Source organism: Aythya ferina, assembly GCF_964211825.1.
Source record: "Aythya ferina genome assembly, chromosome: 1".
Taxonomy (NCBI): Eukaryota; Metazoa; Chordata; class Aves; order Anseriformes; family Anatidae; genus Aythya; species Aythya ferina.
The window spans coordinates 79,968,437-80,040,525 of NC_140296.1; the positions used below are offsets into that span (position 1 = coordinate 79,968,437).

General features: G+C 41.9%; 1 protein-coding gene and 1 long non-coding RNA gene across 3 annotated transcripts in view; one reads left to right on the top strand and one right to left on the bottom strand.

Moving 5' to 3' along the window:
* Window positions 1-22,818: 22,818 nt before the first annotated feature.
* GRPR (gastrin releasing peptide receptor) lies at window positions 22,819-48,714 on the top strand. 2 transcript variants are annotated; one of them, XM_084537998.1, is made up of 4 exons: window positions 22,819-23,255; window positions 23,347-23,845; window positions 44,079-44,430; window positions 47,654-48,714. In XM_084537998.1, the coding sequence occupies exons 2-4, from the start codon at window positions 23,427-23,429 to the stop codon at window positions 48,044-48,046; spliced, it is 1,164 nt and encodes a 387-aa protein (XP_084394124.1). In that variant the 5' UTR covers window positions 22,819-23,255; window positions 23,347-23,426; the 3' UTR covers window positions 48,047-48,714. The 2 variants fall into 2 exon arrangements, with proteins under 2 accessions (XP_084394124.1, XP_084394123.1); XM_084537997.1 differs by having other exon boundaries at window positions 22,819-23,845.
* Window positions 48,715-70,234: 21,520 nt separating this feature from the next.
* Window positions 70,235-72,089, bottom strand: part of LOC311429881 — a 7,864-nt gene continuing 6,009 nt past the window's right edge. Inside the window, exon 4 of the long non-coding RNA XR_014688438.1 lies at window positions 70,235-70,613. This is a non-coding gene — a long non-coding RNA (uncharacterized lncRNA). The remainder of the gene's footprint in view (window positions 70,614-72,089) is intronic.

Below are 72,089 nucleotides of genomic sequence, written 5' to 3' on the forward strand. Positions count from 1 at the left end.
CAGCACTTGCTGGTTGAGGAGGGTCTGGCCTTCTTCCAGCAGCATGCTGCTCTGAACATAATAGAGCTCTCCATGAGCTGCATTACTCAATTCTTGCAGGGATGAGTAATTGATGCTGGGTGTCTTGCTTCTGGAGCAAAGATATTTATATTTCTAGGCTTTGCTCTTGCAAAGTGACTGCTTTTCCTGGAGAGCTGCTACCACAGCACTGGTGACATTATTGCTCTCTGTGCTGAACCCTTGGTACTTTTCCTGTTTTTCAGTTTCAGAAGCCAGGACATATTCACTCTTTGCAGCTTACAAGTGGCTGTTCCCATTGGTCCTGCATTGCTTATGAGATAACATCCCTTTCAAGCAGGTCTGGTTTACAGTGATGCTCACATTCCTGCTGGGATCGAATTAGTCACGTGCTTATTTGTCTTACATCAAAATGTGGTCATCTTTTGATTTGCCCATGGACGATACTTACTACAGGCTTTTAAATGGGAACCTTCTTGCCTTATTCTGCAAGATGTTGAGCACTCCCAAATCTCACTGATCTAAATGACTAATCATAGTCCCTTGCATGACAAAGGAACCACCTTGGTCATCTGATGACAGTCACTTAGAAATGGATGAAAGTTAGAGCTGGATTGTCTTCTTTTCAAACTTAAAGTACTATTTACTTACCAGAAAAATACTGGGTTTAGGTTTCTTCAGCAGAGCACAAAGTAATTTCTGCCACACAACCACTTAGGGAAGTAAGCTGTTCATGAATTCTTTTGAGAGACATAAAAAAAACAATGAGAACATTTTGGTGAAAATTATCACAGATAATGTTTTACTGTTTGTCTTTGAAAAAGTAATGTTACGCTAAATATTCTGCCTCACGGTGTCAAGAGCTTCTGCTAACTGCAAGTTAAATGTTGATGGTGCATGTAAAATCAATACCAGATAACTTAATTGTTGACTAATATCAGTTGACATGTTCCCAAGAAAAAATATACTAAAAAGCCTGCTGCGATCTTCATCATAAGAGTTTGGTTAACAAAAAAAATAATAATAATAATAAAAGGAAAGGAAAGATTCCTTCCCCAAATCCCCTAGCTGATCTACAGGCTTTATAGCTTGTTCTCTGAAAACAGTATTCTGCAAAATTGAGGGAAGAAGAATTACACATCTGATAGAAAAGACACTTGTGTAAATCATAATTTGAACTCCCTTCATAAATATCTTAGCTTTCTAAAGATAGAAAAAAGATTTACCTCCACATGTAATCTAACTCCTAATCTCTGTCTGGTATTATAATCTCCACACTTGCCATCTGAACAAATTAAATTATTTAAATTATTTAAACTCAATAGGAACTACAAGACCATCACGTACAGGGAGCAGTATTTTGCATCATGAGTACTCTTATGGTTCTTACCTATGCAATAAGGTATTGGCCAGCCTCACTAAAGATGGTGCAGCCTGGTCCCAGGTGCAACGGTAGCCAGAGTAGAAAGAGCAATTGTCAACGTGTTATTGTGCCAGCATGAAAGGTCTTAGTGTTCCCAATCTAACCCGCTTTCGTCCTGAACATGCTTGTGTCACACACCTACTGTGGGATACACAGGCTATTTCAGAGTATCCATGGCTCAGTTATAAATCTTCATAAACTAGAACAACTGCCAGCATGGGCACAGGTGAGTTTGCCATTTCCAAGGTGAAATAATCATCTATTAAGAAGCATATTTCTTGTTTCACATGTTAACACAAATACAGTCTCATGTCATTCAGATCTACACCCTTTAAAACCTGCCCAGAGAGAACATGACTGCACCTGGCATGTAAACAAGAACAGAATCTCTCAAGGAGCTGAAGTGGAGCCACTGAAACACACAGAGGAGAGATGGCATTGAGCATAAAACCCTGCAAAGAGATGGATGATGCAATATAACAACATGGAAACCTTGACAGAACAAGAATTGTGTTAATAGCTTAAAGTGTTTTGTTTTGTTTGGTTTGGTTTGGTTTGGCTTGGTTTTTAAGGGGAATAAACTTTATTTCCAGAGTGGTTAAGAGTTTTATTTATGACTTTATAATTTTCTTCACATAATAGCGCTTCACGTATTTTTTTCTTGGAATCCCTCAGACAATAAGCACTGCTGTTCTGCACAAACATTTCTGCCAAAGATAGCATGCCAAAGATTGATAGTCATCTTGCACGGGGATGCGTTAGGTTTCAACCATCCTAATCCATCGTATTGTCTGCTTCTGTCTTCAGCAAAAGAAAAGTAAGTTGCCACGTACTTCACAGGGATTTGCTCCAATGGCCATGAAATTGCTGAATGATGACACTGATACAGACTTGCTTATCTGGTTGAGGCTGATATTTCTATGATGTCTTAATAAATATCAACAATTCCAGAATTAAACCGTTCTCCTCCCTCCTTCATCTGATAAGAACTGCATTTTTAAGGGAAGATACTTAACTTTCAGTGCAAAACCTGTTATCAATCAGACATCTACCTCTATTTATAGCCTTTGACGCCTGACCTTAAAAGGAAGCATCAACCCATTTTAGGCCCCCAAAAATAAATTAGATAAGGGACATAAATCATACCCTGAACCTTTTCCCATAGTACAGGGGTGGAGCTTGTGGCCTTAATCTAAAAATCCAAACACCTTTTCACTATTTCTAATGAAAAATGAACTTGGGTGAGGTGAGAAGAGGAATGATTTTCTGAATCCTGATACCTAACACAGAAAAGGTGGTAGTACTTCATCCCTGACAGGTATCTGCAGAGAGTTTGCCAGCATGCCAATTCCTCTTGATTAGGGCCATTTGGGCCAACTCCAGTGAAAATGTCATTGGCTTTATTGAACCAACTACAGGAACGGTAAGACCAGAGAAATTATTATTGATGGGCTGGATGGAGCAATGACTGCTGCTCTAGGGAAAGGTGCTGAGCCAAAAGTGTTAACAGAGAGCGCAAGGCTCAGGAATGGGAAGAAAATGAAAAGTCAGTGTAAGAAACATAAGGACATCCAAACGCCTCACTGTGTGGGTGCCCTGGTCCCTGGTCCTCAGAATGAAGTGGGAGCACATTTCCCACAAACAGGTGTTCCCTTGCCCATCTTCCCACTTGCTCAGTGACATGGATGTGCCATGGATGAAACAAAAATACAGAAACATCTCTATTTTCTGTAATCACACAGTGCTTTTCACTCACAACCGCTATCTTGCCTGTGCTGAAGTCAGTGTACATTTTCCTGTTGATTTCAGTAGGCCTGGGTTCTCACCAGCTATGTTTCTTCCAAACCTTGGTGATCATTGTTAATCATTTCCTGGAGGAGGCAGTGGAGAGATGCATATTTCAGAGGTGAAGAGATTAAAGATGAGTGTGAGAAAAATCTCAAATAATTTTCTTCAGACAGGATCTTCTGTGAAGCTATTTTATTTGCGATTGCAATGGTGGGCGTCCTGTCAATTAGGAGTGCATTATAGTAAACAAATCCTAACCTTTTATTCCCTATTACCTGACACTTGATCACCTCCCCTGTTTCCTCATTGGCTGAGTACTACAGGTTCACAAGCTAGTTGATGCTCCTCTGTACCATATATGTACATTTTTTTTTTTACCCTTTAATTTCTCCCTTTTCCCTTTATTTCCCCTTTCTTATGTTTTGAGAAATTGTGATCATTGTTTTACTGTTCCAACACTGCTCATCCTGTTTTTCTCGAGCTTCCACTTTATTTTGGAACAGTGAGGCCTTCTACTGTCCACTTACCTACTTAGCATTTCTCCTTCTCATGACTACACAACTACCTTGGAATACAGAAAAGTAATTTTCCACTGCGAAAACACAACTTAGTTCCTCACATGAGAAAGTCTCCTGGAAGTACTGCACCACCATCACTGCTGAGTTTGGTGACATTTAGGGGTCCTGCAACTCCTGGTGGGACCAGCATCCCTTCTCAGAGTTCAGTTGGACTGATCTGGCCCCTTAAGAACAGGTGTGTACTGAAACACAGAGCAAATTTCATACACCTCTAAATAAAAGTCTTTGAACTCCACAGACAAGTTGTGAGATGTGATTTCTCAGAGTGGAAGACTTTTCCTCATAGCTTTGCATTGCAGATTTGATTATCCTCATATTACACTGGATTAAACACTGTTAATATCCATGCTGAATGAAAGAACAGCTTGGGCAGTGAGTTGAGGCTCCTGCTGTATTAGGTCAGATAAAAAAAAAAAATAAATAAAGTGTTTCAAATTGCATTTACACACACAGACATCATTGTCAAAACAGATATTGTCATCTACCAGCTCCTTCACAGAGATTTCATAAGAATATTTTCTAGCTTTTCTGGTTCTTTACTATAAAATTAGAGTTACTTGGATAGGAAATGTATGTTATCTTTCAGTGTACAAGGAACTCACTACCTTTTAGTGTCCAGTTTAGGCAAGGTTTTCATGGTAAAGGGCTCTGATTAGACGTTGAGAGACTGCACGCATCACTCAGTCTTCTGACATTAACACAAATCCTCCATTTGTCTACTCTAAGTTTGAAAAAGTGCCACAAAGACCGTGCTGATTTTTCAGATGTAACTGAAGCTTTATGGATGAGTTAGGTGGGGTGTGTTTGAAAACTGCTTTGGATACCACCGTGGACATGGTCTCACTTTAACTGCATCATGTTTAACTCACTTGAAATGATCTGTTTGCATTAGGCATTGCAGAGAGCAGCCTGAACTAGTAATGCTGTAAAATGTCTTCTCAGTACTAGGAACTTTTCATCTAAAGAATTGAATAGTTTTTAGTTTTGGAAGGCAAAGTATTTTATTTTTTCTATTCTTTCTTTCCATAGCATTGCTCACATTAGTGTGATATCTATGTTTTGGCAAACCCTGAAGATCAGACTGGATCAGATTAAAAGTTTAACCTCACAGAAGGTGAGTGAAGGATGCTTTTGTTCTCTGTGACTTCCTGAGTTCCTAGCAAGGATTTGTAGTAAAACAGCATCACTGGTGTTGTACAGATATTGACAGTTCAAGTTCCTCTGGAAACTTTTTCTCTGTGTCAACCACCCTAGCAGAACTGTTATTTTTCTGAGAGTGGCTATTCTCCTTTCTGATTCTGAATTATTTTTCATGACATTTTCTTTAGAAAATAAATGTCTACTGAAGTTCTTATCTTTTCTGTATGATTTATTAGGTGGAATCTGAAGATACAGATGTTCTCCACATAGTCCAAAAAATGTACATAGTGCGTAAGATTTTAACTTCTTTGCCTGAAAAGCAGGAAATAAATTAGCTCCCAATGCATATCACCATATCACAAGCACTTTGGATATGTGCCAGTCAAGGTTTTCTGATGTTGATTTAATTTTAACAAAAGACACATGCAGCCATTTGGGACAATCAGCATTTACAGATGCTAATATTCTCGTGAGTGTGCAATACTGTTTTGCTTTTCTGGAGTTATCTGCACTGCTAAATGTTCCTGGTCTGGGAAGTGATTTCTGACTGGCAGGGCTCACAGGGTCTCACACCTGCTGTTCAAGCCAGCCCTGTACAGATCAGCTGGTGCATTCACACTGGCCTCCTCTAGATCCCAACATATGACCCATGTACTTTGTCATGTGTTTTCTCAGTCCAGTGTCTGAAGGTCTTTACTGCAGCCCACCTGAGTTGTATTTTTACAGTGGTACACCAAGAATATGCATGGCATGTTTTGGGATAAAAACACTGGAGAATACCTAAGGGTATCAGACTCACAGAAATAGTATTGGATGACCTTTTGGGGTTAAAGGAGGGGAACATGATGAAGCCTTACTCAAACTGATTGTTGAGAGTAGTCCTTGGTTTTGTTTGCGAGGAAACTAGTTGGTTCAGCCTTAGGATTATGCTTTATGCAGTGTGGACCATCAGTGGGCCAAGATGTGAGAATGAATTTGGAAGCTCGGACTTTTGGCTATATATACATACTTCATATCTTTATTGTTCAGTCCGCTCACCTGTGACTTTTTCAGATGTGTATGCAGTGGTACAACATCTGTTTATGATGGAAAACCTCCTTGCTCTTTCATCCACTTTCACTGCAAGGGTCAGGAATAATTTGGGAGGGAATTCAGTTAGTAGGCAGACTGCCAATGATTATACTTTGGAATGTATGTGTTATATTTGACATTTGAGTAAAAAAATGCATATTCCCTACCACCTGGGAGGCCTATGTTGTGTTAGGATGTATTAACATTGTAGCTTCTGCCCTATTACTGCTGAAAGGTGAAGCTCTTCTAAAAGTGGCATGCAGCTACTGAGCAGATCAGTTTAATTCAGCTGGAAGCAATCTGTGAACACAAATTTACTGACAGCTATTAACAGCTCTTTTGCATTTTCTAGCACTGCATATTGTATCCAAATCAACAACACAGGCAAACTAGAAGTATACTAATATGTGGATTGTGTGGTGGATGAAAATCACTCCCAATGTAAATAAATACCCTGTTTGCACGTGTCTAAGTAAAGAGATCAAAGCACCATGTCACAGCTACTGCTCCTGTTAAATGACTGTATAGCATTGTCTCTTGGTAGCAGATCCTCAAAGCATTTGCTAGAAGCTTTTGTCCCTTCTTTTATTCTAAGTTTCACTGAAATTCCAGGGTGATACATATACTTAGTAGTTGAATTCCTGTCTCTTCTGGCATTGTGGTCTGGCAGATAACAGGATTATTTCCATTAAATGAAGAAAAAGCAATAGCTATGCTTGTTGCTGTGTTGTGTCGGAAGCCACTTATTTGGGATTTCTATGAATAGGATGCTTGCTGAAGACCAATTGCTATGCTGAGGAAATAACTCCAAGCCATTTATTCCCCACCCACTTATCTGTTTGCCCAGTAAACTATTAATTTGTTTATTCGGTTAAATAAGATGGGATACTAACTTGTCAAAATTTAGAAAAGAGTGTTGAGAGCTGTCAATACATACCTGCATGCAGATACTGTTTTAAGACGATGTTGAGCTGATTTTAGCTGAGGGTATATGCATCTTTCTCAAATATCTATCCATTTGGTACGGACAATGAGGCATTACAGCCACTGTTATAGCTGTAAACTCCAGGGATCTCCCGTCTCTCTTATTTCATGTAGATAACATCCAGTGTCAGAAGCAGTGGCCAAAGAAGAGCTACATTTTAGTGGAATGAAGTAACTGAACTGAGGCCTTTGCAAATCATATCCACTGGCACAGTGTCTACAAATCTTTTGTAATCTGATTTCCCAATGAAGTTTAGGAACGTGTTTATGAATGGATTCTCCCTAAATGGAGTAGAGGTTGCACACTGTGCCTTTTTTATTCAACAAGTGTAGGGAGCTTTCTTCTGATTCAGGGCCAGATTTTCCAAGTGCACATATATTTCTGCATGTCAGTCTTGACTCTCTCTGCAGCTGCTATAAATGCATAATATGATTTGTTGTGCATTGTTATGTACATTTTTATGGTAAATCAGGACTGTAATCTGCAGAGTTCAGGGAAGTTATGCCATTAAAAAAACAGGATGAGATCAGAATTGGCTCTTTGTCTCATTGAAAGCAAAGCTGCGCTCCAAAGACAAAACATGACAAATTTCACACTTTCAGGTTCTTTTCTGATGCAGTATCTATTCTGGGGAACAAAAGCTCACCCTTGCAATTCTATTTCAAAGTCTTCACCTTCCATCTGCTTTCTTTGTAGCTAATCTAATTGCTTGTTGCAAATGATTCATTTTCCCATTTTCTCCTGTTATTAGTTCATCATAGTTTAGATACTCAGAAATACCACAAGACTGCTCTGAATATCTTTCAACCCACGTACTTGCTGAAGTTTTTTATACAAAGCACTCCTCTGAATACACTTTCTTGGCCAATTAGCCCTGCTGTCCTGTAACAGAATCCATCCTTCAGCAGACACCACAGAACCTGAAGCAAGGATGTGATCCCATGTGGTGGGGCTGCAGCAGTGGTCCTGGGGTGAGGAGATCCCTCCCAGACCCAATCACCAGCTGCCTGCTCCCAACCCAACCCCACACGGGTGCATACTGCCTCGCTGCCAGACTTTGTTTTCCTCATCCACCTTTCTCTTCCTTCTCAACACAACGATGGAAGAAGCGTACTCTGTGGGAAGATGCTGCCGGTGGAGAGGAGAGGGGAATTATTTAAGCCAGTGTTTTCCCCAAAACCCTGCATCAAGGACATACTGAATTGTGTCCCATTTCAGGGAGAGCATGCACAGACAGGTAAGATAAGATCATTTCAGCCACCACCGGTTGGCCACTCGTTGCCATGCCGTGACTACTGCACACTTTATTAAATTGACAGACTGATTCAGTAAAGGTGTGGAAGGCTTTGAATAATTTTCCAAATGGTTGTAACACCCAAATATTTGTTTCTTTTCTTTTTTTTTTTTTTTTTTTCTTTTTTTTTTTTTAAACCTCTGCTTTCTGAAGTCCTTAAATTCCAGAAAATCCCAAACCCATTGTAATTATTTTCTGTTACATTGTGATCTTTATTCATTTATGGAGCCCACTGAAACCAGAAGATCTTTAGCTCCAAATTTCTTTGACAGTTTTGCTGTCAGATGTACTCTTCTAAATTGCTATGGTTTGTGAAAGTCATCAAATGCTTCCTTCAACTGTTCATAAAATGATAAAATGGTAGTTTGTTGCAGCATACATTTAAATAAGTTATTCCAAAGCAATTCAAGAGTCTGTGCATTTTTTTTTTATTAGTTGGTTTAGCTTTTTTTCTCAAGGGACGATATCTTAGCTTTATTTATTTGAGTCTGGATCTTATTTTCCTTCAAGAGCAGAACGATGACTGTGTAGTCTACAGCAGCGACAGAGAAAGCAGAATGTGCACAGCATGCTACAGGGGCTTTTTGTTTTTCATAAGGATGACAAACTGAAAATACAAAACCAAATTTCTCATCAAGAAACTCTAAATCAAGTTTTAAATTTTGGGTTGGTTCAGACTAGAACCTTCAATTTTCCTGAACAGATCACAAATGTCTCTTTCAGAAGCAACTATAAAAAAAATATATTAAATTACATTCCATATTAGTCTTCTGTTACACGCAGCCATAATTTCTGTTCCTATTTTCTTTTATGGAGTTAGATGTATTTTCCAGGGTGGAAATGCGTTTTTTCTTCTGCATCTATTCGCATCATGAAGGATACCATAAGATTTGGATTAAAGAAGAGAATTATGATGGTTGGCTCCCTGTATTATGCTTTAACACAGTAATGTCACAAAATGGGAAAAGCAATTATTTATTCATCTGAATTGAAAAATAAATAAATAAATCCAATTTGTTGAAAAAATTAAAATACAATGTTTTTGATAAATCCAAATAACAAATCTTCAGAATTTTGATTGCATAGTCCTTATTTGGGTTGAAAAAAGGACTGAGCTATCCCAATTTTTTATGGGAATTTGGTATTTCATTCAGCGGAGTTGAATGTGAGACTAAAAACATGGCTGCTATCACAGAAATCCATATTTGTCTTACATTTCAATCCCTTTTCATTGCCTTTCTGTCTAGCTAATTAGAATATCTGATAATAGTGATAACAGATACTGATTTTCAATTTTTTTTTTCTAGTATTCTGACTTTTTAAGCATATGGCACCTCTGGCAGTCAATGCAAACTCCACTTGATGAGCAGATCTCTGAGCTCTTTCAGGTGTCACAAAGTGGTGATTACGTCAAGGATCATCTCTCTCCTCTGAGCCCAAAAATGAATATTGTCAGAACATAACCTTTATCTTAGGTTAGATTCTGATGATATTGGGGTATTCTTGACAGTGATGCATTGGTTAGCACATTGGCAGAGTACAGGGCTCGTATCCTGCCTGTCTTCATAGACAAAATATGAGTTTCCATCAGAGAATGTAAGCCTTGGGTATGTCAATGTTAATTATCACAAGAATGTCAAGAGCATCCAAACATCATTATTTAAAATTTAATTCAGGTTTTATCAGCTTTTCAATCTATAGCTAATGAATAAGAAGACAGCTGTAGGTGATAGGCTTCACAAAGCATTTAGATACTTAACTCCCAGTGATCACAGTGGGATTTATATTCTTAAATGTTTTTGAGGATCGGGGCCAATTCTGCTTATATGTCTTTATGATCAGCCTTCAGATGACTTCTGGAGGTTTGGACAATAATCTCCAGGGTTTTGATCACACACAGCTCTGCATGGGGCAATGTAAATATTTACATTAGAAAACACTAAAAACTAAAGATTGCTAGCCAGTGCTTCATTAGCGGCCAATTTTCTGCTGTATTGCAAATAAGTATGTCCCAGAAACCTCAAACACTGTCATGTGATAACTGTTGGCAAGCGCAGATTAAGGCATTCCATGCCATGCGGAGCAGTTCCCATTCCTTAATGCAATTAGTGCTATCATTTGTAAGGGGCAGGAAACCCAGACAGGAAAATGAATGACTCATTCCCTACTTATTCCTTCATCGTTGCTTCCTTGTTGTTTGCCTGTAGGTCTGTGTGCATTGAGCTAATGTTTTCAGAGTATTAATCACAGTGATTTCAAGGTTGCTTTTCTTACTGGAAACAGGTTGGTTAGATCCCATCAAATATGGGTATAATTACTCAAAGTCATTTATTCCCATGAGTATTATATTGTCTTTCTTGTCATTTATTGTCCAGCCACATGACCCAAACACCATATTTTCTGTTAGTCTTAGCAATCAGTTTGCCTTGTTACTGCTTTGAAGAACTCAAGACCATCAACAGACTTTGGCTCCTTACAGATCACTCCCTTTTCTGGAATATTTCTGAATATTTTGGGCCACGAAGAGAGCAGGAAAGCTTTCCAGAGTGCTCTGGATATCTTTCTTCTTGGAGAAGAGTGACTCATTTCTACACTTGTTTTCCTATTTTGTAGGTGTTATTGAACTATAACTTCCTGAAAGCTTTCACAGAGTCCAAGCTCACATGTACCATCTCTTTACCCTTAGATACAGCTTCCTTGCCTGTTAACTTAAACATTATTAGGTTCATGAATTATGACTTCCCCTTATGAATGCTAATGTTGAGCTTTTCCCAAGGCCTTACATTTCTCCACATCGCTACTGATTATTTTTTTGTATACTGACATCTAAAATGACATCATCAAAAGCAAAGTGTCTGTCCTGTGGCACCCCACTTCTCTCTGCACGTTCTGGATATCAGTATGACAACTGCATCATCTTTCTATATCAGGTTTACATGGCAAGGTTTTGGTAGCAGGGGGCTTCAGGGGTAGTTTCTGTGAGAAGAGCCCAGCAGCTGACCCATGTAAGAAAAGGGCCAGTTTCAGGTGGCTCCAAAGGGACCTGACACTGCCCTGACCTGAGCCAATGAGTGAAGTTTGCACCTCTGGGAGAGCAGATTTAAAAAAGGGGAAAAATAAACTGCTGCACAACAGCAGCTGGGAGAGTAAGGAGAGAGAAGCAGCCCTGCAGCCCCCAGGTCAGAGCAGCAGGAGGGCAGGAGGTGCTCCAGGCAGGCAGCAGCAGTTCCCCTGCAGCCTGTGGAGAGGCCCCTGGTGGAGCAGGCTGTCCCCCTGCAGCCCATGGGTCCCACATGGAGCAGATCTCCACGCTGCAGCCCCCCCATGGGTGGAGGAGCCCACGCAGGAGCAGGTGGATGTGGCCTGGAGGAGGCTGCGGCCCATGGAGAGCCCCCGCAGGAGCAGGCCCCAGGCCGGAGCTGCAGCCCGTGGAGAGGAGCCCACGCAGGAGCAGGGGGTCTGGGGGGAGTTGCCGCCCACCTGTGGGGACCCATGCTGGAGCAGTTTCCTCCTGGGGGATGGACCCCGTGGGACAGAGCCGTGTGGGAGCAGTGCTTGAAGAGCTGCTGCCTGTGGGCAGCCCCCGCAGGCTCAGTTTGTGTAGGACGGCATCCCGTGGGAGGGACCCCACAGGGAGCAGGGGCAGGAGTGGCAGAGATGAAGTGTCAGGGACTGACCGCAGCCCCCATTCCTTTTCCCCTGCACTGCTTGGAGGAAAGGAAGTAGAAGTGGATGGATGAGGGAGTGGAAGGTGTTTTTAGTTTTTCTTTGTTTTTCACTTCTCTAGATAGTTATTAATTGTTAATAAATGTCTTTAATCTCCCTAATCTGAGTCTGTTTTGCAGATTATAATTGCTGAGTGATCTCCCTGTCCTTATCTCAACCCTTGATCCCTTTTCATCATATTTTCTCCCTCTTTCCTTTGAGGAGGGGGAATGAGAGAGTGGTTGTGATGGAGCTCAGCTGCCCAGCTGAGCAAAACCACCACACTTTCTTTCTGCTACCCCTTGTCAGGTTCAACATGGCGTATTCTACAGCACTAAAAATGCCATTACATAAAAAGAGTAAAGCCATTTCTTTGCACAAAAGCATGTGCTGCCATATTTGTAGGAGGTGTTTTAAGAGACTAGACTACACTGGTAGGTGGTTTTGCTTCCCAGAAAACAAACAAACAAATAAAAAGCATTCTGCCTTTGTTCCTCAGGCACACTAACCTGTGCTTTCATATTTTAAGTTAGCTCAAGTTGAACAGTAACGATGGAGACTGTCAAACAGATGCTTTGTTGATATTCAAAGACATTAAGATGGATCCTGCAAATGGGTGGTGAGGAAAGGGAGCACAGACCACCAAATTAAACCCAGAGTTTAATTGAGACAAGAGGAGAAGGTCTGCCCTGCATCTGCCTCTTCCTCTCATTGCTGTAGGATTATCCCCCAAATAAGGGCAGCCATCAGCACAGCTCAGTGCAGCAGAGCACTTTGCTGGCAGATCATTTTTCCATTGCTTTTCATCCGCCAGCAGAGTAGTGATTTCCTTTCAGTCATTTCTTTGTCCCTGGTGTGTTTTTTGTTGTTGTTGTTGTTGTTGTTTGTTTGTTTGTTTGTTTGTTTGTTTTTCCCCTTGGTATGCTTCCCAAACACCTTCTAACACTGCCCAACCTTCTAACCTGGGTTTATTTGTGACCTTGTTGAAGACTTTCTGTGTCCTCTATGGTTTCTATCTGCTCCTTTCCAGATTCTGTCTCCTGCAGACACAATGATTGCAGGGAAGAGCTCTCTCTAATTACCCACTTGTGTGGTTTCTTGCTACCCAGGATCAGAAGACAGATATTAGGGTTGCTGCCTTATATCTGGAGGAAGTTAGCCCTGTGACTGACACCCAGCCCAGCTCTCCAGGTCCTTTTGCTTTGCAGAGAATATATATACCACTGGGAGTCATGCCATGAAGCAGAGAGAGCCACGTCCACGTGCTACCACCCTCTCACAAAGGGACGTGCCGGTGTACGTGCAGAAGACAGAAAACCACTCTACTGGGCTCTGGAGAAACAGCAGGAGCATGCCTGCCCCTCCACTTTGCAGTACTGCTCGTCCCGCACCGTGAAGTACCCATTTGCCTGTGCCCCACTCCATCTCTAGAGTGAGCTGATTCATCCTTTAGCTTAATGCAAAGCAAATAAGCAAGCCAGAACACTTCTCAGCAAAAAATGCATCTCACCCATGTCCTCTAGTGGCCATATTCTCAAACAAAACTCCTACCCTCAGCGTTTCTGTAAGGCTGTATGGGTTTGAGGTTTTTGTTTTGTTTTGTTTGTAGTGGTGGTGTTTCCCTTCTTTGTTTGTTTGTTTGTTTTTGTTTTCCTCTTCTCTATGGGAAGCTGCTGTGCCACACACCACGAAGTGGAGGTCTGACCCCAGAGGTACAAGGTGGATCCTGAGATTCATACAGGGCTCAACCCAGAGCATCTGGGGGGTCTGCTCCCTGCTGTCACAACTGCAGCTGTCCTCTGTTTTAACTTAGGAGGCAAATTAGAGCCTTTGTCTGAAATCTCCTCTCCTTCTCATGAGAGAGAAGATAATAGAAAGCAAATCAGATAGTAGATGTCGAGAAAAACAATTTGTTCAGAGTTATTGTTATCGAATGCCTCTGTGTTATGTGATTTGTTTTCTGAAACATCCCTCAGGTACAGTATGAAGATGGTAAATGGTAATATTACATTGCTGTGTGTCCCCAGTGCATTTCTTCATGATTTTTGCCAGCTAACTTTGAAATCCCTTTTTAAGAAAGAAAAAAAATAAAAAAAAAAAAGTTTAAACAACCTTGTTGACAACAAATTTTACTTTACTTTTTTTTTTTTTTCTCTCTTAAAATAAGTAATTGACACTGTGGTGTTTCATTTGTTCCCATCTTCCAGAGTATTACCTTTATTATTAATAATAACAATATTGCCATCTTTTTCTGTCTTTCTGTTAGCTGGGGAATTGTTCTCTCCCATGGCAACTAAAATTTTTTTATTTTTTTTAAAAAGTGCATCTCCAGCACATCTTTCATTATAAAATGGAAAGAGTAGTATGCATTCAGCAATAATTTATTGCACCAGCTGCTTGTCAGTAACAGCACTGGAAGAGAAAATGGTAAAAATCCAAGAGCCCACAAGGGAGCACTAGGATGGGGCAGGGAAGGGGGTGAAACTTGGGTGAACTCATTAGCCCAGGGTAGGAGCTACAAGGGCTTGCAGTTCCTGAACACTGCTTCTGCATGCCAGGGGCCAGGAGAGACAAATGCCTGCAAGGTGATACAACTGGGGCAGACGTTCACAGTTCAGGTTTCACACAGATGTTAATGGCCTTTAGCATTCCTGTCCAGTCTTGCCAGTGTTAATATTTAAATAAATGCTCAGGCTGACTCTAACCAGATTTTGCCTTCCAAGTAAAGTCTATTAAGTCAGCACTGACATAACTTCCACCTGCCCCAGTGGAGTTCACGGCTCTCTAAAAAGAGAAGTTTTTCATCAGGTCCTGAAAAATGTGCCTCTAAGGTGGGTTTGCAGCCTTGAAGTTGGTGTTACAGCCCTGGAGTTACCTGTTTTGCAGCACGCATTCTCTCCTGTGCTCTGCTCTACTTGGCTGTCTCTCCAGGGAGATGCCTCCACATCCCTGTTAAGTGCCTGCAGACTCAGCTGCTGGCTCTGCTGGTGACCAAGAGCAGGAGATCACAGAATCACAGAATCACAGAATTTCTAGGTTGGAAGAGACCTCAAGATCATCGAGTCCAACCTCTACCTAACACTAGCAGTCCCCACTAAACCATATCCCTAAGCTCTACATCTAAACATCTTTTGAAGACTTCCAGGGATGGTGACTCCACCACTTCCCTGGGCAGCCTGTTCCAATGACTAACAACCCTTTCAGTAAAGAAGTTCTTCCTAACATCTAACCTAAAACTCTCCTGGCTCAACTTAAGCCCATTCCCCCTCGTCCTGTCACCAGGCACGTGGGAGAACAGACCAACCCCCACCTCGCTACAGCCTCCCTTGAGGTACCTATAGAGAGCGATAAGGTCGCCCCTGAGCCTCCTCTTCTCCAGGCTGAACAAGCCCAGCTCCCTCAGCCGCTCCTCGTAGGGCTTGTTCTCCAGGCCCCTCACCAGCTTCGTCGCCCTTCTCTGCACCCGCTCAAGCACCTCCATGTCCTTCTTGTAGCGAGGGGCCCAAAACTGAACACAGTACTCGAGGTGCAGCCTCACCAGAGCCGAGTACAGGGGGACGATCACCTCCCTAGCCCTGCTGGTCACACTGTTCCTGATACAAGCCAGGATGCCGTTGGCCTTCTTGGCCACCTGAGCACACTGCTGGCTCATATTCAGCTGACTATCCACCATCACTCCCAGGTCCTTCTCTGCCTGGCAGCTCTCCAACCATTCCTCTCCCAGCCTGTAGCTCTGCTTGGGGTTATTGCGCCCCAGGTGCAGGACCCGGCACTTGGCCTTGTTGAACTTCATGCAGTTGACCTCAGCCCATCGGTGCAGCCTATCCAGATCCTCCTGCAGAGCTTTCCTACCCTCAAGCAGATCGACACACGCACCTAATTTGGTGTCATCTGCGAACTTACTGAGGGTGCACTCGATGCCCTTGTCCAGATCATCGATGAAGATATTAAAGAGGACCGGCCCCAGAACCGAGCTCTGGGGGACACCACTAGTGACTGGCCTCCAACTGGACTTGGCTCCATTCACCATGACTCTTTGGGCCTGTCTATCCAGCCAGTTTCTAACCCAACAAAGCGTGCGCCAGTCCAAGCCAAGAGCAGCCAGTTTCTTGAGGAAAATGCTATGGGAGACGGTGTCAAAAGATGTTTGCTTTCACCTTCCAGGAACTCCTGACCAAAGTGTCTGTCATGGAAATGCCCTCCAGAAATAAGAAGGGTACAGAGGACAAACATGGGGTATGTACCCTTTCTAAAGCTGCTGTCCTCATCCTTTCTAGGCCAAAAGTCTCTAACTCTTTCTTTTTTAGCCTAATGTAGCTTAAGTTGTATGCTATCCTTGGCCAATTAGCTATTTAGGATAATACGCTTCAACATACACTTAACCCAAAATCTTGGCCTTCCCTGATTTATTCAACTAACCTCTCTTCTCCTCCCTACTTTTTCCCTTCTGAAGCATTTCTGATGGCTTCTTTTCATCTTGCTCAGATGTCTGTGGGGTTTCAGGGTACTCTTCCCTTGGTACTCTTCTTTTCCACTCTGAGCAGTCCATAACCACAAACTCTTCTCTTCCTGCAGGTGACTCTCAAATCTCTCCAACTTTGTCTTGGCTCCATCTGTCAGGACAGGAATCTTCCCCTGTGATGTTTCTTTGGTAGTGATCAGTTGCCAGCAGAAGCTCAGCATGCTTAGCAGAGATCTTTTTTTCTCTGCACCAAGGTCACTCTGCTGCCATCTTTCCTGATTGCTTATCAGTCAAGCCAGCTTTCTATCTGTTTGTTTCTCTGCATCTATCTCTTTTGAAGGGGGGAGGAGAGAGACTGTATATAGGATGAAGCTTTTTCTATCTCTTTTACAGCTAGGGTTTTGTATTGGGTTTACGTGCCAAGGTTTTGGTAGTGGTGGGCTTCATGTTTGGCCTCTGTGAGCAGAGGCCAACAGCTGCCCCTTGTCAGACCAGAGCAAGCTCCAAAAAGGACCCACTGCTGGTCAGAGCTGAGCCAGGGAGCAATGCTGGGAGGGCCTCTGGGAGAGCAGATTTAAGAAAAGGGAAAAAAATTGCTGTGTGACAGCAGCTGGGAGAGTAAGCAGAGAGAAGCAGCCCTGCAGGCTCCCAGGTGAGTGCAGCAGGAGGGCAGGAGGTGCTCCAGGCAGACAGCAGCAGTTCCCCTGCGGCCTGTGGAGAGGCCCCTGGTGGAGCAGGCTGTCCCCCTGCAGCCCATGGGTCCCACATGGAGCAGATCTCCATGCTGCAGCCCATAGAGAGGAGCCCACGCAGGAGCAGGAGGTCTGGGGGGAGCTGCCGCCCACCCGTGGGGGACCTGTGCTGGAGCAGTTTGCTCCTGGGGGATGGACCCCGTGGCACAGAGCCATGTGGGAGCAGTGCTTGAAGAGCTGCTGCCTGTGGGCAGCCCCCACAGGCTCAGTTGGGGAAGGATGGCATCCCGTGGGAGGGACCCCATTGGGAGCAGGGGCAGGGAGGGACCTTGAAGGGGCAGCGGAGATGAAGTGTTAGGGACTGACCACAGCCCCCATTGCCCATTCCCCTGCACCTCTGAGGGGGGAGGGGGGAAAGAGAATAGACAATAAATTATATTATCTCTTTATTCTGAGTCTGTTTTGCCCATGACAGTAATTGCTGAGTGATTCCCTTGTCCTTATCTCAACCATGAGCCCTTTTTTATTGAGTTTTCTCCCCCTTTTCTTTTGAGAAGGGGGACTGAGAGAGTGGTTGTAATAGAGCTTAGCTAGTCATCTGTCTGAAACCACCACGGGTGTTCAATATCTCATATCTTCCCAGCTACAGCATTGTTTTCACTGATCTTAAAAAATGCGGTTGTGCTCTTCCAATATATGCAGAGGGCTGATGCCAAGGTCATTTCCCTTTCTCTTCACTCACATGACACTCTTCATGCACCTTTTCCTGTTGGTCCATCCTCAAGGGCATCTCATACATGTATTCTCAAGTCCCTCCTCATCCTACATTTGCAAAGCATGGTCTAGCTCCTTCCTCTTGCTGGTCCAACACACAGCCTCTGTCTCGCTTACCGCATTAGATGCCATGACGTTTTTGCTTTATCAAGCCTGGCAGGAGATTCCTGTAAATAAGTCTCCATGTTCTCTCCTTCAAATCCTTCCTTGTCTGTGTGCACATATCCTAGGTGCTATCCAGTTCAGACATCCCCTCCAGCCGTGTCTGTTTTTGATGACTTTGTGTCATGATGAGATGCTGGGAGTGAGTACAGGATTTATGAAGTTCAATAACAAACTGAAGGAGTTCTCTAATTTAGGATGAGTAAGCTGTTTTCAAAGGCACCGTAGGAGTGCCTCACATTATGGGATTTGCATCTTCTCCTTGATCAAGGAGCAAACCTGACAATGCTTCATTTCCCTATTTACACATGCAAGAAATCAGCATGCAGTATACACTCAAGAGACTTCTGTACCATGGGTTATATTCAGTTTCCTATGACCTCCAGTTATGCAGGTATGAGCCCAGATCATTGTTCGAAAAATATACATTTCAATGTAATTATCTGGCTGTAAAGCTCTACTGTAAAACAGATCTCTGGAATGGACTTAGTTAGAAAATTAACCTTTTGTAAACAGTTACTGTTAACTTCAGTGACTAAAACAGAGAGGTGAACTGAGACATGGAGCATGATGTGAATGGGTCAGGGTAACAGCAGTAAAAATGAAGACCTTACTTGAACAGGTCATAGGAAGGATATTCTCCACCACTTTGTTCCCTCTAAGAGATAGTTTGCTGAAGGGAAATATTTTGGTAAATCAATGGATGAGCTCAGCAAGGAACAATCTCTTGTCACTGCTCCTAGCCCCAGTGATCCAGTTCTCAAGGATCACATAGAGCCCTAAGTCCAGAGACATCCTTTCTGACACTTCACTGTGGAAGGCAGTTTATCCTTCTTCTCCAAGGAGATGCTCAAGAGGCTGCTACAAAGGAAAGTATTACTAGTAGCAAAGTAATGAACATGACACCCTGAGCAAAGAGCCATGCTCTCCAGGGGATGACCCTCATCACCTCCTCCTCTGTGGTTTGGAGCATGTTGCTGGTTTGAGCCAGCCACAGGGTCTGTGGGGTGGCCACAGCATCATCCTTTGGCATCCATCACCAGAGCATCTCCTGTGGGACCTCACAGCATCTGAAGTCTGTGAGGTTTCTTAGCTGTTTGGAAGGTGTCCCACATCTTAATTTCTCTGGGGGAATTTCCACCCATCTTAAAACCTTGAGACTAGTTTAGTGCTGTGCTTGTTGCACTAGATTTTCAAAAAAAAAAAAAAAAAAAAAAAAAAAGAAGCCAATTTAGATATGAAGAGTAAATGATCAGCGTCTTTCAAAAGATCTCAGTACACTGGGTATTTGAGCTCTTTGATAATCTGCCTGTGGCTGTCACTGTGGCAGCTGCAGCTTGCTGAGTTCCTTTGAAAAACTGGTCCCCATGTACTTCTCTCAATGTGGATTGCATTTGTTTAAAAATTTGGCTCCATTTCTGGGTGGTGAGTTCATGAACAGTGTAGAAGCCTAAAATTCATTACTTTTCAAATAGGTTTAACTGCTTTTGAAAATTTTACTCAAAGACTTTTTTTACAAATTTTGTGCACAGTTAAGGAGAAAGAAGTTTGTCTCTTTGCAGCTATCATTTAGAGGCTGGATAAAGGTTGAGAGCTGACAAAATCATTTATTGAAAGTATCTGTGGAATCTCTCATTGTCCAGCAGAAAAACATTACAATGCAGGACCAGGCTTGGGAGACCTGCATTATTCTATTCACAACTCTGCCAACAGCCTGTTAAGTAACATCGTGCCAGTCACTTTTTGTCTGCATGCGCCTGAAGGTTACCCCCAGTGAAATATGGGTAATGATGTTTACCTTGCTTTGGAGAGAGATCTGGGAGCTTGAAATGAACACTACAGCAGAGGTGACTATGCTCATTTGAAGGCCCAAACATTTTGTCTGCTCAGGGAAGATAAAGCTAGACAGCATTCATTTTATGATGAAAAAAAGTTTAATAATTAACAAAACTTCTCATATGCAAATTATGACAAGACAAAATATCTCTAGGAAACATGTTCAGCATTTCTAAGTTACTTATGGGGAAGTAGGCTAGGCAAGAGTGAATAGAGCCTGTGTCCTGCATGTTGGTATCAGTCATGTAACCCAAAGCAGTCTATTAAGTCTGGCATAAACAATGAATGCTTTTGTAATCTAAACTAAGTTTCAGGCTTCACAGAACTCGTTTTTTGTTTGTTTGTTTGTTGGTGGTGTTTGTTTGTTTTTCTATATGTATTTTCAATTTCTCATTCTCTATGATCAAAAGAGGCTGTCCTAAAACCTGAAGCCTGGTTTTATTAAACCCCCCAAACTAGAAATCTTTTACCTTAGACTTGAAATGTGTCCTGGAATGAAATACCTACCCTGAAATGACAAAGGTGAAGTGGATCCTCTCAGAGAACATGAAAGCCTCTTCCATCACATGTGAAAAAACCTGGGACATGCTGCTCTGCCTACACTCATCTGAAAAGAACAGAAGAGTGACCCAAATCAAAGTCTGCTGGAAGATAACAAGTGGTTCCAGCAGTGTTTTCCCTTTCCTGTCTTTGTTCACCCCACAAAGTTCACTATGTAACAGTATGAAAAATGTCAGCACATAGTAATTTAAACTGTGATGAATCATGACTTAGTGGCTCTACTAGTGGGTTTTTGGCAAATGAATCATATTGTTGTCCATCTGGAAGACTAAAGGCTCATGGTGAGATCTGGAGCTGTTATGGCTCTCAGTTGTAGGTTTACAAATCCCAGAGATTCACAGAATTACAGAATGGTTTGGGTTGGAAGGGACATTAAAGTTCATTTAATTCCAGCTTCCCTGCCCTGGACAGGGACACCTCCCAACAGACCAGGTTGCCCAAAGCCCCATCCAGCCTGGCCTTGAACACCTCCAGGGATGGGGCAGCCACAGCTTCTCTGGGCAGCCTGTGCCAGTGCCTCACCACCCTCTGAGTAAAGAATTTCTTCCTTATAGCTAATCTAAATCTACCCTCTTTTGGTTTAGAGCCACTATTACTTTTCCCATCCCTATGCTTCCTGACAAGGAGTCCCTTCCCAGCTTCCCCAGTCCCCCTTCAGGCACTGGAAGGCCACTGTAGGGTCCGCCCTGAACCTTCTCTTCTCCAGGCTGAACAACCCCAACTCCCTCAGCCTGTCTTCCTAGGAGAGGAGCTCTAGTTCTTTAGTCATCCTCACGGAAGCACACATTTTTCTGTTGTGAAGCCCCTCTGACTGGACTCCCAACAAACCTGGGGGAACTCCTGGGAGAGGGGTCCCACCGCACACTGTGGATGGGCTGCTTTAGTAGCCCCATGGTGTCTCTCCATGCCTTCAACACGTGTTCTGTTGTACCAAACACCGTGCTGCTTCCAGCTGGGCTCTGCCCAACCTGGCAGCCTTGCACAGGGCTGGCCCCAACGCACTGAAGCACTTTCTCTAGTGCACACGGATCCGGCGCAGTAGCTCTGTGTCCTCTTTCATTTATTTATTTATTTATTTATTTATTTATTTATTTACTTATTAACATTGGCAACCTAAGGACTATTTTTAAAAGCAGATGAAAGGAATACCAGAAAATCTGGCTTGTTTTCCATTCCCTTGAGCTCTCAGCACAGCACTCTCTTGGGTGTTTGGTTTGAAAACATATAAGTAGCCCTACTTAAAGTTAAGGGTACACATAAGTCCTTTGTTGACTGAGAGTGAACAGCAGCAAAGCAGCTGAAAACACTGACCTGGGTCACAAGAATGAGGCAGAAAAACAGCTTCTGGAGCTTCCCTCTTATGATCCCATTCTGGGACATGGCTCCCAAGTGCCTGGATATTTTCCAGATCGTGTTTTGAAATATTTCCCTTCTCAGCAAATCAATTATCACACTTTTGTTGTCCAATGTCTGATTTGAATCACCATCTCCTTCACTTCCAAGTACTTCTAGCAGTTGATAAAACATTCTTTTTGCCTGCAAAAAAAATGAGCAGTTTCAAGGGGAAATGTAAATTACAGCTTCATTTAATTTTGCAGGCTGGATTCCAAATTAGCTGTATTTTTCTGCAGTCCAGAAAGTCCTTGTATATAATCATAAATAGCCTATCTGTTATAAAGCCATAAGGCATCAGTGTTGGTTCTGTCTTAATTAAGCTCTAAGAAAGAGCATTTTCAGACTTTTTATAATCTGAGTCAGTCTCTCTCTGCTGCATCTAAACATGTGTTACCTGTAGATGCCATTATGATGGGTACCTCATAAATAGCAATGATCGCCTTGAACAGTAAACTTTGTCCCTTGCTATTGTTACCTCCAAATTAAAACATAAACAAAAAATGTGCAGAGTTCAGTCTTCCTTGGTTAACTGCAGGTGCATGGTGTTAATACGCATTTGCCTGCTTTAACTATGTTGCTGATTTTATCTTAATTGGCTTTATTCGGTTCATTTACCCTGGGGGATGAATCTGGCTCCATATCATTATACTCTTTCATTGGAACAATTGAATACTGGAGTGCAAACAAAGTAAGCGTGCTCTCATTTAAGAATGCCCAAGAGCTTTTCTGGTCACATTATTTGCAGTATAAAACAAACTTTTATTTTTATTTTTATTTTTATTTTTGGCGAGGCAGTGAACCTCATCTCACGAGGTACTAACATCTAAAGAGTTAACGGAGATTTTTTTTCCCTCTTTTTTCTCCTACCCAGGCAGTGATGAGATTGTCCAGTAGGTGGCTGGCATTCCCCGGCACTAGCCGGCGGCTCCCACGGAATGACTGCGATCATTTAAAGCAATCCTGCTCTCATCATGGGAAGCCGGGGAAGAATTGACGTCCGGAAGATCCTGCCTATAGGATCCAAGCCGTCAGAGGAGCCGTGCTTTTCCCTCACTTTAAATCCAGCCGAGGAGTGCAGGTGCTGAAAGCCAGGAGATATGGGGAATGCAGCATGACGGCAACTACCAAAAGTTCTTGCTGGCTGCAATTCCCTTGTTTCAGACTCCGTTCTGCTCGGCAGACCTGGAGCTGGGAAATTAACTAGCCTTGATTTTGAAAATGCCTCCCACTGACTGGGCTTTGAATGTGAAAAATGGCCTTCCAGAGCTGGGGAGCAGCTAACAGCAAGACAAGACAATGAGAAAAAGACAAGTTCCAGGATTCAAACTCTGGTAAAAGATGTACTCCATTCAACTTATAGAAGCTGTACTGGTAAGCAATGTGCAGTGGCTTTTTTGTTTTATTTATTTTAAAAATGTTTCACAAAGTGAAATGACTTTTAAACTTTTCTGACTGTTTAAAGAGAGCAAACGGCAGCAAAATCAAAAGAAGAAATTTTATTCAAGGATTCTCAAAAAGTTGTCTTCTGAGAAAAGTAGGACAATGGCATCTGGAGAGTGCCTTCTGCTGGACCTGGAAACAGAAAACTTCATCCTCTACAACATTTCTGTCAACCAGAGTGCAAACCTCTCCATCCTCAGTGATGAGTGGTTCTACCCAGCCTTCCTCTATGCCATCCCCACCATTTACGGGATCATCATTTTGATAGGCCTTATCGGCAACATCACTTTGATTAAGATCTTCTGTACTGTGAAATCCATGAGAAATGTCCCTAATTTGTTCATCTCCAGCTTGGCTTTGGGAGATCTGCTGCTCTTAGTGACTTGCGTGCCTGTGGATGCCAGTAGGTACCTTGCTGATGAGTGGCTCTTTGGCAGAATTGGATGTAAACTTATCCCCTTCATACAGCTCACTTCTGTAGGGGTGTCAGTCTTCACTCTCACTGCTCTCTCAGCTGACAGGTAAGCCTGCTGCCGTAGCTTTGAAAACTGCATATTTCCAGTTCTGTAAAATGCAAAATTATGGACATCTATTTTAAGGTCACAGATACATTGCTTGTATGTGGCATTTTTAACCTAACATTGGAAAAAGAAAGAAGTATCTTAAATTTCTGGTAGTTATGAGCACAAAACTTGAGGAAGAAACAAGCTGAATGCAGGTTACTTTTTCTGGGTTAAACTGTGCAGTTTAGCAACTAGTTAAACTTAGCTAAAAGAAAGCCAAGAACAGATCAAGCCCAGGGAGGAAAAATAGCAATTCATGAAAGATGCTCTACTAAAAGACAGCATGTCCAGATTTGCAAAAAGATAATTGATCCATACTTCATGAAGTGTGAAGGCACTGGAACAGCAATTTAAAGTGCAGTTAGAATCAATTTTTTCTAGTGGCTTGCTTCCTTAGGGCTAACACCATATGAGGCAATATTTCATGAAATATGTTCAAAGTACTCAAATAAAGATGCCTGAAGTCAGGCATCTCAGTTCGCTGTAGTCAGTACATTTCCCTTGATTAAGTGGTTTGCCCCATAGCCAACCAAAATTGATCTGTGCTGCTGGTTTGGAAACTTTGTCTTCCAATAAAATTTGGTGAATATAACATGTAATAGCTATGCTACTTTAGACTTTATGAAAAAAAAAAAAAAAAAAAAAAAAGTTTTTCTACAGATGATAAGCTTCTAATGAGCCAGCTCTGTTTTGTATTTCTGTGAGGATTTGGAAAATTATCTCAGAGCATTCAGATTTAAAATCAAAAGACCTTGAAATCAAATGTTGTTTTGAAGAATGAAGCCTTCCTTTATGAAAAGATTTTAAGTATTTATTAGACTGTTGGCCTTCATAGAAACTCTTATGCACATCATAGACGCCAGGATATCTTGTTTCTAATTTTGATGCTTCAGAAAGAGACCAAGGAATACATTGTCACACAGGAAATTTCAAAGAAATAATATTTCATATGAGAAAAATCCTTATAATTTCTTCTGCTCAAAAGTAGGACCCAGAAACCATCTTTCTTGGTCACAAGGAAGTGGAAATAGCCTTGTTTTAGGTAGTGCCTTCCATGCCATGTTGTGTGTCTCTACTTTAAAATATCAGACTGTTTATGCTCAGTTTTCAGGGTTGTTCACGTGCACATTTCAATATACCTTGTGGGATTTCAATAAAAGCAGATCACTCCACTGTGTTTCAGAAACAGAGAATGGTCAATATGTTTTGTATCACAGCAGTTCAACTCCTCTGCGATAGTTATGTATAAAAATAGCACTGCCTGCCCCAGTAGCAGATAACAAACATGCCTATGTGCAGACAAAAGTCTTCAGACAATTTACTGTAAAAGCACTGGGAAAATGGGAAAACTGCACAAACTCTTTTACTAAAGGATCACCTACACTTTCACCCTTGAGTTTCTTGTGACAGCTGGAACCCTGCTCTGGAGAAAATGTTAGGAAAATAAGTATTTCTCCAGGGAATTCATCTTTCCTAAGCTCTGGTCAAAGTTGTTTTTAAAGTGTCAGGAAAAGAAAAATGCATCATAAAGAAGATTATCTTAGAGAGATTTCTTGCTGTCTGATCATGTCACATAAAGTAAACAAGGCAAATGTTTTTACTGAACAGCACATCAATAGTATTTTTTTGCCTGAAGTAAGTCAACATAGCAGAAAACAGCATGAGTACCAAGCTTGGGTTTTAGTGACTTTAAATTCCCAACTTTGGCATTGTCTGAATCTGCTTAACCATCATGCTGCACTGGTAATCAAATTTTGTAACACTTTTCCAAGCCACTTAGCTATTAGGGAGATGGGCACGTGTGTGCGAGAAGACTTTATGTTCCTGTCTTCAAGGGACAATTTTGTTCTCTTTGAATGCACCTCTTGTTCAGTGTAGAAGGAGATAATAATAAAACATTTATCTTTATTAGATCTATGAATCTTAAATGCTGTGCACTGGACCACAATCAGGACTTAAATATTATGTTTACTAAAGTTTTCATTTTGGTATATTAGCAGCAGTGCTAGGATAATTTTCTTATGGAATAATATGGTAATATGGTCTACAGTTTGCCAACTCACAGATCATTGGTCTATCTATATTTTCTGAGAACTGTCACCCCAAACTCTAGTACACAGTATTAATCATGTCAGAATCATTAAGAAAATAAATTGTACAGGGAAAACTTCCAAGACATGCTTTGGCTGTGAGCAGCATGGTGATGCCTGCCCGAGTCCATGGAGGGACCATCAGCCCAGAACTCTGAGGTGGCCACTAGGACAAGGAAATGCTGACCCTGTAGCCTGGAGTGGTTCCATAGCAGGCTGATTCCGAGGTCAGATGTGGCCTTGCAGGAATTGTAAGCATCAGCTCAGCCCTGCAGGGAGATGTCTGAGGGTGTTGTGGTCAGAGGAGGGTAGCAGGAGGACTCAGGAGTCTGGGGGGTGACGCTGCTCAGGCACAGCTCGTCTCCCTCAGCTTTTGCTATCTGAATGGAGGAACCACTCGTAGCAAGCAAGGGACACCTAGCCAGCAAGGCGTCCCATAGTCCATGGAGAAAGGTACCTCCAGAGGAGATAAGATAAACCACCGTGTCAGGATACCTCGCTCCCTCCTTGTGTACAGACAAAGTCTTGCTGTTTAACATGAAACCCACCTGAGACTCTCACATGAAACATGCAAATTTCCCTGTTCTCATGAATCAAAGCCAAGGACCTTCATAGAGAAAAACCTCCAAACCCATCTGATGTGAATAACACTTCATAGCACTGATTCCAAGGAAAGGGAGACTTGTCAGTGCACCACAGACTTTTGTCTATAATTCATTTTTCATTTTCTGGGAAAAAGAAAAGAAAAAAGAATGCTCAATTATAGCTGGCTTCTATTAACAAAAGCTAGTAGGAATAACTGTAGGCATTGCTGATGGTGTTGTGGTAATGCCTAGAGACCTGATATCTCTGGGATCAGAAATCTGCTGTGCAAAGAAAAAGCAGTGTGATACAGTAGGGTTGTTCCTATAGAGGTGCCCATTGAAACACAGTATGAATCACAGAATCACAGAATTTTCTAGGTTGGAAGAGACCTCAGGGTCATCGAGTCCAACCTCTGACCTAACGCTAACAGTCCCCACTAAACCATTTCCCTAAGCTCTACATCTAAACGTCTTTTGAAGACCTCCAGGGATGGTGACTCCACCACTTCCCTGGGCAGCCTGTTCCAGTGCCTCACAACCCTTTCAGTGAAGAAGTTCTTCCTAACATCTAACCTAAAACTCCCCTGGCTCAACTTAAGCCCATTCCCCCTCGTCCTGTCACCAGGCACGTGGGAGAACAGGCCAACCCCCACCTCGCTACAGCCTCCCTTGAGGTATCTATAGAGAGCGATAAGGTCGCCCCTGAGCCTCCTCTTCTCCAGGCTGAACAAGCCCAGCTCCCTCAGCCGCTCCTCGTAGGACTTGTTCTCCAGGCCCCTCACCAGCTTTGTCGCCCTTCTCTGCACCCGCTCGAGCACCTCGATTTCCTTCTTGTAGCGAGGGGCCCAAAACGGAACACAGTACTCGAGGTGCGGCCTCACCAGAGCCGAGTACAGGGGGACGATCACCTCCCTAGCCCTGCTGGTCACACCATTCCTGATACAAGCCAGGATGCCGTTGGCCTTCTTGGCCACCTGAGCACACTGCTGGCTCATATTCAGCCGACTATCCACCATCACTCCCAGGTCCTTCTCTGCCTGGCAGCTCTCCAACCATTCCTCTCCCAGCCTGTAGCTCTGCTTGGGGTTATTGCGCCCCAGGTGCAGGACCCGGCACTTGGCCTTGTTGAACTTCATGCAGAAAAGCAATGGGTGGATATGATGAGCAAATACACTGTGGCAGAGAGTGGTGAGGAAAGTCTGCTAGAAGTTACCACAATGCCACAAACTATCTCTGTTGCTTTACATCCCCTTCTAAAGACCAGGGGCCCAGTTTTAATATGTTGTGCTCAGCCCACGCCATGGATGCAGGCGTGTACCTTCCTGAGGTACACTTTTATTCTCTCCATCTCCACTTCATCATGTGTTAGGCAGGGTTAATAACCTCGACTCTGTCATCTCCTGGTGACTGCAGATGCTGAGCTAAGTGCCAGCCTCCACCACAGAGCACTCAAAGTAGCTCCGTGGTTTGACCTGCCAAGACCCAGAGGTTATACGGAGGATTGGTTGCTCACTTGTAAACCTTTCTCAGAATAAAACAGAAGGACAAACTGCCAGCTTCATCTCTTCCTGCAGCAGGAGTCTCCCAGGCTGTGAAGTGCTCTGTGTGCACATGCACACGTGCAGGCTTGCACAGGTTTGGTTACATAGGACATAGCCATGGGGTCCCTGGGTGTTCAGCCTGGCTCTGTGTTCAATCATCAGATTGCATCAGGCTAAAGTTAAATTATTTGTGTGAGGTAGAGCGAAATAGATTTAACAATATTAGAAAAGTATTTTCTTCCAGACCACTCTGATGGCTGCATGGTGTCCTCATCTGTCTGGCCACATTTGCAGGAGCAGTGGGAGCTGCCTGTGAGACTTTTCCTTTGAGCCTGGCAGATTTACAGAGCAGCCAGGACAGGGTTAAGCCTGTGGTGTGCTACAGCCACCCTCCAGGAGCAATAAGGCACCAGGGCTGAGTATACAAGAGCAAGGAAACAATCAGTCGATGTGTATGTATGCGTGTTTATGTGTTTTAGAAGGGCTGCAGATGAGGCTGGCAGGGAAAGGACATCTGTCTGAGCTGCTCTTCTGCTCTGTCAGAACAGCAGATTTCTTCAGCTACTCTTCAGCTCATCCCTGCAAAGAGGGAGCTTGAGTTTGCTTGTCTGCCCTCCTCCTGCAAGGGACTCAAGGTACAGAGGCAGCCTGCACGAGCGATCACACCTGGGCTGAGAGCCCAGGCAGAAAAGCCAAAGCTGGCTCAGCAAGTGACAGAAAATTAAGGAAAATCTTTGCACAGTAAGAGGAAAAGCAGCCCATTTAATTGCCCTTGTCATGGGAGATGTCTTTATTTAATTGACTGTTTCTCCCATGACTGACAGGGTTTAGACATTTGCATTTAAATTAGGCAAGCTGTCAAGCACTGATCATACTTGCCCACTGTTTTGCTGAGACTGTAAAAAAATCAAAATGCCCTGGTGCTCATGCAGTGAAGCCTTCCTGAAGTAATGTTGCTTTTACAAGTACACAACAGAGCAAGTGTAAAGCGTAATTGGAGTTTGCAAGTGGAATCTTTACCTTAAGCACCTTGCATTATCCAGATTTTAGTGCTGGAAAACTGCAGGAATGCCTGACACCCTGAGCTGCTGCCAGCCAGTCATAGGAGGCAGTGACATTTATCGTAGAGAGACACACGGGGTGCCATTATGAATATGAGGTTAGGTGGCTTACCTTGGTGAGACCAGCTGCAGATGACAGGAATTGTAGTAACGCGGGAGCTCTGAGACCTGAAATAAGGGGATTAACAATGGCAACCACTCTTGCAAATGTTGAGCTCAGTGTTTGGATGCAAGCATGGATGCAGGGATACAGCAGTGCATCCAGCTGCCCTGGTCCCCTTGGAGTGGGTCACAGCCACAACCTTCTGATGTTGCTCTTAACTCACACATAAGTTTGTTTATGCAAGAAAGAGAGACTCACACAATCCTCTCTCTCCCCCACCCCTCCTACCCCCCAGTAAATACATAAATAAATAAAAATCAGTGGTGGAAGGAAAGAAACGAACAGAATTTCTAGAAAGATGTCTCTGAATACACAAAAAATATTTGTTTGTTGGACTTATCCCTTTTTTGCTTTAGATGTTTCCTGCTCCCGCTACTAATAATACATACAATAGCAGAGAAGGAGTAACATCTACCTGTCAGTTCATCTGTTTTATTTTACAATGCCAGATTATGTCTCCACAAGAGGATTAAGTGTGCCACCTTGAAATAAAACTATGAAAAGCCAAACTGATTTCCACAGAGTCGATTTACAGAATGATGCTTTTCTTTAATACATCATTTACAAAGTGTCAGGTCCACAATTACGAATTCATTCCAAGCAGTCCAGTTACAGCATTGATGAAATCCCTTCAGGTCATTAAGGCACTATTTGGGGACAATTTACTGTAAGTTAGTGTGCAGCCTCAGGAAGGTTTTGAAAGGGTGGCTGAGAAAGCCACTCTCTGAACTACCAAGACAACCTGAGTCTGGTCAATGAAAACTGGCAGAATGCTACCCTCACATGTTCATTCTGGATCCACTAACGTGTCTCAGTAAGAATATCAGTCTTTCCAAACCAGAGAAGAAGTCCTGAGGGGCTTCAAACGCCATCCCAAAGCCTTCCTGCCCACTGAAGCACTAGGCAGGCACTACCAGGTCTGAGCTGCTGGCATGGTGGCCCTGCCGCTGCTCTTCCTGTGCTGATGGCAGAAGGTGCACTCAGGAGATACAGGTATCTCTTTCAGCCCCTGCTCTGAGTTTTAGATACTGTGTCAATACACTGTGTCAATACAATATAAACACTCTTAACACCCTTGGTTTTAGCTCTCATTTCCTAAGCTCTTGCGTCCGTCTTTACCAAGAGAAACAGATCAACAGCACAAACTTTCAGAGTATCTTGATTAGCTGGAGCAGATGGCTAAAACATGATAGATGCAGTACTATAGCCAGGAGCATTAGAGCTCCCATTCATATCAGTGGGACCAGCGCACGAATCCGAGGCTAGAGTCAGTGCTAATGTGTTGGAGACTGTCAATATTTAAGCAATCAAAAGGAAGAAAAGTTGGATTACCTGTTGTTTACATTTCAGTAAAACCTGAAAACCCCAATCAGTTGTCATGGTCTCGTGGTATGAGGTGCTGTGTGCACCGTTAGCAAGGAGAGCAATTGACTGCGGAGAATTTGCCAGTCCCATCAGCTCAGGCATTTGTACGTGGCATTCAGATATGGGCAACAGCCTGGCCAAAAAGAGGAAAATGGATTTCAGCTGAAAAAGCTGGCCTGCATGTGCAGTGAAAAACCCTATATCTGCTCTGCTGGCAGGCAGCCTCTGCAAGAACCTGTTTTCTTTTTATTTTGAGAAGTGACTCAAGGGTTAGCCCTGCAGAGACCCCTCAGGTTGCCTCTCACCAATTCTGCACCCACGCACCCAGCTCACCCATGCCATGTGAGCAGCTGGGGACCATGGAGTCCTGCCCGAGCTCCTATCAGCAGGCTCTTTGGTTTGCCCCCACACCATCTGATCAAGTAGAGAAGGGAATTTTAGTGTTCAGACACCAGCCTGTGTCCTGGACACAAACCAAAGTGATGCTTGAGCCCATTCCAGTGGTGAGGCACCAAAAGGCGTCCTAGCACCAGCCAAAATGTATGATGTAGAGAAAGGCAGAAAGCTGGATTCCCTTGCAGAAAACTGCCTTCCTGATCCCAGGCTAGTGATCAGTTTGACCAGAGTGCAGAAAACTGCCAAGAATCAAAGGGAAAAGCATTGCCAAAGCTCTGCCCACACTGTCCTCACCTGCCCTCTGGTTACAGTCTCTGTGGCTCCTTGGTAAGGCAGGATGAAAAATACTACAATGGCACTGTAAGAGTCAAAACTATTTCTTCATACCTGCAGACAGCTCTGAAGCATGAGATTTAGTGATGGCTGGTCTAGTGGCCTGGGAGAACCAGAGCTGCAGATGCTGGGCCAGAACCAATGGCTCCGGCCATTCAGTTCAGCTGCTTTTCTTGCCCCCCCCACACACACACAGAGGCTGCTGCGTATCTCATATCATTTGTATTAAAACAGATCATTTCAGTGACACTAGGCAACTTTAAAATATTCTAAGTAAAGGTGCCCTTTCCCTCTCATTGGTCTCCAATATTCTGCTATCCTCACTGCTTGGAAATTGTCATATTTCAATCTAAATTTGTCTGACCTCTGACCATTGCATCTGTCTATGCCTTTCTCAGCAGGATGGAAATATCCTTTACCTCTGCTTATCTACTCAATATGAAAATGCCTTCATAGAATCACAGAATCAGAATCATTAAGGTTGGAAGAGACCTTCAAGATCATCTGATCCAACTGTCACCAATGTCACCCACTAAACCTAAGTGCCATGTCCAACCGTTCCTTGAACACCCCCCGTGACACTTCCTTAGGCAATCAAGTCTCCTTAGAAGATATCATTCAACTACACTGGCTTAAAGCTGTATTCTCTGATCCCATCTCCTCTTTGCAGGCTGTTCTGAACTCTTCCTGGTATTTATTATTCTTCTTAAAAGCATATGGTACCACAGACAGATGATTCACCATGAACCTACAGTGCTGGAGGCACCACAGACACCATCACTTCCATGCTACTATTAATCGAATTAATAACAACAGTCAAGGATAGTGTTCAACTATTTTAGGCTATTTTTTATACTATTTTTTAGACTATTAGCCCCAAAATGGAGCTAAAAGTTGATATGGAGGTAATGGCCTTTTGGGAACCTGTCTTTGATGAAGCCAAAGAAAAGACATACACATCATATAAGCATCATATAACATAGCTGACAGCTTTATACTATGGTACTAGCTCAGGTACTGATTGCACTAAAGCCATGACACCATAAGAATGGCATGGGACATTTGATTGCCAGGTGTATAAGAGACACTCCGAAGTCTTGGTCTCCTTTCCTTGAAAGCTCCCCCTCCCCCCCCTTTTTTTTTTTTCCATAATCTGCTCGCTTGGGTCCTACATACACTGCACTCGTATGAGTTAAAATGGTTTCTGTTAGACTATGGGCATTTATCCCAATGACTCTGACATATTTTTTTGCAGTCTGCTCAGCCACTGTGCCATCTGCAGACTTTCCCAGCAGAAGCTTTATAGCTTGCCCAAGGCACCTGATAACCACAGTAAATAGTACTGCAGCTAGAGCAGGTTCCCAGGACCCAGCCTAGAAATGGTTCCACACACTGCTACAATTTTACCAGCATGTTTGGGGTTGCCATGGGGTTCGGGGTCCTCACCTGGCCCAGCTCCCCTTCTTGAGGCAGGAAATCTATTTTTAATCTATTTTTAACTCTTGTTCCACAGGAGAGGGGCAGGGATCACTTGGGCATGGATGGAGAAGGGAGGAGCATGCGTGTCTGGGCACACTCTTGGGCATGTCTACATCTAACAAGGTCACCCATGCCAGCATGCCCAAACAGGCTGCTAGCTTGTATGCCAGCAGGGCACACACCCTTCTTACATCACCTACAACCTTGTGACAACAGAGAAAAAAAGAAAAAAGAAAAAAAAAAAAAAAAAAAAAAAAAAAAAAGACTAACCTTGCCATGCATTAAACAACATGGACTAATATTAATTGTCATCTGTTAGTACTATTAGCCTCTCCATTATCCTATCTACTACTGGTCTTAGGTATATATATATATATAATTCTTGCACTTTTCGCAGTCACAACTTCCACCTTTTTAAACTTCACAGTTTTGGAGCCAGTTCTCCAGTTCCTGGGAACTTCTCCAATTTTTCAAGATTTGTAAAAAAAATAAAAAAAAATAACACTAGTTATTCCCCAGCTGGTTCCTTTAATACTCTTAGGTGCAAATTATTCAGGCCTGCTGGTGTGAAAATATTTTGGGCTTGCAGATGTTGGCTCACATCCTCTTTAATACAGCTGGTGACTTTTCTGCTACATCTAGAGCACTACACACAAGCTATGGACACCTCCTCTGCATTTGGGCTTAAATATCTAGTGATTGCCTTTCACCTTGTTTCCAGCATTGTTTATATCTTCACTGTTTACGTGTATGCCTGACGTAATGATTTTTTTTGTTCCCGATGTATTTAAAAATGGACATTTGTCTGTCACACAGTGACCTTTGATATTTTGTTGGCTCCTCCAGCTTTCCTTATCAGACACCAACATTTTTAAACTCCAATATTTGCTGTCATTTACTTTTGCTTGTTTTCCCATCTGTTGCATATTGATTTTTTTTTAATTACTTCTTTGAGGTTCTAGCACAACTCCTCATTTTCTCTCACTGAAGTTAGCTTTTTGCCCTGCATGTTTTTTTCAGGGCAAGGTGTGGCAAAGGAGGAAGCTGGTGGTCAGCTACTAACGTGTCATTAGCATTTCTCACTTTACATTTGCATTCCCAGTCCATTGTACTGGCAGCTGCTTTTAACTTCAAGAACCCTGTTTCTTTTAGGTTCCATATATATATATATAGTGTTTTGTCCTTTTTCCACAAAACAAAGATAAGGTGCCATGTCTGTGCACTGTAGTGTAAGTGCTACAGTGTAAGGAACTGTTAAGCTGTAGGTCAGTGATGAGCTCTTCTTTCTCTGTCAGAGCAAAGCACAATATTGATTTATTGCACATCACAGGCAGGACTTCTGGGGCTGAGAAACTGCCATTTTTAGAAACTCCAATGAATTTTTATTGCAGGCACTGTAAGATATTCAGCAGTTACCTCATGTGTTTAGGTTAACCACTGTTGCTCCTTTTGTGCACTGAAGGCTGTGCTTTCCAGAGAAATCAGGCTGACTGTCTAGTGAGATGAAGGGTCTGCATCTGAGGTCCCAGCTTTAGTTTCCCTGTTAAAATTTTAATTCCATGCCTTCAGTTCTACACCACTGACAACCCTGGAGACTTGTCCTGTTACAGCAAATCCTTAGATGGAAAACATCACCAGCAGCCCTGGCATGAGCAAACCATGCTGGTAGTGCCTGATCCCACACCATGCAGTGTGGGCACCAGCACATACCCTTTCCCATAGCGGGTGCCGAGCACTCAGAGACCTGTGCAGCAGTTAGCTGGCACCAAGGAGCTTCTCCAGCTGGAGCATTGGCTGCGTTAGGGAGCTCACCAGATTTGAAATCAAAGGATGTATTTCAGTGCATAGGTCCCATGCCTCCCTCAGACAGGAAGCAAATGACAAGGCTGACCCAACTGAAATCTTTGACTTGAGATCAGGGTTTCATTCACAGGCTTGAATGAAGGTCACCTGCAGAAAATAAACAATCCAGGTGCTAAGGGGTCTTTCTAATAAGAACAGCATTGCCCATGGGCCATCCACTGTTTACTCCAGTGACCTTTACATCTGTTGCTTCCCATATGTATAGTTAATTTTTGAAATATCTTGTGTTATGGGTAGTCATGACTAGGAATAACACAGTCATTACTAAATAGTTACTGTGTAAGTCTTCTTCCCCCCAGTGTGTATTCTCAGTGTCGACCCCAATCACTCCCGGACTGAAATTCCCATTCACCCAGATTTCAGACCAATGTAGCAGTGTGCAGGTACATGGACTGAAATTGGAAAACATGCTTCAGAAATTTAGAACTACACCACTCCATTCATTGCATCCCGTTTCTTTCTGTTTGAATGTTAATTAATGGAAAGAGAGAGAAAGTAGGCAGTACCTGCCAATGTATGTAAGACTAGCCCGTCAGAGATGTCTTTGTGCCCATGTGCAATTTACTAAAGATTTTAATAACAGATGTTCACCCAAGAGTCATGCATAATAACAATAATCTTATCTAAGTATGCAGAAAGCAGATAGACCCAAAATAGATTGTCGTAGGGTGCTGATGGCTTAGACAGTCTAACAATTTTGTGAATTTATTCAATTATTTATCTTCGGAGCTATAAATATTCATAACGTTCATGCTGGAAACAATGAGAAAGTTTTGGACGTCACATTTCTCATAAAGTTCTTCCAATATTTAGTAAGATTTTTTCATTGCTTTCAAATTCAGACTTCACACTCAACAAGGCTCCATGTGCTTCATTTATACAGTCTTTGCATAGCATCAACTTTTTCTCTGTTGCTTGAGGCTTTTTGCATAGTAATTAAGCCAGTCCTTCATATTATGTGGGCAAAAATGATAATGTGAACATAATTACAAATTTTTAATGAGAAGATTTTCATTCAGTCTATTCACAGGCCAAGGCCGGATCAAGGTGCACATGTTAAACTTAAAAATGGGGCATTTTTTCTCCCTCTTTCAGTTACAGGTTGGAGCAGAAGAAATATGTGGACATCCTGACTTAGAGGCAGCTCTTCCATCATTACAATAGGAAGTGGTTGCAATTTCAGAAGCTTATTTAATAGATCTGGGAAGAACTCAGTGTTTTCATGTCACAGCAATTTAAATGACCATTTTTGTAAGGCTTCAGTCAGTTCTAACGAATCCCTGCTTTTTATTTAAGTTTTGGGTTCACATTTACTCAACATCTCAAAAAAAAGCTCAGTTTAAACAGATAAAAAAGTTTGTAAGTGGACTTCTACCTTCAGAGAAAAAACGGAAAGTGGGTCTGAAATATGGAAAACTTTTCTGCCAGCCTGATGCAGTCTAAGCAGTGTGGTTGGTAATGAAGCAAAGGCAGGCCAGGTTTTGCAAATTTCATTTGTTCTTGGCCACAGCGGTACTATTATTACAGCAGACACAAGTGATTTTGTCTGAAATTAAGATCTACCAACCTCCTCCTTTTAAAAATACTGCAGGAGGTGGTATCTCTGAGCATAAAATAACCTGTCTCTTCATTTGCATCCCATATCTACCAAGTATAAAATGAGGACTGTATGGAACATCTATATTACTTGTAATTACTGGCATAAGAGAAGAGGGGAAAGCATTAATACAAAGCAATCATAAAAGAGGAAAGCAAGCTAAAGCTGCCTACAGCGCAAGCTTTTCCACAGAGCATGAAGTTACCTCACAAAAAAAAAATAAAATAAAATAAAATAAAAGGAAAAAAAAAAAAAAAGTGAGACATATGGAGCTAAATTAATTTAAAATCCAAGGGAAACATCAGATTTTCTTCCTGTGCTTTTGTTGGTTTAATTTAATTTTTGTGGCTGATGTAACAGGCAGCAAGTAAGTAGATGAAGGTGGCAGGAAAAGAAACATGAAGGATGCACTGGAGATGCCATTTTAGGAATAAGCCCCTTTCTCCCCCATCGTGAGTGTGAAAGCAACCTTTCGGATCTCTATGCCTAGGAACATACAGGCAATATGACTCTGAGGGCAAAGTCCATTTATACTTCAGCTGATGTGCTTTTTCTTGTCTCAGTTGTGGATCATAAAGATGGCTAGAATATTTTGCACCAGCACAGAAACTGCATCTAGGAAGCTGACATCCATTGGGGATCTTAACTGCCTTTTTCGTGATAAAGCTACTTTTGTGTTTATATTTGAAGTTGTGCCTTTGGGGCTAAGTGTACAGTATTAACCAATGTTTGCATAAAGTTTTAGAGTACATTATGTGGTGTTATCGTTAGTAACATTATTATTAACACAAGGATAATGACACAGTTTTCCAGTTTCCCTGACTTATTAACCTCAGTGGGAAAAGTATTTACCACAGAAAAACCTTGTGTGGGTGTCACGCTTTGGTGGTTTATGGTCATTTCAGTAGTTTCAGTTGTGAGAAACAATTGCTCAATGAGCTCAATAGAGATCCTAAGAGACAGGTGTAAGATATTTTCCAGAATTCAATGAGAAGTACACGCTTTGTTGACTCCTGACCATCTGTTCTTGCATATTTTTTTAGTTCTAACTGTTAAACTTACGTAAGTCACAAATTGAATCACTGGGATTAGGTTAAGAAGTGATTGTGCATTACTTGTTATTGAATTCTCGCATTGAAGATGCCATACCAGGTCCGGTTTCATTTCCAAAACATCTCTGGCCCAAAACCTTGCCAGCCCCAACTCCTAAGGTGGAGGAGTCACTTTGCAGTATGCAGGGAGAGATTTTCATGAGCCTTTTTCATGGTTTGGGTCACCATGCTGAAGCAATCCTCTGACCAGGCTCCTCTTGGAGGCCTGAAGACAGACATGGAGAAGAGGAACAGCACTGATTGCCTTGCATGTTGAGTCCTCACAGCATCTTGCAAAATGTTTTTATCTGCTAGAGCCTCACAAAGAGGTGCTTAATCTGGCCCAAACTCTGACCCACTATTTCTGGAAGACAACCCCATGTGTAATTTCTTTGTGCAGGTTCAGACCGAGACCCTGAGACACAGAGATGTGCTGGCATCCATCCTGGCCAGCAGGTCATTGGTATCTGCTGTGTGCGAGGCAGGCTGCTACCTAGCAAGCACAGTGAGAACAGAGAAGTTCAAAGACTGAGCAGTAGTAAAGGTCAGAGCCTCATTCATATTTCCTGTCAGATCAGCAACCCAGTCACTTTCATCTGGGCTGTTTGACAACTGGAGAGATTGGAGTTGACACAAATTCTTGACTGTGTCATTTTATTCAACTGAATCTTCAGAAGCATATTTTTCCTTTTAAGTTTTGGCCTTTGTTGTGAGGCATGAGTCATACCTTTGTTTTTTAATCTCTTTCAAGATTTTATTTATTTATTTTTTTTAAAGCAGGCAGGGGAAAGACTACAACAGAAAAAGATCAGTATCATACAAAAATTAGAAAGAATGAATGTGAGAGCAAGCAGAGGTGATAAATCCATGACCATAACTGGATTTATTGCAGACAAACTGAGATTTGGATTGGATTACTCAAATGCTGGAGGTTAAATATGGGAAAGTATCTATCTATAATGAGCTATGAAACTCATGATCTCATTGCCTGAGCTCTGTCTACAGAAAGCAGAAAGAGGGGCAACTCTGGAGGACTTATCACCCCACTCCTTTCAGGCATCTATTTTTGGACTGGAGAAATTACCCCCTAATTCACCTCTTTCTCTCCATTGACACCAAGGATTATGCCCAGCCCTTGGGCAGCTGTAGTGGTAGAGATGTCTAATGCAGGCATGGAGAAGTGGATTTGATTCATTCAGCCTCAGTCAGCCCTCGGGTGGCCATTCACACCTCAGCTACTTACCTTCAGCCTGTGCTTTTCTCAGGAGATAAAAGAGAACATGATAAGGAGTTAAAAGGCATTTGTTGGAGATGTAAATGGTGTGGATTAGATATGTCCCAAAGGGGTAGCCTACCCTAGAAAACTGGATGTGTTCCAGAGTGTGTAAGTTGCTGTGATGCTGATCACAACTGACCTGACTGTGCAGAGCAGGAAAACAGTGCAGAGCACTTAACAGAGAACTTGGCCACCACCATGTCCAAGCAGTGCAAAATGAAAGGTAACAGCCACCAGCACCAAAGCTGTCCTTTTTCTGTTTTTCTTGTTGTTGCTGTTGTTTGAGAAGTGGGCATACAACTAATCTGAAGCTGGTAGGTGAAAGGGAAAAACTATCTCACTATAAAAGAAATGTCAGTGGACAAAGCTGTGGAAAGCTCTGTAGAGTATTTGATGCATGAGCTGGAAATACACAATCTGAAAAATAGGACAAGGCGCTGCTCAAATCCAGTCTACCTTGTTGTACTCCTTAAGCAATGTCAACAATATGTTAAAATCCAAGGTTAACCCTACCATGTAAATTGTGTGAAAAAGTAAAGGAGCAAAGGAGTTTCTGAGCCCACCCCCAAAAACTAACCAGAAGGTGCAGCATTTTCACTCCCTGAGCACACATCACTGGAAGATCCATCATCCTCTCAACACCAGGCCAGCCCAGGAGGTCAATCTCGGATGCGTGCCCACCTTGTGCCCTTGGACACAGCAATCCTCTGCAGCCACTGTCCACAACCAAAGATCATGAGGGAAAGCGGAGCTGTGGAAATGCAAGCTAAGGGGACACATATCAACCCATCCATAAGGCAGATGGAAATGAAGACTCCCACCAGATCAATACTAAGCAATTAAACATTAATACTCAGGTTAACATAACTACTGGAGATTTATGCATAAGTTAGCCCACCATCAGAAAAGTCATGAAGATAGTCAGCTAAATAATTCTATATAATTGTTAGGTTCTTAAGAAAATATGCACCTGTGTTCCTGTGTGTAAGAACCTACATTTTCAAATCCTCTTTTTTCTACATTTTTCCTCTTGTTGTTGTTGTGTTGTTTTTTTTTTTCTTTCCATTTCTTTTCTGCTTTTGACCTCATGACCTCATGTTGGTACACTGAACCCACTGTGATCAAAAAGTCTCTCAGATCATCTTCTGTAACTGTTGTAGCAGGCTTTATAAAGTAAACTAAATGCCTAATAATCAGTGCCAGCATTCCTAGACATTTGCAATTACATTCTTTCAAAATTATATTGTCTGGAAATGCCATGTCTAATTAAAATGTACTAATAACCTTAAATGGATTAATTTTCTGACTCTCCTTAATCTATTAATATTAATAAAAATAAGTCAGACTCTATCTTTCTCTGTATACATTAATTCATTCATATTACTGGAAATTAATACTGGAAAATGTTCTCTCAGCTGGCTATATTATATCAAAGAAAATCCCTAAAGTAATTATGCTAACATGCCATGTTGATAAGCATACAATAAACACCTGCAGAAATAGCTTTGAATTAACTAAATTTATGAATACCTTGATATGTAATTCATATCCTTTTCCATTTATATTCTTTAGGGTTTACTGAAGATGTTCATTTAGCTAGTGTTTCAGTAAATATCTGGTGAAACTGACTGTAAAATGAGCTTTTATAGATGCCTTTTTTTTTCAGCCTAGCTCTTCCATTTTTGTACTGTAGTATTTGTAACACCATATTTAGAATAATAGAATATAATATAATATTTTAAGAGCAATAGGATATCCTGAGTTGGGAGGGACCCACAAGGATCCAACTCCTGGGTCCCCAAAGGACCACCAAAAAAAAATCAGACCCTATGTCTGAGAATGTTGTTCAAATGCTCCTTGAACTCTTGGAGTGCTGTGACCACTGCCCTGGGGAGCCTGTCCCAGTGCCCAACCACCTCTGGGTGCAGACCCTTTCCCTAACCCCCAGCCTGACCCTCCTGTCCCAGCTCCATGCTGTTCCCTTGGGTCCTGTTGCTGTCCCCAGAGAGCAGAGCTCAGCGCCTGCCCCTCCGCTCCCCTCATGAGCGGACATTGCCTGACCTATCTTCCAGTGTCCATACACTTTCTTTTTCCATCTAAACTCTAGAAGAAAATTCCTGCTTAGCCAAGCTGACCTTCTGGTCTGCTTGCTAGACTTCCAGTATCTTGGAATTGCCTGTTCCTGTGCTCTTAAGAGATGGTACTTAAAAATTGACCTGCAGTGATGAACTCCGATATCTTCAAAAACAGAACTTACTAATTAGTTCCCTGAGCAGCCTGAAGTCTGCTCTCCCTATATCCAGGTTTGAAGTCTTGGTGGCACTTTTCCTCCTATTACCAAAGGCTTTGAACTTGACTGCCTGATGGTGACTATTTCCAAGACAGCCACAGAACACCACTTCTATGAGACCCTTTCTGTTTACAAGCAACAAATCTAACAGGGCTTCTTGTCCAGTCAGCTCCCTTTGTACTTGTACAAGAAGTCATCATCAAGGTGTTTTAGGAATCTCCTGGACCTGTTTATGTGCCTGGTGACAGGACGAGGGGGAATGGGCTTAAGTTGATCCAGGGGAGTTTTAGGTTAGATGTTAGGAAGAACTTCTTCACTGAAAGGGTTGTGAGGCATTGGAACAGGCTGCCCAGGGAAGTGGTGGAGTCACCATCCCTGGAAGTCTTCAAAAGACGTTTAGATGTAGAGCTTAGGGAAATGTTTTAGTGGGGACTGTTAGCGTTAGGTCAGAGGTTGGACTCGATGATCTTGAGGTCTCTTCCAACCTAGAAATTCTGTGATTCTGTGATTCTGTGATATCAGCTCTGTGTCACTCCAATTTATGGCTGGCAATTTGAAGTCCCCATAAGGACATGTGTGGCTGATCTAGAAGTAACTTTTAGTTCCTTAAAAATAGTTATTCTGTGCTGTCATCCTGTCTGGGTGAATTACCACAAGTAAGTAAATTACCACAACCAAATCTATTTTATTTGACTGTCCTTTAATCCTTACCCAGAGGCTCTCAACCTTGTCATCTCCAGCTGTAAGCTCTCTACAGCCCAGCTCTGCCATTACAAACAGCATCACCACCCCACCTCACCTGCCTTGCCCATCCCTTCTGAAAAGCCTGTAACCATCTACCATAACACACCAGTCACAGGCCTCTTCCCACCAGGTTTCACTTATGTCACTGATGTTATAGCTCTGAGACTGAGCCAAGGCATCTAGCTCCTCTTGCTTGTTCCTCATTCTGTGTGCACTGGAGTAGAAACATTTCAAATGTGTTTCATTGTACCCAGCACCTCATGGAGCAGACTGGAGAATCTCACTAGCATGCAGTCCCTCAGATTTTGGCATACCATCCCATAGATTATAGCTGATAAGCCTACTTTTATCCCTTCCCCTTCAAATCTAGTTTAAAGATCTGCCGATCAGCCCTGCTATCTCCTCTGCAAAAATCCTTTTCCCTTTCTGAAAAAGGTACATCCCATTAGGTGCCAGCAGGCCTGGTGTTGTGTAGAACATCCCATGACTGAGAAACCCAAAATTCTGCAGGTGACACCATCCTCAGAGCTACATATTGATCAGCTGGGTCTGCCTATTTCTTTCAATATTGTTCTCTGCTACTGGAAGGATAGAAAAAAAACACTAACCATGTGCCTGATCCTTTAACCAATTGCCCCAAAGCTGTTTGACTGTCCTTGGACATCAACTACTTGGACATCAACTACTCCTCTAGAAAGCACGTTCCAGTGTTTGACCACCCACAATTTAAATATAAGCATGTTTAATATAAGCATTTATGTGTGCATGTATGTTCTTATTTGTGTTTGTAGGTACATGTACATGCATAGCGTATGTACAGAAATATGTGTGTACAATATAAAATACACATACACTGTTGTAGACATACACACATAGAGGGAAATGATAGGTATGTTGAACAGGGTATTGCTTATAACTAGAAACTGAACACATTTATCCCATAAATAATGCACTTAACTAGTTAAAACAGCACAGTCTGCACAACCCCAGAGCGTTGTACTTGCTATCTCTGCTCCTGCCATGGTGCCTGATTCAGCTGTTTGAAAGAGACAAAACCCTGGAAGGAGATTATGTAAGGACTCCGGAGCACCTACAGAGGGATGTACTCTGGCATGCCAAAAGTAGGCTAGGGCTGCTGAGGACACGGGCTCTCATCAATCCGCAGAGAGCTGACAGTGACCAAGGGGCCAGAAGTATCATGTGCAGTGTGAGGTGGATCCTGGAAAAAATGTTCAGCAGACTGTAATTGCTATGATAATGAGTTTAAATAATAATTTGTGAAATGTGTAGGTTTGGAAATTTTTCTCAATTAATTTTTTCCTTCCATTGTAGTCTTACTTGGTGAGTACAGTCCTGCCAGACCAGGGCTCTAGGAGATATGAAACTCTTCTGTTCTCTTGTCCTCTCATTCTACACATTGGATGCAAATAACTTTGCTTCTTCCATTTTCTTGGATTCTAAAGTGCAGTATTCCAAAGGGCTGAAATCATGAAAGACAAAATTGCAAAACAAAAAATATTTTCTACATGCCTAGCATAGCAAGCAATAGTGGTGGGTTTTGTTTGTTGTTTTTGTTTTCTTCTGTTTATGTTTATGTTTTTTTTGTTTTGTTTTGTTTTGTTTTGTTTTTGTTTTTGTTTTTGTTTTGTTGTTGCTGTTTGTTTGCTTCTTTCTTTCTTTCTTTAAGAAAGCCAGTTAGCATCTCTGGCTAATTAGCCTGGGAGCATTTAGATGGACTATTGCCATCTACAGCACCAAGCAGCAATTTAAATGGGCAACACTCTTTGTAAATTTAGAAAGCATCAGATTTTGCTTCCAGAAGGTAAGCACACTCACAGCTCAAAAGGGAAATGTGCTACAAAATCTACAAATTCAGTAGTCCACTCAGTTTCTTTCAACAGTATTTTGCAATGGGGTGTAAACTTCTGTATGCCTTTGAAGAGAAGTCTGTGACTGTGCTTCCTATCTTAATGCTATTTGGACACATACATATTAATGTCAGGCAGCACTGTGCTTCTTTGGGTCAGTTACAAATTAAATTAGCTCAGAATCAATACACATGAAACTGAATGGATTCATAACAGGTATCTCTGGTTTAAAATGAGAAATCTTTTGAAAATGGTAAAATTTAAAATAGCAGGAAAAAAATTCAATCTTGAGTAAAATAGGATATTTTGTTTGTTTGTTTGTTTTTAAATGGAAGGGGTCTGTAAAAAATAAGCAATAATATGGTTCCTGAATTTTATAGATGACCAGTGCTATGGTCAATAAATGATTTCTTTTTTCTTTCTTACTTTATTTATTTATTTTTTCTTTAGGTATAAAGCTATAGTAAGACCAATGGAGATACAAGCGTCCCATGCGCTGATGAAGATCTGTGTGAGAGCTGCTATCATCTGGATTGTCTCCATGCTGCTTGCCATCCCTGAAGCGGTGTTTTCAGATTTGCACCCTTTCCATGACAAAGGGACTAACAAAACCTTCATCAGCTGTGCTCCTTACCCACATTCTGATGGGCTGCATCCAAAAATCCACTCAATGGCATCATTTCTGATCTTTTATATCATTCCTCTATCTGTCATATCAGTATATTATTATTTCATTGCTAAGAATTTGATCCGGAGTGCTTACAATATTCCCGTGGAAGGAAACTTACACGTGAGAAAACAGGTACAGAATTGGCTTTCTTCAAAAATCCACATTCCTGATGAATCTAATAGCAAAGAGGGCTCATACAGGGAAAATGACGTGATGGCAGACTGCATCTGTTGTGCTAATTTTATTAGACTGTGGGCTAAAAAGATTGCAATGGTTGACACAAGCTGTGGCACAACGTTAAAGACATCTCATGTTTCTAACTCTAGAGACTCTGACAGGGTGATTACCACAACAAACATGGCAGGAAACTCAGGCCAGAGCCTGGGAAGGTATTGACTAGGATGCAGGAGATGGGGCAGAGATGAGCATGGTGTTGTGAGATCAAAGCTGAGGGGTGGCATGGCAAAAAATCAAAACTTATCAATGTTCCTTTATCAGAGAGAACCTTGGATAAAGTCTTGCCTCACAAAGCAGTCCCTCTTCATGCAAAAGGAAAAAAACAACTCTAATTCAGTCCTCAGCATGGAGACATGAAAATAGGATGTCATCTGCTGGTGCTGTGCCATGCAGAGAAACCAGTACAGGCTGGAGAGAGACAAAGGGAGTGGAGACAGGAGGATAACAGTGCTGTGCACAGGGTCCCCGGGAAGGAGGACAGAGCAGGACAGTGAGGCCTCCTAACAGATGCACTGAAGTTATATATCTTGTGGATGGTGTAATCTTTGCAGTGGTGCCATCCAAGCTGAAGTCTTAGGAGAAAAGGAGAGACCTGTCTTCTTTCCCTGAAACCTTTCATTTATTCTCCATCTATCAGTGCCTCTTTTTCTACAGTCTGCAGAGGGGAATGGTGTTGCACAAAACAGCCTGCCCACTTATGTGCCCTCTAGTAGACCAGATTGGTCAATCTTCTTCTGGTCCAATAGGTCATACCCTCAAGTTTCACCTTAAGACTGATTTGATTTATATATGTAGGACATTTACTCTGGACCAATGCAGACTCTTAACCTCCCCTTTGGATCCTCAAAAGCAGAGATACCTCTGTTACTATCACTCATGTGTATATAAAATAAAATTCCCTGAGCTGTGCTACCACAGAATTCACAGCCAGGCTGGCTCAATTGGGACATATTGCAATTGAGTCTTATGCTCTGGTTGGAAATGTGTGGCTGAAAATGTGCAGGCCATGCACCTAGCTGGGGGCTTTAATCAGGATTTGTCCAACCTAATTCCAGGCTTTCAACTGCAGACTGTTCACTCTTGGCTGCTCTTTTTGTAAGCCACTAGGGAGAAAAAGTTATCTCCAGGGGTAAGTCCAAATCCTTCATGTGCAGCTGAGTGTTTCTGGTCACTGCTTAAATTGGGATGCATCTAAGCCTTGGGCTTGTCTCAGTAAGAAAGCAACAGCAAGGTAACTTCTTCCTAAACAACTTATTTCCCTTGACATATCCCCTTCCTTTCAACTGAGAGGTTCTTCAACCTAAGCTAAACTGACACAAGCCATTCTTCAGCTGAACAAGCGTCCGTATAATTGCAACAAGTTGACATCTCCACCTTAGGTTGACATAACACAATCATCTCTTGTAGCCTTCTGGTACTAAGTTAAAACAGCTGGGATGGAAAGTTATGTTTTCCACCCATTAAGTGATGTGCTGTCCCTGAAACCTTTACGATTCTTCTTTTCTGAATATGTATAAATCTTTCTCCACTGCAAGCCATTTTTTTTTGCAGATTCAGTGACTGTTTTTGATTAGCGGCAATAAAGTGAGTTGTAAAAGCAGTCCTTTCCCCCTTTGGTTTTGGGGATAGAGCTCTAAAGGAAAAAAAAAGTCCAGGCTACAGTCTAGCACCATCAGTCCATCATTCCTGTCCTGCTGTGCATTCAGGAGCTATAGGTCTCCATCTGAGATAACTGGTATTGATTTCTTTATTGCGTTGCTTCCTTTCTTTATAGTGCAGATGTGGCCTCAATAGCCCTGTATCAAATTAAGGATACATTTAAAAAGAATATATGGTTTAGCCATGGAGAGCCCTTTCTCGAAGGATTTAATTTTCAGACCGCTCCCTGGAGACATTATCATCTGGTACATGTCAGTTCTTTCTAAGCTCAATAGCTAGTTTTCAGTTGGTGCCTTTAAAGGGGCACCAAATAAAGTCCAAATGTGCACATCAGGTCTCTCCTGCATACTCCCTCCTCTCAGCTGCCTTGAGGAAAAAACAGCCCGTGTCAGCTGCTCAGTTTCTAATCTAGCTCAGAAGTTTCAGTGTAGCTCAGAAAGTGAGGATGAGGAGGTGGCTGAAAGCCTGGCCAGGCACTGCTGCAGCACCAGCACTGGAACAAGGGCAGTGTAGCCAGGAATGGGGAAAATTTCAGGCTATTCAGGTCATTCTCAGATACAGGGAGCAAGCAGGTGGCAGAATACACTCTAGAAGTGTCTGGGAAGAGGTGCAGAAATTACCAGGAGAATATTATGATCCCTCAAAAAGCAGCAATGTTATACCTGCTGTGCAGTATAACCCAGGGAGCAGAGCATTTCAGCAGGTCTTTCTGGGCAACTCCATTCCTCCTCAGTTTTGTGTGACTTCCGTCATGGATCTTGTCTTCATTAGGAAGAAACACGTGTTTTTCAGTGGCATTATCTTAGTGTGCAGCATTGGTGGACATAAGATAAGGTATGGGTTACCTCAGTTCCCCTCAGTTTAGCAATACTTTGGTTTGACTCCAAGCGTGTACATGTAAGGAAAACAAAAGTGTGGCTTGTTTGCATGAAGGTTATACCGCGAGCTAGCTGACATCATAGTACCTTCCCCTTGGGTAGATACAGCTGTGCTGAGAGGTGTTTGGTCATCCACCTGGTCACCCCCTACAGCCACCTGCTCCTTGTGACCCCAGCTCTTTCAGCTGAAGGGTCCACCGTGCTGCTGCCTTGGTGTTTCTGTAGGCACAAAATCTCCTCTCTTGACTTCTCCAGCTCCTTCAGTCTCTGAGCACTGTGTTTGGTCTCCAAGGGCTGTAAACTCTTGGCAGCATATTTGTGTACATATACCACATGGCCCCAAGGCAGAAAGTCCTGCCTCTGAGCTCTGTGAAATATCCCAGACCTTTACTCCATAATTAATATTAATATTTATTAATATTGTGTTGTTTTTTTCTATGTATTACATAGCATTGTATGTTACATATGGGTAACTACTGCAGGTGTCATGTGCACCCTAAGGTGCAGCACTGGGAAAAACAGTTAGCTGTAGGTCCAAGCTAGGGATATCTGCTAACCTGCATTTCTCTTTCTTCTTCCAGATTGAATCCCGTAAGCGCCTGGCCAGGACAGTACTGGTCTTTGTGTGCCTCTTTGCCTTCTGCTGGCTCCCCACTCACATCATCTATTTATACCGGTCCTACCACTACTCAGAGGTGGACACCTCAGTGCTGCACTTCATTGCCAGCATCTGTGCTCGGATCCTGGCATTCACTAACTCTTGCGTCAACCCATTTGCTCTCTACCTGCTCAGCAAGAGCTTTCGGAAACAGTTCAACAACCAGCTGTTCTGCTGCAGAGCTCGCCTCCTCATCCGGTCCCAGAGCATGGCCAGGAGCACCACCCGAATGACCTCCCTCAAGAGCACCAATCACTCCCTGGCCACCTTCAGCCTTATCAATGGCAACCACATCTGCCATGAAGGCTATGTCTAAAACAAGCAGCTGAGGACCACTGCACTATGTACCTAGTACAGCTGCTTGGATCTGCCCTGTGGGGATGCTGAGTAGCACACATGCATGCACACGTGTGTGTGAGGAAGTCTGATGCGCTCTGAGAATGAACTCAGAGGAGCTGGAAGCATCCAACATTTCATCCCAGACTGAGGCATGTCTGGATCAGCAGGTCATTTAGCACCTGCCCGCAGGAGTTCCCTGGGGTGGCCTGCATTGCTTCAAGACCCACTGCTTTTAACGAGCATGAAGTGAGCATTTTAAGATCAAGTCTAGTTTGGCTCCACCAGTTCTTCATTACTTTCTGCTCAATCCCAAACTCAGACAGACTTACAGAAATGATAAAGACTACACCAAGTGCACAAAATTCATTAGAACAGTTGCATCCAGCAGTTCATGGCTAATGTTTTTGACACCAAAATAAATCCATTTAAATAAGGTAAATACTTTTACAAAGGAGTTCAGTGTAGGTCATTTATAGACTTTTCAAGTATTTATTAAAGTTCAGAGTACAGTATTAATTCATGGTATAAAAAAATTATCAAGAGTTTACTGGGGTATGTTGGTGGCCCCATCTGAAATAAATGAGCAGTATCTTGCACTACGTCAATGTGAAAGCAGTAATGTAAATAAATGTGAGTTGGAATATGTTTACAGTTTTCAAATGTGTGAGCTTTTGCCATATTATGGAGGAGACAGAAAGGCATTTTCCAAACGTTACTACTTCGCTCTTCCTGTCTTCAAGGTGGGAGATAGTGAATGTGTTTCGTCACCTGCAGAGTACCACAGAAGTTTAGTTGGGTCTGGCTAGGGGTAGATTATCTAACAGAAAATGAAGAGCAGCCACTTTTCATGCTGTAGTGCTTTGTGAAAGTTATGCAATCACCAGTTATGCAGTAGAAGCCATCAGCAATGCAAGATCCAGTCTCTGGCCTACAGTTTTTTCTTTCTATCTTCACAGAAATCTGTGGAGACTGAGTGACAAGGCTGGCTGGCAGCCTGGTGAGGCAGGCCCCCTGTAATGTTCACTCCAGAGCAGATCTTGTGCCAGGCACCAGCTGTCCTGGAAACAGGAGCACCATGTCCTGCAGATAACAAGCTCTCGAAGCATGTGGACGTATAGGACAGGCAATGAGGCTGCACACCTGATAAAGCAAGCTGCTACAAATGAGGCCATAAACCAATCCCTGCAGTGGAATATTGAGTTTTTAATGGCCCTTGTCCTCTGTGAGGATGATCCTGTTTCTTAGCATGGCAAAAGAAAAATGAAAGCTAGTAAAACTGTGTTAGGCTTGCTGGGTGAATGTCAAAAAGGTGTGCAGCATAATCACACTCAGCCTGGCATGCATAGGTGCCCAGGGGTGTTGGCAGGACCTACTGTCTGCAGGGGCTGCAGGCTCAGAGAGTAGTGCCCCCCAGGTGAGGATCTCCTTGCCTGAAAAATTAACACAGCGGGGTCATTTTCCAGCTGAGTCCACTCTCTTTCTTGTCCAACTGTGTGGCAGTGGCGGTAATTGCAATTCACTGGGCTGTCTGAGGCCTCAGTTGCTGCCGTTTTCAGCAGGATGGTGCTTTCCCTGAGCTGTAACATGAAGCTCCTGTTGACCAGCCTGGTCTGTGATCATTTCAGAAAGTTTGTTTGGGTTTTGAGCTGTTCATGGTATTTCAAAATGAGAAGAATATATCTTGCTTGAGACTTTTTTACACTAAATATTTTCTTCAGCCATGTAAGTATCTCATGGAAAGCAAGCAGGAATTGCACATTTCACCCACAGCCGCAGTGACTGTGCTGCCTTGTGTGTCCTGACTGGTAATGAACAACAGATCACTGTTGCTCTACAAGAGAATTCAATAATTTCTGAATTCATGTTTCTGAGGGAAAGGGGAAAACACAGCACTGATGTGAACAAATTGTAAACATGGGGAAAAGAGCACTGGCTGTAGCTCCCTCAGGGCTGCACTGAATACGGCTACGCTGTTTTGAGCACAGCAGAATTATGAAGATGCGGCACCATGGAATTAAACAAGTGCTGTGGGTTTCACCCTTTTCTTCTTAACAAAGTTAGTGACCCCCCTGAGGACAGGAAAGAGGGGGTTTTGGCTCTCATTTGGAAAGTGCTTTCCAACAATGCAGCTGCAGGTGTTCGCATGTGTCACAGCCACACCATTGCTTCATTTCCTCACTATTCCTTTTTTTTTTTTTCTCCATTTATTTTCAGAGCTCATAGGAAAATCTTCAGAGGCAGCTCCATGTAAAATGTAAAACTTCCATTGAAACCTAAAATGCCTTCAACTTCTTTGAGTTTTCAGCAATATGGGGCAAGCCTTTTCAGTGGAAAACTAGAGTAAATATTTTCAATGAAATTCTTCATTTTATTCAAATCCCACCCCAGTCCCAATTTAACATCTTTAAGAAAAATTGGTGCTTTTGTGAAAAGAAAAAAAAAAAAAAGTGAAAAAAAGTTCATGGTTAAAAAAACAAAAAATAGTTTTTTTGAATGTATTTCACAAACTTGCATTTGTTTTTTAATACCTCAGAAAGAGCAAATCTGAGCCTGGAATTATTCCTATTTCATCCCTGTGTTAAGATAATTAAAACACTCAATGCAGCAGTTGAGGTCAGGGAAAAGAGAACCCAAGAAAGTTTTCAGAAATATCCTAGCACATCACTGCATTAGTTGTAGCTGTAATTAGTTTTCTGCCTCTTGCTTCTTGTCTCATTACCTTGGTTTCAAAAACATGATGTACTTTATACTGGTGCAACAGTCTAACTCCTTATCTAGAGCTATTTCAATGTTTGCTGGCACACCTGCAGCGCCAATTCTTTGAACCTGGAGCATTGTCTGCAGCATTGCTTGCGCTCAATAAATTTTCAAAGAGCACAAAGATAAAGTCCCTGCCTGGCAAGCGACTGCAGAGACATGCACTCAGATGCTGCCCGCTCTTTGGAAATGCTCTGGTTTAGGATAGGGAAAACCCTGGGGACCACATTGGTTAGGAAATGCTGCGTTAAAAGGCTCTGAATACACGTTTTCCCAAAATTCTGCAGCATGTGGGTGGGGGACAAGTGGCCCCTGGGTCAGGCTGCTACATGTCACACAGTGGGGAGTGCTACTTTCTCCTATGAGGATGCGGTGCTTTCATCCTGGGTCAGAAGTGCCTCGGGGTTATTAAATACATGTAGCTGCCATTAGATGAATCAGTGTGAAATATGAAACTAATGTTTAACAGGGACATCTTGAGTTCTGTCCCTGCTTTCTCAGGACAGATTAAATAGGGCAAAAGGACAAAACATTGTTCTTCATTAGGAAATTGAATTTTCTGAAATTCCTGAATTCCCTTTGCTCCCACTGAAGGTAGTGGGAGATGAAAGCAGTGAATAAATCACAGCTTTCAGCTGTTCCTGCTTTAGGATTATTAAGCACTGTTTTGGTTAAAAATGTTTTCTCATCAGTTTTGAAAATCACTGCAAAGAATCAAAGAGATTAGAATCAAAGAATGAAAAAGAACAGAAATTTTCTAAGACTGACACCAAGTAAAGGTTTCAGAGTCCTTCAGCTCTGCCTACAAAAGAGTATTTGTGTTGCTGTGTTTCAACATATTGCCTTTTAGGAAATGTTTAAGTATGAAAAACCAAATGCATGTGATTCTGTTGCATGGTAACAGTAGTTGTAAGAAGAAAAATGATGGAAAAGAAGGGTTGTATTGTTGAACACAAATATTTATTTCAGGTCGAAAAAAGACACCAAATGTTGTATAAGATAATGAATATTTCTTTGTGTTAAACAAACAAAAAATAACTTGAAAATCCTCTATTTACCTAACAAGAAAACATATGTGTGATCCTGATTCCCCTAATTACTTTGATTTGTATGGAATGAACGTTTTAGTTGCAAAACAGAAAGATTGCATTTTTATGCATGATCTGGCAGAAATAATATACCTTCTTACTCATTTTTCTGACAAAATATATTTTTTTTTTCTTACAGCAGAAAACCATCTGTGTGTATTCAGTTGGGGAACAAAAACAGTCTTTCAGCCTTCTTTAAAGGCGAGAAGTTCAGTGCAGCTTATCTGAGCAGTAAGCAATCCCCTGAATGTTAACTGTGCAGCTCATTGTTAGTGCTAGGCACCACAATGATAAGAGGGCAGCTTACCCTCTCCATCCTGGGAAATCACAGCAGTTGATGGGCCTGTATCATTCCTCAATAAATCGGTAGAGATCTCATATATCACCATATCTCCATTTCCAAGAGAAAGAAGGCAGGAGGCAAAGGAATATTTAGATGACTTTATTCAAACCTGATAGCTTTCTGCATGTTTACTGAAATATTTGTGCTATCTTTAGCCCCCCCCCCCCCTTTTTTTTTTTTCTATGACAGCAGGTTTATACATGCTGCTATCTTTTAAAAGCACGCATGTAAAGAAACAACTGATTTGGGCCATCTATAAATTGATATTTATTTAAGATCATAGAATAGGCATTAGGGCTGTAAAATGCATTTTAGCTTGGGTAGCTACAGCCACAAGAGAGCTCAGCCATCCTGCAGGCAGCTCTCTGTTCTTGCAGCAGCCCTCCCTCATACACAGCATTTCTTGCACAAGGGCTGTACAGCTCACAAGCACAGATCTGAAAAAAACTGTTGCCCCTAAGCCAGTGGCCCTGCACCATCTGGGTTCCCATACATCTATTCTGGGAAGACGTCTTTGTTTCCCAGACCCTTTCTCTTCCCAAAGGAACTGGCAGGGTTTCACCCCTGGTCATCTGCCTGTAAGCAGCTACACGGGAGAAGCATGGGGCTGTGGGCACAGCATCCTGCAGAACCACAGAAAAGAGAGGCTCATCTCCAAATCAAACTTCAGGCATCCCAAGTGCTGTTGGCTTGGGTCAAAAACCCTAATAACTTATTCCTTCTCTCTAACAGTTTCCCTAGAAAACATGAATTTTATTTGTATGGGTCACCTTGAAAGGCTCAGCACCTTGAAAGCAGTGGACTTTGATATGGGTTCACACTTAACCCAAGAGTCCTCACCCAGTTATGGCATCTGTGTAGGTCATGCCACAGAGGGGGTGAAAGTGTCACCTTTGGAAAGAGCATCCCCCCTTGGGATGTCCACCTCTGCTGTCTGGCTGGCTGGTATTTATGTCCCTACCTTGCACTTCATCATAATCCATCACTGCAATAGTAAAATCTGTTAAGAATAGAGACTAAATACCACCCCACTTTCTGCTAAGATTATCAATGAAGACTACGTCTAATTTTATATTAAAATCGCATCCAAAACTCATTTTAAAAGTGCCTAATTGCTTGTTTCTGGAAATAGCTACTTCAGACAATTTCTGTGATTAGTTTGATTATTTCACCATAAGTAGATATGAATTAAAGAGAACTGATCATAGAATTCTTTTGAAATAAAGGATTTAATCTGTTTTAATGTAAATTAATTACACTTCATGGTAAAATGCCTGCCTTATGCTGAACATCTTTTAGTAAGTGCTACTGCGTGTTTTCAAGAAAAGTCAGTCCCTTACATCCTTCCAATATGATGCTTTGAAACAGATGAACCTGGGCTTTGTGCCAGCACTTCTAGCTCCAGAGTCAGACAGTGTATTATTGCTGTTCACACCACCATTCCTCTGCAGCCTCCTGTTAGTGGGAGGTGGATATGACACCAGTCCCTGCACTATGAGGCAGAGAGCAGTGATTAAAACACCTGCCTGCTGGACAAGACTTCTCATCCAAAGGGTCCAAAACATTTTTTTTTTTTTTTTTGGGGGGGGGGGGGGGAATGGAAGAAGGAAGAAGAAGGAAAAAATAAGGACATTTCTCCCTTTGTTTTATGAATAGCCTAAAACCAAGCCAAAGCAGGCTCTGACCTACTGGCCCTGAAGGTTAATGACAGAGTTGAGCACGGTCACTAGTGTGGGATGCCTCTCCTCCTTGTTGCCCTGAAAAATCTGGCTCCCAGCCCCAGTGAGCAACCATCTCCTCTCCACCATTCCTGAAGGTGGACAGGCAAATCATCCCTCTTGTTTTGGACACAACCCTTTTCATGAGACATGGTGCCCCATCTCTCACCTTTACCACCCACACCAGCTCTAGTTGATCAACATAGACTATCTACCTAATTTTTTAATGGCTGATGTCTGTCCCGATGAATCCTTCTGCACATCTCCTGTGGCAGTCAGCCCAGGTTGGCCTGTCCTGCCTCCATGCTGACCAGCAGAAGGACACATTATTTTCATTCTTCTGTTCTCACCTTGCAGCCTTCTGTTCTTGCTTGCAGCCCTGTCACCACCACCTGATGCCACATTAAACAGGCCATTAAGATGGCCTTTTCCTCCTCATCATCAGTCACCTGAATGAGGCACGTACAAGACCCCTCCAGAAGGTGGTTCACAGCCCTTTGCTCATTTACTGTAGGGTTGTGCAGCTCCTTGCTGGCATGATAGAGTAAAGCTGCTGTGAATACACCCTTAATGCCACAGTCATCCTTTGTGTGACCTTAGACCCTGGCACAAATTTTGTTAGACCATAATAATAGCAGTGGCCTGTCTTCCCTCTGCCATGTAGTTACTTGCGTATTGGACTGAACAGGAGGAAAACTAAGAAGAATACCTTTATTCCCATAGGCTCATTCAGGAGATGATAATAGCAAACTGAGAAAAAGTATCTGGCCAATCTCATGCCTACAGCACTTACACTTTTGTTATCTATGCCACAGGTTGAAGGTGAAGAGCAAGAGACATGGATAATCATGACCATCAGTCTAATACACACTAATGTGATATTTACCATGAAAGAGGCAAACTGTAAACAATGTAATTTATTGATGTCCAAAAGGAAATGTGGTGCTCTTTGGAAAAATCAAGTATATTTCTCCCTGTCAGTGCTGTATTGCATTTAAGGGAAGAGGTGAGCTGTGCTGTACAATTTGAGGAATAGAGTGTAGGTTGGAAAAAAGCATACAAACAAACAAACACCACCAACAACAATAAATTACACTACTGTAAAACACTTCCCTCATTCAGTGATTAGGAGCATCAGAGGGGAACCCACCTTTGTTCCAAGAAGCAGACCCCTATGAATAGCAGGTGGACTCCAGGCAAGCATTTCTAGTTCATTTGGTTCCTCCTGGAGGAAAAATCAGTGTGTGCTTCTAATTGTTCTGGATGTGCATTCAGGGCCAGTTGCTGGCAGTTTAGAACAAGCCAAGAATCACTTCAGGAAGCATGGTGATCCATTACCATGTTATGCACTTTAAAAAATATCTTTAAGAGACCACACAGTATTTGCTTTTTGTAAAATCTATGACACAGAGAACCAGTTGCATATTATAGACCAGCTTTATCAGCAGTTCACTCTGAAGGCAGCTGAGGACAGAACCCACTTCACATCATTTTCCTAGTGCATGTGTGGAAAAGCTTGGTTATGAACTACAAGGCTGTACATATTTTATAAAGTGTAATTTTGATATCTCCTCTCAATATTACTTATTTCTTTGTAAAGTAATGTTTGTGTGCATTCAGCCATCTGTCTACAATACAAATGTCTTGAATTGCTGTGTACAGAGGCAATGCAGTTTATTTTACTAGAAACATGCTTTGCTTTCTCTTTTCCAGATGCTGTATAATCTGGTATGAAAAAAAAAAAAAATCTTTATCAAATGAAAATTTGCATAAAGGCTAATGTTTCAGCTCCCTTGAAGTAACATTTAGAAGGGGATTTATAAGAAAGAAATCAAACTGTGAAAGCATGTGTTCTAATTTGATTGTTTTTTTTTTTTTTGCCTTTGGATATATTTTTTAATTTTGTACACCATGCTTTCAAAAATGTGCATGAGTGACCTCTATTGAAATATGGACTCAAACTGAACACTCTATCAAAAGGTAAATATTGAATTACACAAAACTTCTAGCTAATAAAGCATGATAGATTAAATAAGAAGGCTTTTGTTGCTTTCTAGTTAGAAATCATCTCAAGCTTCGTAAGCATGTTTATTCACTTGCTTTTTTGTCAATTTACAAACACTAGAAAGAGTTATCTTCCAGCAGCCAAACAGACAAAGACAGAGGTGGTATCACAAAAGAAAACAGGCATTCTCTTTACCCACTGGGCATCCTCATCCCAGGTCCAGTTTTCTCCTTCAGGCAATGCTGCACAGACAACAGATTTGCAGACACTAGGGACTTGGCAGAGGTTTTCAAAATCTTCAGTGTTCCCATTTCTGCTGCCACAGATGTGTGAGGGGCTGTGGATGGAGCAGGGCTTGCAGAAGGCCACTGCCAGTGAAACACTGAAGAAAGCACTGCCTATGAAAACAAAAGGCTCAGAGCAATTGCATTGCAATTACTGAATGTGCCTAACATCATTGGGCTTTGAAACTCAGGTGCTCTGGGTTGATTAATTAAAGAAAATATACAGAGGCAAGTTATGGAAGCTGACTGGTGCTACATTGACATCAGTGGCCTTTGCATCTGTCTCATTAGAAAGAAAAAGTGAGTGGTCTTTGCTTTCATACCACTTTGCACATTTGTTACACAACATCTTTGGCCCTCCAAGAATCAATTGCAGCTCTCAGCTTGAAGGAGACTGTGCTCTTGTTGGGCTTTATTGCGTTTTAGGCATCAATCTGTTCTACCAAGCCTTTAACATCCTCCCCATCTTTACTGCAAACACCGTGAGCTGGACACAGGCTTTAGGTGTATGTTTGCTGCAGGAGGAAGAAAACAGAACAGAAGAGAACAAAACAGAACAGAACAGAACAGAATGGTTCAGTTGGAAGAGACCTTCAAAGACCATCTGTTCGAACTGCCCTAGCACTTCAGGGCTGACCAGCAGCTAGGGCACATCACTGAGGGCATTGCCCAAATGCCCCTTAGGCACTGACGGGCACGGGGCAGCACCCAACTCCCCAGGAAGCCTGTTGCAGTGTGTGACCACCCTCACAGCAAAGAAATGTTTCCTGATGTCCAGCCTGAACTCCCCAGCACAGCTCTGTGGTGTTCCCTTACGTCCTGTCATTATCATCATCTCTGTATCACCAAGGAGAAGAGACCAGTGCTTCCCTCTCCTTCATACTTCAGTTTCTTCTCCTTGGCATTTTTTGATTCATAATTATATTGGTGCTCATGTTGTATTCCATATTTGACAGAATATTAATAATATTACATAAAGCTTAAACTGTTTTCCTGTTGCATGGTGTCCACTGCTAACATTAATTACCAGTTCATGGTATTTCTGTCAGTGTGGGAGGTCTTATGGGCTCTCTACTGATAAAACTTATTTTTTGTAGGTTAAAATGTTTTCTGCCACAGATTTCAGTATTTACTGATATATTAATTAAAAATAATAATAATAATAATAAAAAAATATCTTGAAATCTCTACCTTGTAGCTCCTCAGATTATTGATTTTTATTAAGTTTTCTGCCACAGGTTTAAAGGAGTCTCTTACCAGGCAGTGGAGCTAATGAAGCCTATTTTCCCATACATTTATATTAGTAGGATTAGCTGCACTCTCATTCAGAGCTGTTCAAATGTGGCTAGGATATTTTTACTGAGAGTTATTTTAGGATCCTTCAGGCTACTTAATCAATTGAGTTTAATTAATATGATTTAGAAGTGATCCTTATGCTTTCCCCTTAATGTAAGGCACAGTCCTGCGAAGTATTATGCAACCTCAGCTGCTTTCTAATCCTGTTAGAGCAGAAATTATTGTGATTTAGATAGACTGTGATTTAGATAGATTGCTATTTTCTTTATTATCAGTTTGAATTTATTAGTAGGAACTGTTCTAAATACTTTAAAATTCCATGAAAGTTGGGAGTGCAGCTTTTACCTAAGAAGGGAATGGATAAGAAATGACTATACAGTCACACACACAAATAAATCTTTGAAAACGCTAAAAAGTTCAAATTAAGGGGGAGTATCTACAAATACATCCTCTTGCACAGAAGAAGGAAATATAGCATATTGTGTTGGTAGAAGGAAATAAATATTTACTTTAAAAAAAAAAAAAAAAAGTGTTTCCACTGCTGTTTCTTGAGCCCAGTATGGCATTCCAGGTTGGCATTCTCCAAAGCCTTGCCAATACACCGAACATTTACAGAACCAAAACAAGTTTCTGCAGGAATGACTAAGTGAAGCTTTGTTACAGCTGAGTTGTGGTGTGTCAGCAACTAAGAAATTTCAGCTGAAACATTTCCATTGTTGGAGATAAAGTATTCACTATGGGAAGGAAACATTTCCTATTTGTTCAATCTAATCTTGTCTATTATATCTTATTAACAAGCCTCTCTGAGTCTGTAATGACAGAATAATCTTAAAAAGACTCCTGAATCAATGATCAATGCACTTAAGACTTTTTTCAGCTCCACATAAATGAGTGTAGGGGCAACTCATTAAAAGCTTAGGTCCACCTGCACAAACCTGTGCCACTTTGCTGCTCACACAGCTAACAGGGAGAGCTGAACCAACACGCGCTCTTGTTGTGAGACCCTATAATGCACCATTATTCATTAAATGTGGTATCTTCTGCTTGCTTTCTGGAGCAGGGCCTGGCTGCTTTATGCTTAGTGTGTGTGTATGGGCAGATATGGATCCAAGCATTACAATGGGTGAGCTACCTACGCATCAGCAATCAGGAAGGAAGATCAGAGGACAGGCTGTGAGCACTCTGGGTGTAGCACACAAAGGTGATGGAAAGTTTCAGTATAATACCCCCTTGTCAGCTCTTTCCCAAAGCACCGACTGCTTAGCATATTTCTGCTAGAGGCCATGTGAAAATAAGGCTTCAAAGAAAACTGCATAGAAGGACAGGTTGAATCTTTTCAAGCAATGTGAGATGTTTTATTGAGAAAAGCAGGCCAAGTTACTGTCCTTGGGGAAATGGGCAGGGAGACAACTATTTAAAAAATAAATAAATAAATAAATAAATAAATAAAAAAGTGATAGAGAAATTCAGGAGGAAGGCTGAAGTTTGCAAAAGCCAGCATTATTCTTAGTGAAAAAGCCAGGGTTACCCCGGCTCTCTTTTTCCGAGTCAAAACATCTGATATTCCTCCTCAGGATGCTTCTCAAAGCAGAGCAACCCCCACCACTACCTCCAATGGGGACACCATGGTGAGCTAAAGCTGTGCCTTACCTAGCCTTGGCTGAACCTTGCTCACTGAACAGAGGGAGTCACACTGATTTCATTCCCACCAGACATTTAAATCCTTCTGATTACACTGTTTGAATGTGCATAATTGCTATGCTGACTTCCTCTATGAGTACAGGACCAGATTCTCAGCGGAACACATCTGTTGGCAGTATATGGAGGATGTTAAGGTGGGTCTAAAGATCATTTCCAAAGAAAAGCAAAGACACATGACTAAAGATAAAAATACAGTTCTTTGTTTTTAGAGTTTGCTTTTCATTGCACTGAATTTGATTATTTACAAGATAGATAAAATGCATATATCAGGAAAACAATGTTTCTGTGTTTTCAGAATAACAGTTATTATAAGATCTGTCTCCCCGGATATCAGAGAAGGCTTGGCTTTCTACCAAGATGAAAACAAAAAGCTAATGCCAATGTTTCTAATGTTCATGTTTCTAAATTATGAACTGTAGGAAACCTTGACAACTCCTTACAAATTAGTCTTTTTGATTAAGCATGTGCCAGTCTTGTCAGTCAGTCTAAGCTACAGTGCTAGTGTTCATCTTCTCCCTGTGTGCTACAGTGATTATAAGCTGGACACATCACAGAGCACAGCATCATCTCTAACTCGCTATTGGGATGGATTCTATGTCAGCTTCAAGGATACCATGCGAATCCATTAGATTCTTCTTACAGAAAGATACAGGGAATCAGATATTGTCTCAAACTGAATATAGCCTTCAGCACTTTCCAAAGCAACATGAGCCTCCTAAACCCTTAAATGGCGCCTTCTCCTAGATGAGTCTGTATGGCCCTTGTCTACCAATAGTTGATCTCATATTTGTCTGGCACTGTTTGAAGTGCGGAGATACAGCATTCAAAATCTGCAGATCTGTTTGCATTTAGCTCCTTCAGATCCCTTTACTTCCCAAAGTTGTCCCTGCAGGATCCTGTCAGGACACTTTTCCACAAAAGGTGAAGGGCCGAAGGGAAAGCTAGCCAGGGTGGTGTGGGTTTAGAGATGTTAAAAAGAAAAGGTTCACAGAATCACAGGATTGCAGCAAGGCTGAGGCTGCCAGGGCCCTCTGGCCTCACCTGCCCCAAGCGCTGCCCAAGCAGGGACACCCAGAGAAGGCTGCACAGGGCCAGGCCCAGGCAGCTTTTGAAGATCTCCAAGGAGGAGACCCCACAGCCTCTCTGAGCAGCTTGTGCCAGGGCTCTGTCAACTGCACAGCACAGAAATGCTGCCTGGAGCCTTCTGTGCTCCAGTTTGTGCCTCTTGTCCTGGCACTCACATCTAACTATGGAGACAGAGGAGGTATATGCTCTACTCTGTCAGAGCTCTGAAAACTCAGTCCAAGTTACCTTCCAGTAACTTGCTTGCATGAAAAGAAAACAGTAAATACCAGTCACACAGAGACTTCAAGGGCACTTTTCAATGGGGATATGCTTGCATTTAAGATTCATAGCACCCTGCATAAAAACATGACTTATTGCTTATACCATGGAAATTTCAGTTCCCATCATAATCCAATCTTCAAACCTTGTTAAGGGATGCTTTATTATACTCCTTCAAGTGGACCACAATGCTTGAAATTCCCATTAGATTAATTAAGCTACACTTTGAAGGTACACTTCTAACACACTTTGTGAGAGCCCAAGATGAGAAATAAATTTAATTATGACACCTGCTCTGGTACCACCTTCCAAAATGCCAAGCCTTTCAGGGTGACTCATCACTCAAGTGCCATGAGTGAAACATTATAATATATTCCACATCTGCCCTTCATGTCTTTTCAGCATATTTATTGAATCTCTCTAAGCACAATTTCTGTTAATATTTCTATTTTATTTCAGAACTTCTTAACATTTTGGATTTTTCAGCAATTGTGCAAACTTCTGTGTTGTTTGAAATATTAGTTGTGTTATAGATATATATAAAAAAAAATTAATGTGTGCTTTAATAGGGAATTATTATTATCAGCAGGATATGAGGATGTCATCCAGTATAATATTCAGGAAACTAGGATATGAGAAACAGCAGTGAACAGAATCCTCATATAACTGTGAGAGAAATATTTGGCGTATGTATTGCTTGTTATCATGGTTATTTGCCGTGGTGGTATCTCTGAAGGTGCTGGAAAGAAGTGAGAGAAAAATCTATTCTGCCATGGTTTTGTCTGCCAACTCCTGCTGTCATTCAAAGTGACCCGCAGCAGATGGAAGGGTATGCTCAACTTCCCACTATTGTGATGTACTGCCAAGCCAGAAATACATATTACTTCTGTCCCCCTAGTGGATGTTTGTATTTGTGGAATCAGAGGACTTCTCAAATGGTCAAGGATGGTGAGGCAGAGCTTAATTCTTTTATATGTGTCAGATCAACAAGATCAGACACTGTAAAAAGCTTCTAGGGCTTTCAACTTGGGAGGTGCAATTTCTTTTCCCCAAAAGCTGGAAGAAAGAATAAAAACTTTTTTTTTTTTTAAGTTTGGCTTTGTATATTTGGATAGCTTCCCTTTGGACAGTTTATGAATCATTTGGTGTTACCTCTCTGTCTTGGAAATGTTTCCCAGAAAAAAAAAAAAAAAAAAGCTAGCTGGCAATATGTGACCCCAGTTTCTGTAGCTGTGCACACCCCACTCATGCCCTGCTCCAGCCCTCCCTCAGGTCAGCTGTACTCATAGCCCTCTCCAAAGGGAATTGGTTGTGACTGCTGCATCCAAAGGCTTTTCAAGTAGAACAGAACAGAATAGTTCAGTTGTAAGGGACCACCAAAGACCATCGAGTCCAACTGCCCTAGCACTTCAGGGCTGAACAATAGTTAGGGCACATTACTGAGGGCATTGCCTAAATGCCCCTTGAGCACTCATGGGCACGGGGCAGCACCCAGCTCCCCAGGAAGCCTGTTGCTGTGCTGTGGAGCCCAGAACTGCACATAGTGCTCAGGGTGAGGCCTCATCAACACTAAATACAGCAGGAGAAGCACTACTTTTGATCAGCTGGCTGTGCTGTGTGTAATGCACCCCAAAAAGTGGTTTGCCCTCTGTCTACCAGGGCATAGTTTTCAGGGTTGGTGCTGAGCCTGCTGCTGACCAGCACCCTCAGGGCCCTTTCTGTCGAGCTGTTCCCCAGCCACCTGGCTTCCAGCCTGTGCCTGTGTCCGGCTTTACTCTGTCCCAGGGGCAGAACCTAGCATTTACCTTTGTTGAACTTCTTGCCTTTGCTGATTGACCAATTTACTAATGTATCTAAGTCCCTCAGCAAAGAGAGATTTTGCAGCTAATGAAAAAAAAAAGGGAGGGGGAAGGGGGGTGGGATCTTGGTGACCCATAGTTATAGTTCATGCTCTGATTCCTTGCAAGGTCTAGTAATAAGTTTTGCAACTTCACACAATGATGTGCAGTGAGTAGTGTTCTCAGAGCTAAGTCAGATTTTCATTAAAATTTCATTATTCTGGTTCACCAGGTCAAAAGACTCAGGAAAAGAGACTTTTAGGGGGCAGTGACAGAAAGCTGTGAATGGGCAGGAAATGAAAAGGGCTTCTTCCCTGCAGCAGTTCCCACAGCATTGACTCACAAAGACAGCTGAGAAGGGACTCAAATTGTTCTGATGTCTCGATTACCCAGGAGAGATATGGTTTCTCCACTGCAGCACCTCATCTAGGAAACACAGCCAGAGCCCTCAGGACTGTGTGGTCAAAGGAAATAAAGTATGTCAAGAAGTCTTAACACACTGGCATGACCACTCATATAGACATGATCAACATGTGTCTGCTGCTCTTCCTTCCTGCTCTGGGTATTTTACTTCTCCTTTCTTCTCCTACAGTCCTGGTTACAAGAAAATGCTACCATCAGAAAGTATTAAGTTTTTGGTGATATTTATGCAAGCTGTACTGGAGTTGTACATACTACATTGTAAAAAAATAAATGATGTTCAGTTGTCTTGTGCACATTTTAAAGGTATATAAACCTTCTATGCTACATTTTGGTTGCCTGATTATACCAGCAGTTTAAAGATGTTTTCTGACCCAAATATATCAGAGACGGACAAAGATGGTGAGGCAGAGCTTAGCTCATTCCCTATATCTGTGTCAGATGAACAAGAATGGACACTGTAAAAAGCTCTCTAGTGCTCTCTTGACCTAGAAGATGTAATTTCTTTCCCCAAAGAACTAGAATGAAGTATAAAAGTCTTCTTTTTTTTTTTTTTTTAACTTTGCTTTTTATATTTTTGGCATCTCTTTGGACAGTTTATGAATCATTCGATATTACCTCCCTTCCTTGGAAATATTTCCCATCTAAAAACCAGCCAGCTGGCAATGCATGACACCAGTTTCTGTAGCTGTGCACACCCCATTCATAAAAGTGCATGGAGAATGGAGACAGCGCTTTGCTGCAGTTGACTGCAGGTGAGAGCAAGGAAGACAGCAAACCTGCCTACATGGGGTACAGAACCTCATAGTCTTAAATAAGCTGCAAACTGTGAAGCAGAGGTGAGCAGGGGAGACGGAGCATGGGGATGTTTCAAGGGGTAAAGTCCTACGCAAGGAGTTTTTTGGCTGCAGATAGTGGTTTGGCTCAGTGATAGTGTTTAGGAGTAGTAAATGAAGCTTCCTCACTTTCATTTTGCCTGTGTAGCATTTACTCCCTTCTCTCTAAGTAGGCAAAAACACCAAATAAATTACTTTAGCTACTTTTTAATTTTCCTACTAGTCAAGAGGACCCACAGGTTTCAAGTATCACAGCATTGCTGGGGCAGTCCCACACATATGGGGCAAACATGCAGTAGATTTTGGTTGTTCATGCAGTAACCATGTTACATGTCACATTAACTATTATTAAAGATTTTCAGCTGCTGTCACAGTCACTGGCTCAACTAAGTATAGAAACCAGGATAAACTTCAGAGAAATGTGTTAAGGGGTCTAAGTAGCTTCTCCTCTACCACAGGCATGAATCAGTGCAGTGCTTCCAGACACGGCTAAATAGAGATTTTGCCAGACCTCTTCCTGAAATGCTCTTTTGTTTCTAGCAGTAAATATCACCTTGTGATTTACTTCACAGGTAGTTTCACTCAGTGAATGGTTTCTGTTCAATCCACACTTCAATCTATTCTACTTTACAACACCATCCTACTCCTATTCTGGAAGAGAGAGAGAGGCGGCTGTGTGTTCAGAAATACAGCTCATCACACAGCTCCAAACACAATGAATACCAGTTCTCTCCCTGAATCCATTTGGGACCCTCACATCATCTTTGGTTTGTCAGGGAAGAAGGCTCCATCCCATATGAGTGCCTTCAACAGATTTCTTATCCCAAGAACACACCACAAATCAGCTCAGCTCCCTTCCTCCTTTTCCCTTCCAAGCTTAACACCTTCAGTTTAATACCTTGCTTCTTGACCTGAGCCCATATCTCCTCTGTGGTAAGTGGATGGAGTATACTCCATCTTCTGAGTGATGCAAGTGCTGAATATAAAGAGTTTGGTGGGTAATTAATGATGATAAATAATACAAATTCCCAAAGTTTCACAGAGGGAATTAAAAGAAGCACAGGACTGACACAGGGCAGTGCCGATGCAAGGACTCAGTCAATTGTGTGCAGACTCTGGAGGCCACATAGTGACCCTCATTTTCTCCAGTGTCCTCTTTTCTCATGGTGTCCCCAGGAGGCATCAGCATGTTGCTACGTAGGGTCCTAGCTGCCCCGATGTGTGCCCAGGCACCATTGTAGCTGGAGAGCAGTAATGAGGACAGGGTACAGACCATGCTGCATCCTATAGCCAGATTCCTGGCTCTAATGAAGCTTTGTTCCCGCACCATTTAATGGGATAGGGAAAATCCTGCAGGCAAGGATCTTCATAAGAATACAGTCATTCTTAATCTGTAAATACCAGAAGAATGGTAACAGAGGAGGAATGAAACCATGTATATCCTCCTCCAGACCCTCCAAGGAGAATGAAAAACGAGTTCTCTTGTGGCTAGGAGTTCCCACTGAGTGCATCCTCTTCTCTGCGTTGTGAGGGTCTTAGAGGCCTAATGAGGCACGTCACTTCTTGACGGTGCAGCTGGGGCCATGTCTGGGAAATGGCATCATGTCTGGGAAAAAATGTAATTGCTGAGATCTGGACCCAAATGTTGGTGAAAAGAAAGGAACAGCATATGGGTAAGTCTCAAAGCAGATATTATAACTGAGATATGGTTGATAGCACACCAGATCCCTTGATTAAACATAAAGATACTGTGCACAATGTAAGAAGCTTGGGAAAGGGAAAAAACTTCTGACTACTAATTAGCTGTAAAAAAAAGCTATCAACAGGTTCTTTCTGAAAAAAATTGTTTATTATTCAGCCCTTTTCTGTATTTAGAAGAAAGGTCTGACTTGCATCCTGGGCAGTGGTGGGGATGGAGAAATTCTCATCTGTGCTATAGCTGATCTAATGGAGCAAACAGAAGACATGATGTGAAAGCACAACTGATTTTGCAATGCTCTTTTGAAACACACTATGGGAAGGCATGACTTAAAGACTTCTCATTCTGTGATAATTACAAGTGGAGAGTATAGGATGAATAGCAAAAATAATTGTCTAAGGATCAGATGATGAGAAAGCCTGAGGATGATATGGCATGAAAGACCAGAAGTTCCCCATTGAGCGGTAAACAAGATCTTGCTTTGATACAGAGCAGAGCAGATTATTTTGCAAAAATAGCAGCTATGCAGCAGTCATTAAAGTAAAAGACATTTAGAACATTAGAAGTATTCAGTGTTTCTCTGCAGATATTCTTCCATCTGAGTCTCCTGAGGACAAGTAAAAAATAATAAAAAAAAATAAAAATTAAAAAATATACAATCACAAGGAAAAGAACAGAGACCATCTACTGTTTGCTTATTAAGAATTTTCTTTTCCTCATTGCATATTTTAAATCATTAAGTTAATAGATAGCCTTTGCACTTTGTAGCTCTTTGAAAGTATCCATGCTAGAACTCATGTTATCCCACATGTTCATAAGTCTTATGGAAAAATGAGGTAATGAAATTTGTTGATGATGCTCTATTATTTCAGGCAATAAAATAGAATTCAACTGTGAAGAGTTGCAGATGGCTCACAATACTGAGTGACTGGGCAAAAAATAGCAGATGAGATGCTGATAAATATTGCACACGGGTAAAACCGTTCTTAACCATGTATAACAGTGATGGGCTCTAAATGAGCTATCAGCATGCAGAAAAAGCAATGTTTGAGTTACTGTTGACAGTTCCATTAAAATCTCAATGCCATGTTCAGGGTCCATCAAAAAGGTAAATAAAGCATTAGGAATTCTGAAGAAAGGAACAGAGAACAAGCAGAATAATAATCCTCTGCCAATCCTTTTACCAGCTCATAAAGTATGTTTGTGTTGTGAATATTATGTGCTGTCCTGACTCTTTCATCCTCCAAGGGGTTAGAAGAAGAAAATATACAAAGAAAGGCAAGAGCAATTGAAGGTATGGAATTACTTTTATATAAGGAAAGGTTAAAGAGCTCAAAATATTTTCATTGCTGAGAAAGGGATAAGAGAAGATATGATGTGTACAGTTGTGAATGATGTGTAGAAACAAACAGGAACTCACATTCACTATTTCTTGCAACAAAATATTTGAAGGTCCACTGATGAAATTCTCAGGTAGTATGATTAAAACTTTAAAGATGGGCATGGAGGTAAGAGACGTAAAGTGAATAATTAAACATGGATTAATCACCACAGGATCTCATGGCTGCCTGAAGTTTAGATTGATTCAGAAACTGATTAGATGAGTTTGTGAGGAGAAGGCCCATGCAAGACTACTAAGTAAGCTTTATTTTATCTCTGGCTCAGGAAATATATCTTCATATGTTCACTATTTTTATAAATTTTCCAAATACAGAATTAGATGGGACTTTTTTAGACTGAATGTGGGCTCTATGGTGTTGATTTTTAAAAAGTGTGTTTAAAAAATATATAAATTAAAAAAAAAAAAAAAAGCAGACAGGGCTTCTTTCTCTTTTTGAAGGCACTGTGGTCAAATCCTCCCAGCATTTCTTGTTAGACCAGTTCTTGGTTTAACTTAACTTGGGCTAGTTAGTACTCTCCTGCAGAACTGTAAGGCATACCTGATAAGTCAGCGCAGGCCAACAAACTCTCTGCCAACATCCAGTTTTACAGGGTAAAGGAGTTCAGCAGTATGGACACACTCATTCTTCTTTTGACACTCTTCAGTTGGCCTCCATTTTCCTTGACCCACAGTGCCCAAAGCTGGACAAGGGATTCTTTCTGAGGACTTACTGATACATTAGGTGTTTTGCCAACTCCAACAGTACACGTTATGTTCTGCGGGCAATAAAGTGCAATCCCACAGATTCTTTTCTGAAGAGCAACCCAACTAGCTAGTACCTATACAACTGAAAAATCTTTTCTTCAGCCATTCCCTTGCAGTTGTCCTCGCTGATTTTTTTTCATGCCTTTTCTCTAATTTGTCAAGACAACTTTGAAACCTAAACCTGTTTCTCAACCCTGCCCTGGCTCATCTCTAAATCATAAAATCACAGAATGGTTTGGGTTGGAAGGGACCATAAAGACCACCTAGTTCCAAACCTCCTGCCATGGGCAGGGACACCTCCCACTACACCAGGCTGTTCAAAGCCCCATTCCACCTGGTCTTGAACACTTCCAGGGATGGATCATTCACAGCTTCTCTGCGTAACCTGTCCCAGTGCCTCGCCACCTTCTTAGTAAATAATTTCTTCTGAATATCTAATCTAAATATCCCCTTTTTTATTTAAAAGCCATTACTCCTTGTCCTATCCCTACAGTCCCAGACAAAGTGTCCCTCTCCAGCTTTCTTGTAGGCCCCCTTTAGGTACTGGAAAACTGGTATAAGGTTTCCCTGGAGCCTTCTCTTTTCCAATGTGAAAGAAACAACTCTCTCATTCTGTCCTTGTAGGAAAGGTGTTCCAGTCCTTCAGTCATCCTCATGGCTCTCCTCTGGACTTGCTGTAATAGGTCCATGTCCTTCATATACTGGGAGCCCCAGAGATGAATGCAGTACTCCAGTTGGGGCCTCACAGGAGTAGAGCTTGGGAGAATCACCTCCCTTGACTTGTTGCTCATGCTTCTTTTGATGCACATTGCAAGCACACATTGCCAGTTCACGTTGAGTTTCTCATCAACCAACACTCCCAAGTCCTTCTCCTTAGATCTGCCCTCAATCTGTTTTCCACTGAGCCTGTATTTGTACTTGGGATTTCCCTGACTCAGGTGCAGAACCTTGCACTTGGTCTTGTTGAACTTCATGAGGTTCTCACAATCTCACTGCTCAAGCCTGCCCAGGTCCCTCTGGATGACATTCCTTCCCTTCAGCCTATCAGCCCCACCACATAGCTTGGTATTGTCTGCAGACTTGCTGAGGGTTCACTCCCACTGTCCATATCACCAACAAAGATGTTAAACAGCACCAGTTGCAATTCCAGCTCCTGAGAAACATAACTCATCACTGACCTCCACTTGGACATTGAGCAATTCTTTGAGTGCAGTCATCCAGACAATAAATTATGAGCAGCTTCACTGATGCAAACACTGAGCCGAGTCAGAGCAGAAGGAACTCTGTAAGATCCCTTACTACCTTTTTATATTTTGACAATAAGCTAATTCTTAATATAGATACAGACCTTGTTGTATACACACTGTCCAGTAATTTCATCCCGACTGTATTTCTTCTGCTGGTTTATAAGAATATCATGTAAGATCAAATCAAAAGAGTTCCTAATATGAAGTTCTATGGATTAGTTCCACATCTCCTTTTTTACCACAGAGGAAAATTAGATTATTTTTATACAATTTGTTCTTTATGAAATCCTACAGCCTGTTTCTCAACTATTTCTTTATCTCACAGGTGCATTCTAAATAGTTCATTATTTGATCTGAATTATTTCTCAGAGCTCAGGTTAAGCTCACTGATGATACGTTCTCCATATCCTCTTCTTTTCACAGGGAGAGACACTACCACTGACCTACAAAAATGAGAAGGCTCTTCCATTAAGAAGTAGAGGGAAAGAAAATGATTGCTATGGAGAGCATAAGCTAGGCCAATTGACCAGGTGTAGTGTAAGTGCTGAAAACACCCACTGTTCATGGTGGATAGACAAGATGCCTCATGGCAGCCTGCAGCTTCCTCACAAGGAGAGTGGAGGTGCAGACACTGAGCTCTGCGCCTCTCTGGGGACAGTGACAGGACCTGAGAGAACAGCATGGATCTGGGACAGGTGAGGGTCAGGCTGGGTGTTAGAGAAAAGGTGGTTGGGCACTGGGACAGGCTCCCCAGTGCAGCGGTCACAGCATTGAGCCTGCAAGAGTTCAAGGAATATTTGGGTAATGCTCTCAGACACATGGTCTGATTTTTGCGTGGTGCCGTGTCAAGCCAGGAGTTTTCCAGCTCGGGATATCTTTGATTGTATAGATGTCTTATCAAAAGAAATTTTTACTTAAAGGTGGAAGAGCCAAGAGGTCCATGAATGCCCAGAGCCCTTGCTTTGAAAAAAAGCAGGCCAACAGAATTCTTGAATGGGTGTGAACTGTGTAACATATATATTTGACTGAAAGTAGGACCTCTTCCCAGAAATTCTGCTGTAATAGTACTTCTAAATAAATGAGTCAAAATAAATATATAGAAATAAATATTATTCATTAATTATTCCATTATGGAGTTTTCTTTGCAATTTTCTAATAGAATCGATCCAGAATTTTATCAATTCCATTGCCTGTACTTCATCTGAAGAAGAAAAAAAAAAAAAGAAGATAAATTTATTCTTCCACCTATCTTGCCTACTTTTGGTGAAGTATTTTTTACATTATTGCTAATCAATATTTCAAAATTCCTAAGTCCTTATAAATGGGATTGGGACCACAAAGGACAGCACTTGTGCAGAACAAACTGCCTAATGATGGGTGGGACCATCCATGGAGCATTTTTTCATGGCCCAGACTGACATAATTCGCAGGTAAAATACCATAAAAGCTAATGTAAGGATTTTATTTAAAAATAATAATAATAATTAAATTATGGAAATATAGTTCATGTTGCTCAGCACAATTTTCTGGATAACAAAAATCTTGTCAAGCAAATATGATTTCATTCTTCAATAAGATGACATTTAATGATTAAATGTAAGTACACTGACATAATAGATTTACAGAGTGTAAAGGTATTTGATTTAGTAACTCATGACACTGATTAAAAACATAGAATTATAGGAAGGAAAAAAGCACAGGCTGAAGAGAAAAATCATTATCTCATCGACAGATTTCAAGTTTCTTCCAACAGGGAAATGACTGAAGAAGGATTTATCTTCCTTGTAGATCTTCCCCATTACTCAGTAATCTCATCAGTGATCTGCAAGTAGATATACAGTCACTTCTGGCAGATCACAGACAGAAGTTAGTGAGGTGGTCAACAAACACTAAAGACTAGGGAAACATAACACGGGTTATTCAGTAAATTCCCACATTGAGGAAAGTCCATTGGGTTGTAAGAGAGATGGGCATTCCTCTCCAAGAGAGACCTGCACATGGAAAACCAGGGTGTCGATAGATGTGTTGATCTTTCAGAAGAGAATCAAATCAATACAATCTTTATGGAAAATACTGTGGCAAAAAGGATGAATAAAATTGGTCATCCTGCATAATGAACTGAGAAAAACCAATATTCAAGTGCTCCTTAGTACCATTAAATTGGTACTTACCAACTGGTAACAAAAATTAAAATGAGAACAGGGCTGGAAGGTGGCATTGAAAGCATGTTTTCAGATGCTCTGAAGCATCTGAAAAAAAGTATGTTTCAGCTTCAGTGCAATACCAACACCAGGAGAGTGCAATTGGACTGCTGCTGATGCTGAGCCACCTAGGTACCAAACTACCTATAAAGCACATATATACTCTTTAAAGTGAAGTTCTCTTGTGAGTAAGAGTGAATGTCATATGTAAGTGTTCTACCATCTCCACACAGAAAAAGGTGTGATGGCGCAGCCTTCTGCTTGAAACAAAGACTAGATGTCCATGTTTCATTTTTATATATTTTAACTAATCTAAGTTAGTCATGAAAAAATAAGTCTAACGAAAAGGTATGATGGGTTGCATGGACTGACTTCAGACAGTGTCTTAATTTTTTCTTGACATTTTTTCCTTGTAAATGCTTGCAATCTGGCAAGTGTTAGGCTACGTGTCACTACTGTTTGTCTTCTGAATTTAAATGTGATTTGCTGAAATGTTTTGTAAGGTTCGGGCATAATAAAGATCTATGAAATTTCATAGACCAGCTAAAGAGAACTCATGCTGAGACCTTCTCTTACACTGGAACTTCATTTTATTTATTACTGCTACAGATGTAATGGGCTCATGCTATACAGAGGGAAAGAAAGGCTGTAAATAGGAGTGGTAAACATTTATGCAATGGCCAGAAAAGTGTAACACCGATTTGTTATTTTATTGTTGAAAACGTGATTGTGCTTTTTAAATCTGTGTCTGATTACTAATTCATTCAGTGTCCTTGTCTTCATAACAGTTATCATGAATGATTTGTGAAGGTGGATTGGATGACAGAGGAAGTGCTCTTGGCAGTGGTGATGATGTGAAGGCGCTTGTCATCCAGACATCATTAATGGCCTGACACTGCAAGTGGTGAGCAACTGCAATGCTTGCTGACTTCAGTGTAAGGCTTAAGCTTTCTGAAATTCAGGCTGTAAGTTACTGTGCAATGAACCGAACCTGCCAAGACAAACAATTAAGTCCATGTGTCTGAATTAATTATAGGGGCACAGGGTATTGTTAGCTGTGATTGATATTACCTGGAATTGATTGGAAATAAAGCTTT

Bases quoted from the DNA above. Each gene is read 5' to 3' on its own strand.
- GRPR (XM_084537997.1), top strand. From the start codon at position 23,427: ATGGCATCTGGAGAGTGCCTTCTGCTGGACCTGGAAACAGAAAACTTC. The intron at 23,846-44,078 runs GTAAGCCTGCTG...TTTTTTCTTTAG, and splicing joins ACTGCTCTCTCAGCTGACAG to GTATAAAGCTATAGTAAGAC. The intron at 44,431-47,653 runs GTACAGAATTGG...TTCTTCTTCCAG, and splicing joins ACTTACACGTGAGAAAACAG to ATTGAATCCCGTAAGCGCCT.